Below are 72,089 nucleotides of genomic sequence, written 5' to 3'. Positions count from 1 at the left end.
TAATTGAAAGCTGACCAGTGGAATGGCAGGAAGGGATTGTCTGCAAAGGGGCTTCAGGGAAATTTTTGGCATATCCCGATAGTGGTGGTAGTTACACGGCTGTATCCTTTTGTCAAAACCCACCAACTTACATACTTAAATGTAGTGAATTTTATTATATGTAAATTATACCTCAATATCCATAAGTAGGGAAAACCTAAAATAAGGATGACTTAAACAAGATAAATCTTATTCTTCACTTACACTCAAGAAGTCTAGAATTTTCACTACTGTAATGGAGGACTAAAAATAATATCACTAAGGAAAACTGCAAAATGTATCTGTACATCTGTATTCTACTTGAAAGGCCCCAGGGAACTAATGCATTAGATAAAGAATTACTGGGTCTAGACCCAGGGGAGGACCAAGACTGGATGATAAGCCTAGAGATTCAGGCCACTCTGCCCCTGGGGGAATCTGCTAATTGCAAAAGAGGGTTTCAGAGACTTAGGGGCCGAGTAAGACTTTTATACCGTAGGGGATCAAGCAGTGGAATCCAGAGCCTGCCAACGAGGGGGATAAAGGTGAATCCCCTTGCTTTGGATTAAGACCCCCTAAGGGCTACACCATGTAAGAAGCAATGGGAAACAGAAGTAAGTAGGCCCTTGCAAAGAGGAATTTGGCAAAAGCAAACATAATTCCCCTCTGGAATTATAACCTCAATTTAGACCTTTAATTATTTCTATAAACATTTTTGTAAATACAATATCCAGCAAAGAGTAAATGTAATCAAGACCACTGAAAGACAAGACAGAATGAAAGAAAAATGAGAAAAACAATAGAGAGGAGACACAGACTCACAAGGGCTTCAGATATTGGAGTTACAACACTGATATTAACGTAACTAGGCTATTCATATTCAAGGAAATAAAAGACAAGCTAAGAAGTTTTGCCAGAGAATTAAAAATTATATAAAAGAACCAAATGAAATTTTAGAAATCAAAGATACAATAACCAAAATTAAGTATTCAATGGATAGGTTTAATAGTGATTAGATATTAGGTTGATGCAAAAGGAAATGTGGTTTTGGACCATGAATTTTAAATCATTATAACTGGCTCAAACACATCTTTATTAATCAAAATAAGAACCATTACAATCAGCGCATTTTTGCCAATCAGAAATGTTTGTTTATTACTGTAGTGTAAAAATCCATGCTTCAGGAGTTGATGAACTCTTGGAAAGCATTTTCTGCATCCTGCTGGTTGTAGAAGCGTTTTCCCTACAAAAAGCTGTCAAGATGCTTGAAGAAGTGGTAGTCGGTTGGCAAGAGGTCAGGAGATTGTGGCAGATGAGGCAAAACTTCAGGCCCAATTTGGTCAACTTATGAAGCATTGGTTGTGCAACGTACAGTCAGGTGTTGTCATGGAGAAGAATTGGGCCCTTTCTGTTGACCAATGCTGACTTCAGGCATTGCAGTTTTTGGTGCACCTCATTGATTTGCTGAGCGTACTTCCCAGATGGAATGGTTTCACCAGGATTCAGAAAGCTCCAGTGGATCAGACCAGCAGCAGACCACCAAACAGTGACCATGACCTTTTTATGTTGCAAGTTTGGCTTTGGGAAGTGCTTTGGAGCTTCTTCTTGATCCAACCACTGAGCTGGTCATTGCTGGTTTTCACCACACATCACAATCTGATAGAGAAATGGTTCATTGTGTAGAATAAGAGAAGATAACACTTCAAATGACATTTTTAAAAATTTTCAGTCGGCTCATGAGGCACCCACTTATTGAGATTTTTTCCCCTTCACAATTTGCTTCAAATGCTGAATGACTGTAGAATGGTCGATGTTGAGTTCTTCGGCAACTTCTGGTGTAGTTTTTTTTTTTTTAATGAGTTAAAATATATATTGTAAGCCATAGAGCAAACACTAAAAAATAAAATAAGGGGTATCCCTAATTAGCCAATAGTCCAGAATATAAAAGGAACATTTACAAACGCAATAATAAGAAAAAACCCCAAATTTAATATAGCCAATAATGGCCAAATGATTTTTGACAAGAGTGCCAAATACATTCTATGAAAAAAGAAGGGTCTCTTAAATGCATGGTGTGGGAAAAATGGCTCTCCACGTGCAAAACAATGATGAATTCCTATCTCAAACCATATTCAAAAATCAACCCAAATTGAACCAAGGACCCAAACAGAAAAGCCCAAACCATAAAACTCTTAGAAGAAAACATAGGGGAAATCTTTATGACCTTGGATTTGTCAATGATTTCTATCAGCTTCAATGATTGCTCTCAACTGGTCGTTGCCAACTTCTGATGGCCGGCTACTACACTCCTCATCGTCAAGGCTCTGGTCTCCTTTGCAAAACTTCTTGAACCACCACTGCACTGTATGTTTGTTAGCAGTTCCTAGCCAAATGCATTGTTGATATTGCAAGTTGTCTCTGATGCTTTATGACCCATTTTGGACTCAAATAAGAAAATCACTTGAATTTGCTTTTTGTCTAACATCATTTCCAAAGTCTAAAATAAATATAAAATAAAGAGCAAGTCATAAATCATTAGCAAAAAAATAAAAATAGAGAAATGCACATTAAAATGATGTATAACATAACCACATTTATTTAAGAGTGTATTCCAATATCTAATGGCAAATTTCAACAATGCAAAACCACAATTACTTTTGCACTAACCTAAAACAATTGAAAGGGAGAATCACTAACCTGGAAGGTAGGTTAGAATCTTGAACTTAAACGTGCAATCTAAGAACCAGCAGGATTGTTATAACCAGGGAAATTTAAAAAAAATAGTCTTTTAGAATAGTTTTAGGCTTACAGAAATGTTGCAAAGATAGTACAGAGAGTTTCCGTATAAAGCACACTGTTTCCCTTGTTGTTGATATTCATATTAATGTGGCATATTGGACATTATTGGTAAACCAATTTGGATACATTATTATTTACTAAAGGCCATAATTTATTCAGATTTCATTAGTTTTCAGCAAATGTCTTTATGTCTGTGGGCTTTTTAGAAATGCAAAATCTTAGGCCCCACCACAGACCTGGTGGATCAAAATCTGCATTATAATAAATCCACAGATGATTTCAATGCACATTAAAGTTTAAGAAATGTTTATTAGAAAAAAGAAAAATTTCAGATGAAGCATGGAGAGAAAAAAGAATGAAAATATAGAAGAGACTATATGAGGCAGAGTGAATACCATGAGACCCAGGCTTTACATAAGCGTAACTGGAGTCTCCAAAGGAGACTAGAAAAAGAGTAGACAAGTGACAATGAATGAAAGCTTTCCAAAACTGATGAAAGATATTGAGCCACTGATTCTAGAAGGTCTAGGAACCCTAAACAGGAATAAAAGGAAATCCACACATAGGCATATTGCAGTAAATCTGCTGAAAAACAAGGACAAAGGAAAATCTTAAAAGGAAGTAAAAACATTAACTTCAAAGGAGCAACTATTGGACTAACATCTGGCTTCTAAATAGAAATAATGGAAGCCAAAGATATTGGAATGATATCTCTGGAGTTCTGAAAGAATATAACTGCTAACCTAGAATTCTATACCAGAAAAAATATTGTTCAGAAATGGTGACATATACCCAGAAAAAAATTTCCCCCAGCAGACTTGCACTAAAGAAATATTAAAAGTTATCTTTCAGGTAAAAGGAAGATGATCTCAGATGGAAGTCTGGAGGTACAGAAAGAAACAAAGAATAATGAAAATGGAAAATATGTAGGTAAATCTAAATGACTTTTAACTACATAAAACAATAACATTATATTATGAGGTTTAAAGATAAACAAATTAAAATACAAACAATGGAAAAGAGTTAAAAGTGTTCTAAAATCATTGCTTTGTACAGAAAGATAAAAAAGCATCTGTGATTATTAGATTGTGATTAGTAAAGGATACATGCTGTAATTTGTAGAGTGAATATTAAAAGTGATTAAAAAATCATAAAGAAATCCCAAGTTAATAGAGGGTAGCAAACAAAACGAACAAACAAAAATAGTGGAAGAAATGTAATATTAAAAATAATAAAAAGAAGGTGGGGCAGAAAAGGAAGGAATGGGGTGAAAAGGGAATATAGAAAAGGCCGGAAAAATAGAAAGCACTGAGAGGATGGTAGATTTAAATAAAAATCTATTCATTTTTACATTAAATGTAATAAAGAGTCTGGCTTTTTTTTTTTTTTTTTTACTCCATTTTTTGATGTTTAACTGCTGACAGATTCTAAACCTCACCTCTCCCTCTTACCCCTCTGCCTTACATCTGGGCAAGCTGATAAGAAAGCCTGGGTGCCCGCTCCAAGGGTGGTCAGTCTTCTGTGCTGGCTTGCTGCAACCCTTGTGTTATATCTGCTTTCTGTCACATGGAGGTGTCCTCTCTTTTGCTTTCTGGGTTCCTGCTGACTTCCTGCATCTTCCATGTGACTTTGTATTTATAAGTATTCCAATAATCAAAATTAATATCACCTTCCTTCAGTTGGGCCAGACCTGAATGGAAAATGACATCTTCAAGAGGTTCTATTTATAATGTGCTCACACCCACAGAATGTGGATTGAGAACACATCTAAACTGGGGTACGCAGTTCAATCTACTAGTGCCAGAGTTCCGGACTCTTCCAACCTTGTTCTTCCACTCTATATCTTTCTTTTCTAAGGTCACTCCTGGTCCAAAATGCCTGCTGAAGCTCCCAGCCATTGGTACCACATTCCAAACACAGGAAGAGGAAGAAAAGAAGAGGGATTCACAATCTCCCTTTAAAGACACTTTCCATAATTTCCAAGTGCTATATTTGTTTATATCCCATTGGCCAAAACTTAGCCATTTTCATACCTAGCTGGAGAAGGCTGGGAATGGAATCTTTATTTTGGTTGGCTACTGTGGCAATTTGATATTATTTATGAATTCCAAAAGGAGATTTTGATTATGTTTATAAACTGGTCTGTTCCTCTGGGTGTGATAACCCTTTAATAGTATTAGATTCAGCTGAGACATCTGGTTAAATCGTGTTAAAATTAGGGCTTTGATTCAACCGTGTCATTAGAGTGTGACTCAGCATTGAGTCCCAGCCCCCTTTGGTGGGCTGATAAAACAGACTCTCATGTGGAAGCAGATACACAGAGAAGATACAGAGAGGACCCTGTGGCCTGGGAAGAGAGATGAGCCTTATGCCAGCCGACTGCTGAGTTTGGAAGAAGCTGGGACCATGGAGCCTTGAGAGGGAAGAGGAAGGCTGAACCCTCTCAGGAAGGCTGCCATCTTGTGTCAGCATGTGGCAAATGATTGTGGATAAGAAAGCACCTCTTATGGTACCTTGAGTTGGGCAATTTAGGGTCTTGTGACTGTAAGCTTATACCCCAAATAAATACCCTTTTTAAAAGTCAACAGATTTCTGGTACTTTGCATCAGCAACCTTTCTGGTTGACTAGTAAAAAATTTGGTAGTGAGAGTGGGGTGGTGCTTTCACAATTACCAAAATGCTGGACAGTTTTACAAGTGGGTAGTGGTATTTTTTGGAAGAATTGTGAGATGCTTGATAGAAAAGGCCTAGATTGCTTTGAAGAGATTATTAGTAGGAATATGGATGCTAAAGAGACATTTTAAGAGGCCTTAGAAGTAGATGATTAAACTATTATTGGAAACTGGAGAAAAGGCGATCCATGTTTTAAAGTTTCAGAGAACTTAGCAAGATTAACTCCTGATGTGTTATGGAAAGCAGTATTTTAAAATGGTGAGCTGGGCATTTAGCTGAAGAAATTTCCAAACTAAACTCAGAGAATGTGGCTTGGCTTTTCCTTGAGGCTTATAGTAAAACACTAGCCAAGAGAGATAAACTGAGAACTGACTTGTTGGACACAATGAAACCAGAAACTGATTCCAGAAATTCCAAGCCTCTGGAAATCAAGCCCCCAGATAATAGTGCTCCATTTGAGGACTTAACTTGGAACTTGTAAATAAGGATTGAAAATGCAATTATCTAGGAAATACTTGTGGAAATTCTTACTGTCTGATGGCTTAGACCCCTGTTCCTGCATGCTAAACCAACAAACTTTTTGCAAGAGCTGTATGAACTCTTGCAAAACTACTGTCAGCCTGGACTAAAAGGGACATGGAGGGGAGATATGGAAGGGAATATAACTTTAAGAATAAAACCATGGAAGCTGAGGTCTGGAATTAAGACATCTCCTTGGGCCAAGAGAAGGACCCCACCCATGTATATAGAGAAGGTGAGTTTGCCCTGGCAGTTGGAGAGAGTTTTGCTGCCCTAGGCTAATGAGAGGGAGAGTTTTGCTGCCCTAGGCTAATGAGAGGGTGGAGCACATTCCCCAAGGGTTGGGGAAAGTAAGGTCAACACTTCATAGGTCTGAGAGGGGTGGACCTGCCCCCCATAGATTAGGAAAGGCTAGGTTACCAACTCATTGCTTTGAGAGGGTTGGGCCTGTAGGCCAGAGATTAGGGAGAATGTTGTCTCTGCCACTGTACTAAGGGGGCTGAGATGACCCCAGAGATCAGGGAAGGAATGGCCATTACCCCAATGTTCTTGGAGGGTGAGGTCTGGAGCTCAGTTGCCACCCAGATGCCTGATGAGAGTGGAACCAAGAAAATGGCTGTTAGGCAAGCCTGTGGAAAGGGTAAGCCCCCATGAGGCTCCAGGGAGAAGAAACCACCATCTTGAGAAGGACTGTCAGACTTTAAAATCTAATGAAGCATGCCCTGCAGGTTTTCAGAACTATTCTGGACCCATGACTCATGTCCTCCTCCTCAATTCTCCTTACGGTAATGCAAATGTTTATCCTTCATCTGTGCCTTTGTATATTGGAAGCAGATAAATTGTTTTGTTAAGTTTCAGAGGTCTACAGCAAGGTGGGACTTTGCCCCAAGACAAAGTGTATTTCTATAAACCTGATTGTGATGTGATTTTATACTTAGCATTGCTACTGAAATAAGGTTTTTTGAATATTGTAATGTCTTTTTGTAATTCAGAGGGTGGAGTATAGCAGTTTGAGCTTATTTATGAATTTCAAAAAGGGGATACTGATTATGCTTGAAAACTGGTCTGTTCCTCTGGGCATGACAGTATTAGATTCAGTTGAGATGTCTGATTAAATTATGTTAAAATTAGGGCTTTGATTCAACCACACCATTAGAGTGCGACATTAGAGTGCGACTCAGTGTTGAGTCCCAGCCCCCTCGGTGGGCTGAAAAAACAGACTTTTACACAGTAGTAGATACACAGAGGACCCTGCAGCCTGCAAGTGCATTGGCACCCCTTTTGGCTTACTGATACAGCCGTGTAATCAGCAAAAAATTGAGGATACTATTATGACACTGGGGAAATAAAAATATCCAGATACTGCAAAACACACAGAGAGAAACAGATTTCTAGTTTGATCTTTTCCCAGGGCTAAAGGGTTGTGATATTATTTTTTTCTAGTCCAGCCTATCACTGACAAATGAAAAGACAAACTTTTCCCTCTAGGACTCGTCTTTCCTATATTCCTTTAGTGTAATATGAGGTGAGAGTGGATAGGCCATGGAGGGGCAGACAAACAAGCAATTATTAAGTCAAGGAGCTTTCTATCCATATCCTAAACATAGTATTTTTAGTGAACAGGCTGCGGAGGTCTTGCTTTTCAAGTTAAAATGAGTAAATTGCAGGGAAACTGAAGTCATTAATAAATACAACCTCTGTTTCATGTAGGATGTCCAAGTCTAAATCAAATGCAACTGTGGAAAGGCCAGATGTTATTCCCACTGCTACATTTCAGGATTTTCCTGGAAGTGATCTCACCCTCATGGCAATGCCATTGTCCAACTGTGTATGCTATTTATATCTAGAACCCCAGATTTCAGGTTTAAAATGCACTGAACTACAAACATCTTGTGAGGAATTCAAGCAGAATACTCAGGCTGTGATGTGTTAACTTTGAGGGCTGTCAAGAAGGGAAGAACTTGTGTAACTTGTAAGCATATTGTTATAGAGCTCTAGTGCATAGTTCTGAGAAACACATCCACATTAACCAATGTGGGAAATCAAAGACTTCAGTGTCTCCTCTGCTAAGAAAAAAAATTAACTGCAAGTAATTATCTCCTATAGATTAAAAAGTACATAGTCCCAAAGCAGAAAGGGACACTTGGTCACAGTCATAAACAGAATGCCAATCCTTAAAAGAAAAAAAGATAAATAAATAAATAAAATGAAAAAAATAAGCTGTTTTTGAAGAACTCTATATTTCTTTAGGTTTTAAGTATTCACCCCACAAGATCATTATTTGTTTAAGGAAGTGAAAAACAATATAATTATCAACACATTTATAGTTACATACATTTTAAATAATTCATTCACATTCTAAATGTAATGGTGCCTATTTGAATATATATACATTTATATGTGTATATGTATATATGAAGAAAACTAAGATTGATAAAAACAACAGCTAACAGTTCATGAAGTGCTTCTTATGGGCCTGCGCCAAGTGGCTTACAAGATTTATCATACTGAATACTCATTTCAGGAAGAAAGTTCTATTATTATTCCATTTCAAGAAGAGGAGAGCGAGGTACAGGGAGGGTACATCACTTGCGCAAACCCACGTGGCTCTTTGGAGGTGGAGCTGGGGCGTGAGTCCAGATCTGCTGTCCCACAGCCCATGCTTGAAATACTACATTGCACAGCCAGGATGAAATGAACCATAATGCATTCCGAAAGCTTAGCCCAGTGCTTGGCTCATAACAAGCAACCAATACACAAAGGATGTTTACTCAAAAACAGACTAAAATAAGCTGCAATTCACATACCATCCATATCGTGGATGTCATTACAGAGGGCTCTGAAGAGCTTCCACAGAGGACAGCTAAGGTAATGAAAAGTAATGGAAACCATCTGGTTGAGGGTCTCTTTTTGGTTCTACCTCTATCTCACAGTTATCCCTAGGTTTCAGCCATGCCTCAGTTATTGAGGAGCTGAGTGGCTTTGGACCAATCACCTCTCCTTTCTAGACTTTAGTTTCTTCTGTAAAACAAGAGGATTTAGCTAGAATGATCCTGTGCTTTCCTTCTGCTCTGAACTTCTATAACATAAATCATCACAATCTTCAATGTGAAAATTGGCCCAGGAACACATTGAGATGGATACCTGCTTTAAATGTAGGAAGAGATTAATTGCTCTACTAGAAAGGAAAAGAGTCCACTGTAGGGATCAGCATTTTCTACAAAGGTAGAATTCGGTCTCAGTGGCAACAGCTGTGGCAGCAAAACTGTAAGCTTCCAGTGTGGGCATGACTCAAAACCAGAAGGCCAGGACAGACCTTTAGAAGAGCTGATGGAATAAAATTATTCCAATGACTTTCACAATCCTGGGCCATTTCAGATCCAAATGCGTCAGTCAGGATTAGAAATGCAAACTGTCTGCTCTAGAGTACAGAGGCAGGGGCTGTGAAGTTTGTGCAACAGTACCCAAAGGAGGAAGACCACATGTTGTGATGCAAACTTGATGGTTGCAGGGATTCCAACAGTTCACCCTGTTTAAGCTAAAAAGTCCTCCTCCCCATCTCATGGTTGGGGAAAGTGAGGGAGAAAGAGGAGGTTCCTTCCCCAAGGCAGAGTTGACCTCTTGCCAGTCATTTTGGTCCATGAAAAGAATAACTTACCTTCTGTAAAATACACTAATTGTTCTTCTTTATCATAACCCATAACCTACCTCTTAATATTTATTTGTTGCAAGATGCTTCTCATCATATTAAAAGAAACTGCAGGGAAGCAGACTTGGTTCAATGGATACAGCATCCGCCTACCACATGGGAGGTCCAAGGTTCAAACCAAGGGCCTCCTGACCCGTGCGGTGAAGCTGGCCCATGCGCGGTGCTGATGCGCGCAAGGAGTGCTGTGCCATACAGGGGTGTTCCCTATGTAGGGGAGCCCATGCACAAGGAGTGCGCCCCGTAAGGAGAGCTGCCCTGCACGGAAAAGGCACAGCCTGCCCAGGAGTGGGGCCACACACATGGAGAGCTGACACAACAAAAAGAGACACAGATTCCCAGTGCCACCAACAAGAATACAAGTGGACATAGAAGAACACACAGTGAATGGACACAGAGAGCAGACAATTGGGGGAGGGGGGATGGAGGGAGAGAAATTTTTTAAAAAATTGCAAACTTACTCCATCCTTAATCCAAGGAAATAAAGAACATCTGGAGAAATTTGTAATTCTTTTGATTCTGTCATACTTTTAATAACTGTGCAAATGGCCGGGATCCCCCTCCTAGGAATATGTGATTGGAAGCAAATGATTCATAGGGATCAATAATCATGGAAATAAGAATTATTTGACAGCTATTTCAAACTTCTTATGAGTGACTGGGACACTCTCAAATTCTCAAATATCAAAAGTCTTACAAAATCTACTAAATGACTTAAAATAAGTGTTTAGTAGTAATGCCATTTATTTACTGGATAATCAACCAATACTTTTCGCTGTTAGGCATATTTCATGTGTTCAAACAGTATTTAACTGTGTTAGGGAAATAAAAGCAGTGTATGACCCATTTTTTATCTGTAGGAAGATTGCATATCTTCACAACAAAATTAGATATCTACAAAAGGCATAATATAAGATTATAATTCTGAAATAATTTAAGTGGCCCAGATCAAGGTTCTAAGGGAAGTTAGAGAAGGGGCATTGACAAATATAGGAAGTGTTAGGACTTTGTGGAACTGGTAGGACTTGAGCAGAGCCATAAGGATGGGAAGGACATTTAAGTAGAAGGAATGGAAGAAGAGAAAGAGTTCAGGGTAGGCAAACTCATGAGCAAGCAAGACGGTGGTTGATGCATGAAGGTACTGGAAACAAAGAGAATAATCAGGGTAGTCGTAACACTGCTCACCCCAGCAAGACTTTTGCTTCTCACACTGTTCCCTTGCTCCCTGTGCCTTCTCCCTTCTTGCTTCGCATGGTCAGCCTTTGCAATCAAGCTGTTGCCTTTGTGTGCTAGCCACCTTGTGTACTCCTGCTGCCACTTCCTTTGCATCTACTCCTGTGTAGCCAGATACTGCTGGAGAGAGTCACAGAGTCTGGCTTCCTGGGACCAGCTGTTTGGCAATCCCTTTTTTAATTTCCCATTCATTAGCAGCAGTGGCCAGCAAAAATCATGTCCAACTCCAAACTCATAGACATTTCCTCACCACCCACACGTTTTCTACTTATCTCTAAAGAGTGAGGCGATTCAACATGAGCTCTGGGTCTACTTACTGGGTCCCTGCTTCAATTCATCCAGTGTTCCAGACCACTACCTCACCATCACACATGACCTCCTCAGGTAAGCCTCTTTAATTAGGTCCTATCACTCTCATATTTTTAGTCTTTCCTAGAAGAGAGCACTATCTTTGACTTTGGGCATTCTGTGTTTGAGGTGGAAGTGAGACATACAAGGAAAAAGCTCTAACATAGATATTCAGACCAAGAGCTCTGGTGACAGAAGAGTTGGGGTACTAGAAGTCAGCTCAGAGTGACCATCCTTGGAGAGAGGAGAATGGATGTGGACGAGAGCGTCCCAGGAGTCAAGGTCCAACAGCCATTACTCAGTCTTCAGCCATGTCTCAACTTCAGTTTTGGCACATTCAAAACAGAATAAGCAGGAAGTAGATGTGGCTCAGCCAGTTGGACACACGCCTCCTAAAAGAAGATAAGCAGATACCACCCCTGCCTCAACAAGCAGATGCGACAATCCAGTAGACACTGTAGCCCATGGGGAGTGGATGTGGCTCAGGCTATTGGGCACTTGTCTCTCATGTGGGAGGTCACGGGTTTGGTTCCTGGTGCCTCCTGGAGGAGGCGAGCAAACAATGAACAAACAGCTGAAAGAACCATCTGAGGGAGGGGAGGAGGGAAAAAAAAAAAATCTTTAAATAAAGCCCGAAAACCCCAACCCTGCCACACAAGCAAAGAAAGGGAACAAATGAGATAAATGCAAAACCAAAAAAGCCTTTTGTTTTCATTAAAAGACAAACATCAGGGAAGTGGATGTGGCTCAGGTGATTTGGCTTCCACTTACCATATGGGAGGACCCAGGTTAGATCCCTAGGGCTTCCTGGTAAAAAAAAAAAAGTGTGCCTGTGTGGTAAGCCAGGAACTCACCCATGCAAGTGAGTCACGCAGCAAGGTGATGACACAACAAAAGAGAGACGAAGGGGAGAGACAAGGTAAAGCACAGCGGAAACCAGGAACTGAGGTGGTGCAAGTGACAGGGAACCTCTCTCCACATCAGAGGTTCCCAGGATTGAATCCTGGTGAATCCTAGAGGAGAAAAATGAGAAGAGAAGACAAAAAAAGAGAAATAGATACAGAATATCACACAGCGAATGGACGCAGACAGCAAAAAACAGCAGGGCAGGGAGGGAAGGGGATGGGTGGAGGAGGGTGGGGAGACAGGAAAAAAAGGTCACACATCAAGGAACAAAGCCCCCTGAATTGTTAAATGGAAAACTATTTGCAATCCTATTTTTGGCAAAGCGAAGTTTTCACATTTTTCTTTTACATCATGGTTTGGGGAAGAAAGAGACAAGCTGTGATTTATCATAATAAAAAGATGTTTAAAACTACTTGGTATTGATCACTAAAGCACTATCATTAAATAGGTGATTTTTGTTTCAATAACCATGGACTAGAAATCCCTCTTCCAACTAATCTGCTCTTGTTATATGTTGAAACAGCTGTTTGCTATTAAAAATATGGGGGCCTCTGTCTAACCTAAATGCATATTCCCTTGTGGGAGTCTCTCTGCTTACCATAGAGACCCACTCTCTGCTATTCTCTGACAGCCCAGCTGTTTCTGCATGGCTTGGCACTGGTAAAATACAAAGAGATGTGCAGAGTATTGACAAAATGCAAAACATGTTAACAAAATCTGGGAATTAGGGATGTTTCCCTGGCTCAATCATTTTCATTGTCTTTTTTCTAATTCATCAAAAGTTTTAAATCAAACAGATCATAATGAATGTTTTCAATGAGATTGTAATTACGTATAGAAAGCTTCCGTAAATTAAAGCAACAAAATGAAATTTCCTGAAATCCCATGAAGGCTGTGATGCATGCTGCAGGTTACCACAGAATGCTGAACCCTGCTTCAGTTATAATTCAACCCTTGAAGTCAAAGGGCATAGTTCCACTCTTGTTCCTGAAGCAAAAGAGCTAGGATTAATGTACTCTTTCGTTGGTTGCAAAAAGGGAACAAAATCTCCAGCAGAAAGAAATTGTCTGATTTTGGAATCACAGAGGATACCGCCATGACTGTTAGCTCTTCCCTTGAAGCTTAGCCTGCTGCCTGGCCAAGGGTTAGCTTTGGAAGGGTGATCCACTCTGAAAGTCACATTCTCTCTCTCTCATGTCCAACAGGGCCAACCAAATTCCTTTTCTTGACATTTTCTATTTAGCAATAACAAAAAAGAATCGTTTTGTATCTTTGTTGACATACCTCTTCACAGAAGTTTTTTTAAAAACTTTGAAATTAGAAAAAACAACACAAATTTATTTATTCCTAGTACAAATCTATTTGAATGTTCACTAATTACTGCCATATCCTCTCTCATAGCATCCAACAAAAATATTTCTGGAGCAGTTCCAATCTCCCCAGAATCAAATCAAGTTCAACAATTCCATCTTTATTGTTGAAAACAAGCCCACGGTGGGATGAGGCTTGATTTCCATGTCCTCGGAAATGTTTCACAGACAAGTCAGCTATAGGTGGAATGAGGACAACCAACACTTTTTTAACCTCCTGGACCTGCACTTATGCTCACTCTCGCCTCCAGGACCGACTCCTCCCAGTTTGTTTCTTTCCTGGCTGCCGGCCTCCCTCCTCACCTTCACATTCTCACAGCGCTTAGGTCAGCACCTTGCACGCACTGTACACTGAGCATGTGAGGGGCTGGGTTGTTGAACAGTGAAGCAGTTCTGAAACTGACTTTGAAAGTCATTCATGTTGGCAATCTCTGTTCATTTTTAGGAGGTGTCAGTAGCTGGAGAGGCAGTACAATCCTGAACAGGAAAGCATCATTTCTTCCATTGCCACAGCTCAGTCACACTCAGATGAAGACATTCAGGTAGCCTGAGTCAATCACAATAATGGTGCCAAGAATGTGTGTTGTAACCTCTGGCAACACTCTCACCATGTCTGTGTGTGGTGTGATCTCAAGGTTCAAACTCAGTGGGCCAAACACATCTGTTTACCATGGTTTGGGATAATCTAAATCTGTGTTTCCCTAGGGGTCTGTGGGCTGTTTGCTTTCTGCCGGTCAAAGTACTAGCAGATGGTGAAACTGGGTGAGGAAATATACCTGCTGTGGTTCTGTGTTTGCTAGGTGTATAAGTCAGCCAAAGGGGTGCTGATGCAAAATGCCAGAAATGGTTGGTTTTTATAAAGGGTATTTGTTTGGGGTAGGAGCTTACAGATACCAGGCCATAAGCATAAGTTACTTCCCTCACCAAAGTCATTTTCACGTGTTGGAGCAAGATGGCTGCCAATATCAGTGAGGGTTCAGGTTTCCTGGGTTCCTTCCTTCCAGGGTCTTGCTTCTCTCTGGTTCAAGGTTCCTCTCTTCCCAGGGCTTGCTTCTTCCTGGGCTCAGCGTTCCTCTCTTCCTAGGGCTGGCTTCTCTTTCCTCTGTGAGCTTACTTCCCGGGGCTCCAGCTTAAGTCTTCAGCATCAAACTCCAATGTCAAAAACTCTCAACTCTGTCCTTTACCATGCCTTTTATCTGTGAGTCCCCACCCACCAAGGGGTGGGAACTCAATACTCTAATGACATGGCCCGATCAAAGCCCTAATCATATTTTAATCATGCCCAGGTACAGACGAGATTACAAACATAATCCAATATCTATTTTTGGAATTCATAACCATATTAAACTGCTAAACTAGGGTAGGGTTGTCTATTGACTGAGGCTTGGTACATTCTGGAATCTTAAGCTAGAGCAACCTGTTCCCACATCAAATTCTCAGTAAGGATTTTAAAACTAAGAGTCTTGCTTGAAAAATGAGTGGTTTTAAATAAAGAGTAAGAGTAGAGTCTTCCCTGATTGCATATTTATACCCAATGAGATAAAGAAAGACTTTATTGAGAAAAAGATCATGTCTAATTTAAATCTCACAGGATGGAGTGATCTTAATTTATTTCATGTTGACCAGCAGTTGAGAAAGATTTTGTGAAGAGCAAGCCCCTGAGGACATGTCTGGGAATTGTTCCATAAGGAATGTCTGCCTTGGGCAGGGGCAGGAAAGTAACAGTATGTGTACGACCTATTTGCCCCCATGACTTAGATAACACTCCTTCAAGGGAGCCAGGAAACCTCCTTCTGGCAATACTCCTCTAAACATTAAGTTCTACATTAGACACTGTACAAGGTTGTATTGTATGTCCACATTTTATAAATAGAGAAAAATTTTCACCTTAAATACCTTACACATTAATTTAAAGCAAACCAAACACTCAATCAATTGTGAAGATCACAATTTGTCCCCACCACTATTCCATCAATGAAAACAGAAATGGCTTGTTGGAAAATGCTTCTTTAGCTTCCTTTCTTCTAGGATAAGTCAACCATTATATATATTAGAAAATTTAAAAAGCGGTTCCCATAATAAAATTATTTTGTATTAAAATTCCCACCCCATAACTTATTTCACCTCTCAAAGTTGTGGTGACTCTCTCTCATACTTGTAAACTATTTCCATTCTCTCTGTCAACCCAGAGGATTTGTGTGTGTGTGTGTGTGTGTGTATGTGAGAGAGAGAGAGAGAGAGAGAGAGAGAGAGAGAGAGAGAGAGAGAGAGAGGGAGAAAGAGCAGGGAAGTTGAGGTAGATAGAATGAATGATTTATTTTATTTTTAAAAAAAGATTTATTTATTTATTTCTCTCCCCTTCCCCCGCCTACCCCGGTTGTCTATTTTCTGTGTCTATTTGCTGCGTCTTCTTTGTCTGCTTCTGTTGTTGTCAGCAGCATGGGAATCTGTGTTTCTTTTTGTTGTATCATCTTATTGTGTCAGTTCTCCGTGTGTGTGGCACCATTCCTGGGCAGACTGCACTTTCTTTCGCGCTGGGTGGCTCTCCTTACAGGATGCACTCCTTGCGCGTGGGGCTCCCCTACGCGGGGGACACCCCTGCGTGGCAGGGCACTCCTTGCGCGCATCAGCACTGCGCATGGGCCAGCTCCACACGGGTCAAGGAGGCCTGTGGTTTGAACCGCGGACCTCCCATGTGGTAGATGGACGCCCTAACCACTGGGCCAAGTCCACTGCCCTCTATTCTCTCTTGCCCATAATCACCACACAGTTAAGTAAAACCAAAAGAATTTCATGTAAATTCTATCCAATGGGAGCACACAGTCATATCAAACACAAACTCATGCTGAGGTTCTGTTAAAATTCTTGATCTTTTCTTGCATTTAACTTTTAGCGCTATGCTCAGCAGAATATAGTACCCACATAATAAAACACTGATAATTTCCTGACAATAGAGACAAATTAAAAATAAACACACACACCCGAAATGTTAGCGGGGGATTTATGTTTATACTTTTTTTTTTTTTTGCATTTTTGGGTAATTTTTACAGTAAGAATATATTATTTATATAATGAGAACAACCAATAGAACTACATCTTAAAAATCAACAGAGAAATGACCAACCAAAAGGCACAATTAGTCTTAAGAAGAAAGACAAACACTTTCTTTGGCTAATGGCTTATCAAAGAAACACAATAGGAAAGACAATTGACAAGAAAAGATGTCTGCCTTCCTGGAATAGGAGTGCAACTATGTTTAACATTTATTTACAACAGAATTTCAGAACAGGGGCTTTAGAATCCTTTTAAGTCACACATTCTGGTTTAAACCATGATATATGGGCCCCTCCACAATTTGCCCTATAAATAAGGTCACCTTATAATAAGATCTTCCCCATGTTTCAGTTTCCTATTCTAGGCTGAAACTTACATCCATTTCCACTTTAGAGTGGATAAGAAGGCAGAAGAGGGAAACGTGGCTCAACCAATTGGGCTCCCGTCTACCATATAGGAGGTCCAGGGTTTGATGTCCAGGGCCTCCTGGTGAGGCAAGCTGGCCCATGTGGAGTGCCGGCCTATGCGGGAATGCAGCCCTGCGCAGGAGTGCCAGCTGACACAGACAGCTGGTGCAGCAAGATGACACAACAAGAGATACAGAGGAGAGAAAATAAGATGTAGCAGAACAGGGAGCAGAGGTGGCACAAGAGAGTAATCACCTCTCTCTTACTCTGAAAGGTCCGAGGATCAGTTCCTGGAGCCACCTAATGAGAATACAAGCAGACACAGAAGAACACATATTGAGTGGACAGAGAGAACAGACAATGGGGGAAATGGTGTGGGGGTGGGGGTGGGGGTAGAAATAAATAAATATAAATCTTAAAATAAAAGGCAGAAGAGAGTGAATTTTGAGTGTTTACTGTGCTTAGAGTATGTTAGGTATTTCAGAAATACAATTTTATTTCATTCTCATAGGAACCCTGTGTGGGTTGATAGCATCATTTCCATTTTATAGCCAACTGATCGTCAGAACTTTAAATCCATGAGAAATGAGAGGAGTAAATGTCTGTGTGTGAGTAATGAGCCACTCATTGCATTAGTGTAACAAAAATTATAAGAACATCAGTTCTAGAGTCTGAAATATTTGGGTTTGAATCTTGGCTTTGGCATATCCAGCATATCCAGTGTGACACTGAATATGTCACTTAAGTTTTCTAAGCCTCAACCTTCCTCAACTTTAAAATTCAGAACGATATTATTTACCTCTTTGATTTTTGTGAGGATTAAATTATATATGCATTTACTATACTTAGAATTTTATATGCTATATAATAAGCTTATTTCATGCAACAAATATTTTTTGATTGTGAAACATATTCATACAATGTAAATAACCTATATGTACAGTTTAAAGAATAATAATAAAATGAACTCCTATGTATTCAGCAAACAGTTTAACAGAGTATTACCAATAATACTTTTGAGGCCCATACCTCTCCCCATCATATTTGCTTTCTCTTTTCTAGAGATAACACATACATACACTGTATAAGCTACTCTCTTGCTTTTCATTATATTAATAATTTTTAAAATATATGATTGTATTTTTAAACAACAGTAATTTAGTTTGTCTGCACATACTATAAAGTTCACCCATTCAAAGTGTGCATTTGAATTTTTAATAAACATATACTGCATATTATTTGGTGGTTAATTTTATACGCAACATATATTTGAGATTCTTCCAAGCTTATGCAGTTAATTGTATTTTATTCATTTTTCATTGCTGTAGAGTATACCATTAAAAAAATACCATAATTTACGTATCCATTCTATTTTTAATAGCCAATATTATGACATGAACATTATTAAATGCACTTGTGTGAGAATTTTTATATGTCCATTCTACTATTGGTGATCAATATTATATGATCATCAGTGAATGTACACATAATTATATTCTTTTTTTTAGAGATTATAACTAGGAGTGGAGTTGCTTGATTGTAGGGTATGCACATGTCAAAAGATGATGGGACTACCACTTAATACAAATGTGAAATAAGAAGACAAAGCTGAATTTATTGATTATTATAGTTAAGAAGAGTTATGCTGGTCAGGAACAATTTCTCCAAGCAGATCAGACTATTTACATACGGCTTTTGAGAGGGCTGACTTCATCTGAAGAAATATGATGCCCCACGTTAGACTGTTGTTGATTGGCTGGCACTCAGATGTGTTTACTGGAGTGAGGTTCATGACTGGCTAAAATTCAGAAGCAAGGACTGTCACCGATTGGTTGGCTTACAAAAGCATGTTCAAGGAGGTGCGTTGTCATTCATCAATTGAAAGGGTTTAAAACTGGTTTTGGTGGCAACATGTTTCTATGGTTTCAGAACAACTGGTCTCTTCATTGGAGTGTGGGAACTTTCTATTCTCATAAGGTAATAACTAATTATTTTTCCAAAGTATTTGTCCAACAAAAGTTTTTGTTTAACCTGTTAACAAATGTCACACAGCCGGATATGCCAAAGCCAAGATTCAAAACTTGATTTTAAGAATTGATTCTAGGAAGTGGATGTAGCTCAAGTAATAGAGCTTCTGCCTACCATATGGGAGGACCTGGGTTCGATCCCTGGAGCCTCCTGGTGAAAAAGAAGAGAAAGTGTGCCTGTGCGAGTGCCAGTGTGGTGAGCCAGTGCCCCACACAAGTGAGTCATGCAGCAAGATGATGATGCATCAAAAGAGAGACAAGGGAAAAGTCAAGGTGAAGCACAGCAGAAACTAGGAACTGAGGTGGCACAACTGACCTCTCCCCATCAGAGGTCTCTAGGATCAAATCCTGGTGGATCCTAGAGGAGATAAAATGAGAAGACAACACAGACAGCCAAAACAGCAGGGTGGGAGGAGGGGAAGGGGGAAAAGTAAGTAAGTAAAATTAAAAAAAAAAAAAAGAATTGATTCTAACAAGTTTGCTTATTTCAAACATAAACAAAGAAGAGAACAATATAATAAACTCCTCTGTGCTCATTAACTTCCTCAGTAATTACCAATTCATGGTCAGTTGTGGTTAATCTATAACCACCACCCCCATCTCCCCAGAAACCTAGATTATTTTGAAGCAAATCTGAGACAGCGTATGATTTCATGTCCATAAATATTTCAGTATGTACCTCTAAAAGATAAGGACTATTTAAAAAACATAACACATTATGCTTAAAATTATTAAAAAATAATTCCTAATATCATCAAAGAATGTTAAAATAGGTGTTAACATTTTCTGTATCCTCTGTTTGTTTCTTTCTCACTGTTTATGGTTTGTTTGATCAGACTCCAAACAACATCCACATATTGTATTTTGTTGATAAATCTTATAAATCTCTTTTAATCCATAGATTACCCCTTCCTCTTTTTTCTTCTCCTTGGAATATATTTGTTGATGAAACCAAGTTCTTTATCTGATAGAATTTGGCAGCATTTGGGTAACTGCATTCCTGAGGTATCGTTTAACATGTTCCTCTATTCCCTGCAATTCCTGTGAACTGGTAGTTAGAGCTAGAAGCTTAACCATATTTGGGTTCAATTTTCTGAAAAGAAAGCTTCATAGGTAGTGTGGTGTACTTCCATCAGGAGACACCCAGTGCCTGGTTCTTTTTTTTTTCTAGTAATGTCAGGATTGACTAGGACAGTCAGATGTCAGCTTGACCCACCCATTATAAAGTCCCCATCAACTTTTTTTTTTAATTATTCATTTTTTTAAAATATTACATTTAAAAAATATGAAGTCCCATTCAAACCCACCACCCCCACCCCCCACTCCCCTCACAGCAACACTCTCTCCCATCATCATGACACATCCATTGCATTTGGTAAGTACATCTCTGGGCATCGCTGCACCTCATGGTCAATGGTCCACATCATAGCCCATACTCTCCCACGTTCCATCCAGTGGGCCCTGGGGGGATCTACAATGTCCCGTAATTGTCTGTGAAGCACCACCCAGGACAACTCCAAGTCCGGAAAACGCCTCCACATCTCATCTCTTCCTTCCATTCCCCGCACCCAGGAGCCACCATGGCCACTTTTCCCACACCAATGCCACATTTTCTCTGTGGGCATTGGATTGGTTGTGTCCATTGCACTTCTATGTCAAGAGGGGGCTTAGATTCCACATGGATACTGGATGCAATCCTCCTGCTTTCAGTTGTAGGCACTCTAGGCTCCATGGTGTGGTGGTTGACATTCTTCAACTCCCCCATCAACTTTTTAACATTAATGATGTTTTGCCTAGATTTTATTTCATTAGGGTTGCAAAATGGCAACATTCTAATTCTATCATCTTGTCTGCAGTTTAGAAAATTGATCTGGCTTTAGAGAGGAAAATGGATTGGAAGAGTCAATCCTAAAGGCAGGAAAACAGTTTGGGCAGGAAAGCAGGGTACAGGTAGAAAAGCAATAGAATTTCCAGGGCAAAGGTTTTGTGCATTTAACAGTTGGAGGAGTATTGCAAAATTGTCCTCTAAAAAGGTTAGGCCAATTTATACATTCAATAACTGTGCATGAGAGTGCCTGTTTCCCCATACCCTCACTTTTCCAATTCGATAGGTGAAAACCTGTACCTCATTGTTTTTTACAATTATTAAATATAAATGAAAAGAAACGTTTTCGAATGTTTACTAGTAACTTGTGTTTCTTCTTTTGTGAAAATCTGTTATATCTTCTGCCCATTTTTCTATCGGTTTGTTTATATTTTTATTTTTGAAGAATTCTCTGTATGTGAGGAAAATGAGATTTATCTTTCATGTCATATGTATTATAGATATTTTTCCCGGATTACTGTCCTTGAACTTTCATCAGAGTATTTATTGTTTGTTTTGTAGAAGTTTCTTATTGTTATAACAACAAATTCAGCAACCTTTTCCTTTATAGATTTCGTGGGTTTTTTTTTTTAATGTTCTTTGAAAGACCTAAACCATTCTAAGAACATTAAAAATCATTTGTAATTTCTTCCAGTATTTGTATGGTTTTATTTATCTATTTTTCTTTCTTTTTCCTCCTCCCTCTCTTCTTCCCTTTTCCCTTCCTTCCTTTTTTCCCCCTCCTTCCCTCCTTTCTTTCCTTTCTTTTTTTTGGCATATAAATGTTTGATTCACTTGTATCGATTCAGCTTTTATTCCCTGCCAAACATTGTCCTGATACTATTAATGGTATGATTTCTCTTTTCCCTAATAGTCTTAAGTGGAATCTTTATCATAGGCTAAATCGTGTATTCATTTCCATTCCTGAATCTCCTATCTTGTTCCTGTGATCTACTCTTTTTACAGTATATGAGGTTTTACATTTCATGATGGATTTAGCTTATTTCTAGGTATCATTCACAGAAACACTGACCAGAATAAATACTGAGTGCAGGCCAGTATTCAAATACCCAACTTATAAAACTCCTCAAAGTCTATCAAATTTGCTAGTGTCTTTCAGATTCTCTTGTATTTGGGAATAGTGTTCCCTCCCCTAGTTGTTTGTCCACGTGTAGGAATAACTTTGTTCTGATTACTTCATGTGCTCTAGTTCGGCCTCTGTGGATAAGCCTGTGAGATGTCAGGACAGGGACAGACTTTCCCCCTGGGAAACTGGAACAGAAAGAGGTAACTGGCCCACAAAGGGATTACCTTTATGACTCTGGCCTCACTAGCCCACCCAGCTCACCAAATGAGAGAAATAGTCCAACAAATGGAGAAACAGTCCAGTGTTTTAACTGGGTAAACACTGCCAATGACTGACTTTCAGGAAGAGCTATCCCAGCTTTTGTTCATAGATAGGAGCAACTCACACTAACAAATATCTATTCTGGACTTCCCTAGTCTTTTCAGTCTAGCACAGGCTAACTTATTGCTGAGTTTGCCAGTCAGTGATAGTAGAAAGCAAAGTGGTTATTTCCACTTTGATCTCTATTTTTTGAAGGGGATATGGTTTGGTTCCAATCAATTCTGTGTGCATTTATCAAAGCTTTGTGTTGATCTATGGAAGGGGAAGAGTTCAAATTGTCCCAATACTGAGCCTAATTTTTCTTTATTCTACTCACAACCTTACTCTGAGGACATTCACTTATATTTGCAGAATATGTAAGGTAGTTTAACTATTTTTAAACCTGTTTTTAAGCAAGATAAAAGTTGAGAACAGTTAGTAATGCAATGACCTCAAATTATATATTGTATCCATAAAATATGTATATAGTAGTGTACTAGTATATGTTGCAGAGTTCTCTCAGCCTTTTCTTCTCCTAGATAATTCATCCAATTTTTAAAATCACACCTCTAACACTTTTCTCCCTTAATATTTATATTTTTATCTTGTGAAAAATAGGGCTCTATGCTGGGAGGTCACCTTCAAATTTATAATGGTACCATCTCTATCAAATAGTTTCTCTCTACTATTTTCTGTTTATGATTTAATATTAATCAACACAAAATATTAACATAACAGGATCAATTAGTTCATATAAACTCCTGGAATATGGCCACTTTCCTCACTTTGATATTTCAGCACAAGCTCATTACCTACCTCCTAGGAAACAGAAGACAGAGTTATAGAGAATCATGATGACAGTGATAATAACTGAGTCTTTGCAATTGGATGACCTCTTTTATTTTATTATTTTTTTCATATTCACTGAGACTTTTCTAATGAGAGATGAGAACGATATGCTGAAAGACAAGTAACTTTTAGCTAATCTCAATATTTAAACAATTAATTTCAATCACCACTACCATCAAACTTGAATTATAATGGGTTTGAATTTGTCCTGCTCTTCCTTCTTATCCTCTCTACCTTTCAGTGAAAGTACTAAAAACAAAAACAAAGCAAAATAAAATGCAGGAGGCCAAGGCATGAAGCATGGGGGAAAAATAAGAGGTCAACTTATAATGCTGATAGTTGACTATAGATTACAAATGTTAAATACCCTCCAGTAATTATAGCCCAATAAGAAATTGTACCTCCATATTTATTTCTTTATGAGAAAGTATTATATAGCTCAGAGAAGATAAAAGTCTCATTTAAAGCTGTCCATTAACAGGTCAGTACTTCTAATAAAAAATTCTCTAACATGTTACAATAGTCTGAACATTCCTTACAATCACTGATTATACATAAAGAAAGGGCAATGCCTTCTGGCCCTGGAATATCAATTAAAAATTGATAATAGCCAGCTAAATTCAGAACAAATGTTCAGGTAGCTACCTTATATTTGCTTTAACTACTTTCTTAAATACAACGGAGTTTAATTATTGTGTTCTATAATTCAGAGATGCTGGTAATTTTCTAATATAAATTAAGAAATACAGTCCAAGAAATTTAATGTGTTAATGCCCATAGTAACGTTTTTAAACCTGTCAGTAATCATCTGAACAAATTTAATTCAAAATGTTTTTTATTTTAGTTACAAACTAAATACTGGATATAGCCTAGATCAAGGTTGCTCATCCTTGGCATCAATGACATTTTAGGCCCAATAATTCTTTGTCACGGGGTGCTGTTCTGTGCATTATAGGATGTTTAGCAGCATTGCTGCCTCTATGCACTAGATGCCAGTAGGACCCCCTAATTGTGACAACCCAGATAGTCTCCACACATTGTCAAATGTCACCTGAGGGGCTAAGTCACTCTGGTTGAAAATCACTGCCTAGATAAATGTCAGTGCCTCAGAAGGAACCTTTTCAGATGATTCTAACAGAGCAAACTTTATTCACTTCTCCATAGGTTTGAATCCCAAGATTTACTACTTCCAAGCAAATTTATCTAATTAAGTTGTCTCTTTGTTTCTTCAACTGGAAAATGGGAATTAAAATAGTACCTACAACTCAGAAATATAAAAGTGATCCATGCAAAGTGCTTAGCAAAAAGCAAGCACTCAATAAATGTGACCTGCCATATTGTTGTTAATATTTCTATCCCAATTCCAGCCCTTAGGAGCTTCACTACATAGACCAATAGAACATTCAGCTGGAAAGACTGAAGATTCTGAATGTTGCACAGCTGCTCTTTTGAATAAGAAATATGATGCAGAGGAAAAATAAGGACTTTGAATTCAGAAATGTGGGGTTTGGTTCTCATTTTCTTGGGAAAATCCTAAACTTTCTACCTTCAGGGTCATTATCTACAAAATAGAGGTGATAACATCATCAAAGTTGTGTTTGAAAAATAAAGACATTCACCTATATTTTAAAAAGCACTCTGAAAATGACTGTCAAGTCTATTTGGCAGCCATAATGCTCCTCCCAGACCTCCTACAGGAAACACAATTGATCAAGAGTACCAGCTGCTGTGCTCTGAAATACATCATGGAATTTGCACCACTTAAGTACCTCCCACCAGCTACTCCCTACCAATGATTGAGTGGGAGTGGGGGTATTAAAGTCTAAGGATAAAATAAAATTATAGATGGATCTGGAGCCTGGCAAGAAATCCACATAAACACCAGTAACCCCCAGGATGGCTGCTAGGGAGCCCCCACTCCAAGGATTCTACTGTCCAGGATGAGAACTTCTTCTGGAAATAGGATAAACCCCAGATGTTACCCAGGAACTTTGTCTTTAGGCCCTCACTGGGAAATTAATAAGTGGAATAATCAATCAAAACAAAAAAACAGCCACCCACCACATAACCAACGATAATTATGTCAAAGCTTAGCAAGTTAAGCTGGCATAAGGGGGGGGAATGATATAGGCTATGGGTGGGGGTTGTTCACCTCTTCGTAGATAACCTGAGCTGTGTGTGTCAGACAGTGAGAGCTGCAGCCCTGTCCTTGGTAACCATGGCAACAACTCCAGTCCCAGAAGAACAATTAAGCAATGTAAACTCTATAAACTTTAAATATTCAGGGAAAATGCAAACCAAATGTGTTAAAAGCTTACATGAAATGTATGAAGTTCATGCTAAAAGCTTACCTAGAATGTATGAAGTTCATGCTAAAAGCTCACCTATAATGTAGGGGATATGTGTTAACTCAAACTTATTGAGCACTGAAAACAAAGGACCATTTAACTCTTCCTCTGTATAAAAAGGACTCAAAAATGTTATTCGGAGCTCAGGTTTTGAACAGAAAGCTCCTGAGCCTGGCTGGTCGTCAATAAATTCTTTTTTCCTTCCCAAAATTATTACTGAGTTCTGGCCTTTCCATACACAAATAATTGAATATGTCTTGATGTCAACAATAAATGTAGACTGATTCCTGGGAAACAGAGGACTCCTTTGCTGGCTGTTGTGAGAATTAAGTAAAATAAGATGTAACACCATGCCTGGCATAAGAATTTGGAACATGAGCCCAATTCTGTATTTTAATTTCTTACAAATTTTGGTCTTAAAGATCATGTGGATCAAAGGTTTCTATGACTGTAATAGTTATCACCTTATGGTTTGTGAGAGTTGCTACACATAGTCCTACAAACCTGAGCATTTACACATTTTGTGAATATGTGTTTGCTTTTGCATTTTGATTGATTAAAATGTATACCTCTTTTATCCAAATAAAACCCCAAATAAAAATTTTTTTAAAAAACAACAACCTGGGTTTTCTGAGGCATTTTATTCTCTAGGACATCGCTGGGTATTGAATCAGATCCCCCACAAAAGACAAATTCAGTTCCTAATTCCCAGTCCTACAAGTGTGAACTCATTTGTAAACAAGATCACTGTATATGTTAACGGTTAAGGTGAGTCAGGGTGTGGATGTGAACTCATTTGTAAATAGGGCCTTTGAAGATATTTTTAGTAAGGGTGCGATCAAATTGAATGAAGATGGACCTTAATCCACTATGAGTTATGCTTAAAAGCAAAGGAAGTTCCAACATAGTCAGGGAAAGCCAGAGAATGAGACAGATGGCCTTGTGATGGCCCCAGTGACAGTGGAAATGCCAGCCAAGGAACACCAAGGTACTGGTAAGTCACCACCAGAATGCTGCACACTTGAGGAGAAAGCAAGTCCTACCAATACCTTGATTTGGACATTTAGTCTGCCAAATTGTGAGACAATAAATTTCTGTTTAAGCCAACCAGTGTGTGGTATTTGCCATAGCAACTCTGGCAAACAAAGATTTCTACTCAGTTCTTTGATATCTTCAATGCATAGGTATTCTGCTCCTTACCCATTAGATGTCTCCTTGAAAGGTTGTCTCTAAAGTAAAAAGCAGTGATTAATCTACTTGGAATAATTTAGTTACTGCTGCACAGCCATGAAACTGAGTGGCTTCAAATGGCAACCACTTATTATTGTCACTCATCTGTGGGCTGGGTTGAGCTGGGGTGACTCTGCTCCATGTGACTTTCATTCTCTTCTTGGGGCCAAGAGGTTAGTCTGAGAGTGCCTTTCTCACAATGATGGCTGAATACAAGGTGAGTGAAAAGACAAAGGGCCTGTAGGGCCCAGGCTCTACTTGATGCCCTGTGATTTCTGCCTCATTTTATTGGTCAAAGCCAAGACACACAGTTTTCAAAAAATCAAGGGTTGGGAAAGCCCCTGTTGCCCCTGATAACAAGTGGCAATTGGATGCAAGCAGGGGAGAAGAATCCAAGCCAAAATTCCAATTTCCCACAGCTACTAACGAATTATATAAATGGGATGTTTCCACAGAAAAATCCAGACCTCATCTAATAGCAAATATAAAAAGGAGCTGCTAATATATGTGTAAAATATACAGAAAAGTACAGAGAGTAATATAACAAATGCCCATGCATTTATGTCTAATACTTAACAAATTAATATTGTTTTTACACACTTGTTTCTAATCTTTTCTTTTAGAAATATTTTTCTTTCCCTCCTAAAGTTAGTTTATGCGTATTTTTGTATTTTTAAATACAATTATTTTGCATGTTTTACAACCTTATATAAATCGCAAAATACAGTATCTGTCATTCCAAAAATGCCTTTTTTATTCAATAGTATATTTGGAGATTAACTGTGTTACTACATAAAGCTGTCCTTCATTTATATTGCTATACTATACTTCACTATGTTTGACTATATCACAATTTACCCATCCTTTTCCCTACTGATGGATTTAAAATCACATATTTAAGGAAATAAATTTAATTTTATTAAAATATTAAAATTATTTGCAATTATTACATTGATGAACTGTAACTGAATTGATAACCCCCTAAATTTAAGGGATTAACAAAAGAATGTTATGAAGGGTTATATATTACTAATGATCAATTCTTTTCTGAAATATGTGCTACCTAGAAAATGAACGAAAGATGTACTATCAGATATTATTCAATTATTCACTTAGACCTTCTTCTACCAACCACAGCCTGAAAGATCATCAATCTGCATCTAGCCTTCTCTCTTTCTGTTAATATTTAGTCAGCTTTTCCTTTAAAATTGGCTGCTTTTGTAGTTCAGTGGATTTTACATTAAGTTCTAATTGTGAATCAAATAGCTATCAATAGCTAATAGAATCTGATTTGCTCCATTCTCATAATCTTTGTGTTCACACTAATTAAATGAGAGATGCAGAATTCTAAGGCTAAATAGCTAGAAAATATTAATTTAAACTTGATTATTTTTCAGAGAGTGTGGGGCAATTCTAATTATTGGAGGAAGAAAAATAACAAGGGGAACAAAAACCAAATGTCTTCCACAAGAATTCTCCTTTTGGCTGTTTTGATTTCTACTGGTAAGTCAAAAAAGTACCTTGGCTAATTTTTAAAAACTAATTTCAGGGATAGATTTAAAGGTCATTAATAGCACAATCACAACACAATCTTGTGCATTAGATTATTAAGAATGAGTAGGAGGAATATATGGGGGAGGCACCCCCATATACCACTTTTTGAAAAACCACCTTTCTCAGTGAATTCTAACTGAATGTTCTGGTTCTCTAATAAAGGAAATATTAAAGCGTAATGGAGGACTTCATGAAAAGTCTTTCAAACTTGGTTTAGGACTTAATTGGAACAAAATTAGAAAATAAAATTTTTGGTTTTGTGTAAGAAAATTTGCTGTTAAAGCAGTCCTTAAATATCTGATTTTGGGTATTTCTGATAAAGAGACTGATGTGGTTTAGGACAAGGGAATGCTCACATAATAGAGGGAGAGAAAAATAAATAAATTAATAATAGGTTAATACATGCCTCAATTACAAAGGATAAATACTGGTTTTCCAAAGTTTTGGCATTATGTCTTGATTAAAGTGTTGACTTGAAGCTTGGCTCCAATATACGAAGATCTTTTTGAAACACACTTTATTTGTGTAATTAAAGAATATACTTAACGCCATATTCTTTACCTTCTCCTCATAGCACATATATTTGTGAACAGTAAAATGTCTTTAAATAAAGTCAACAACCTAATTAGGTTCTTGGTTTTGTTTCAGTTTTTGTTTTGAAGATGAATGTGCTAGCTGCATTTCTCTGTGAATATTAACTTTTGAAACCCAGGAAATTTTATGCAATTCAACATTTACCAAATGCTTATTATATTAAGGAAACAATATGTGTTTAAAACAAGGATTGCACAAAGTACATGGACAGAGCCAGCCCCCTCTCCGCGATGTTTTGCTGCTTCATAATTTTTCATATAATTGTTTCTACTCCCTTCCTCCACTTTCTATCCCCGCACTACTCTACAGTAAATTGGTTTGCCATTTTCTTATTTCTAAGAATTTCTCTCTTGGTTCCACTGACTCCTGAGTTTGCAAATATGAGAGATATTTATTTAGTGTTAAACAAATTTTGCTAGTTCAGAGTTTGTTTCTCCTTTAATTCAAATATTTGCCTGGATTTGATGATTAGGACTAACAATAAAAAAGAATTTCCAAGTTAATTAAGCATTTCTAAAATTATTTGAGTTAGGCCTTGCTGTTTGATTATTTTGCGAAATCTAAACACAGTGGTCTTCAATGCTAAGTAATGTACAGAGAAAATTTAAAAAGCACAGTTTTATGCCACTTATTTGTGGATAATTTGCAACAAACTATAATGATGGAGGTCAATGCTTGCAAACAAACACATCGCAAGATTCTGAGGCCAGGAAAAAAGTCAATTTTACATCTGAATCAGGAGTTAGAGAAAGACCACTTCCTCAACTACAGAAAATTAGGGGGAAAAAAGTATAGTGGAAACAAAATATTAAGAGTCCACTGAGCTACCTATAAGATAAATGGAGGGTAGAATATTTGGGGTCAGAAAATATGCTTCTCGTGTCTCTCCTTTTTAGCATTGGCTGGGCCATGGGCTAAAATATGTGCTGGCAAATCTTCCAATGAAATCCGGATGTGTGATAGCCATGGCTGTGGACAGTACACTGCTCAAAGGTATGTAGGGTTCCACAAATAATGACTGAACTCTTTTGGTTCCTTTTTTTTTTCTTTTGGTGTCCCACTCCTTTGTTTCTTCACGTGCTCATACTATTGCCTTCTAACAGCATAAAAACTCAGATATATAACCGGCTATATTATTGTCTTTAGAGCAAGTTCCAAGTACTCTGCTTCAAGTATGGGCTCTGAATTGGATACAGCATGGAATAAGGAAGAAAGGGGAGCAAATGCAATGTTTTCCCCTTCAATGATTTATTTTTACACAATGATTTATCTCACCTGATTTTTCTGAGGTGAAAAATAAACATTAGTATCCCATTTTTTTAGATGAAGAATTTGAATTGAGATTTCAAAGAGTTAAGGCATGTGTCAGACAGAGTTGGCAGGTGGTGAAGGCTGAACTTGAATTCAGATTTCTGGATTCTCTTTCCAGAACATGGTGTTACTGATGCAGGCTCTGGAAAATGAACATCAGGGCGGCGGACTTGGCCCAGTGGTTAGGGCGTCCATCTACCACATGGGAGGTCCGCGGTTCAAACCCCGGGCCTCCTTGACCCGTGTGCAGCTGGCCCATGTGCAGTGCTGATGCGCGCAAGGAGTGCCCTACCATGCAGGGGTGTCCCTGTGTAGGGGAGCCCCACACGCAAGGGGTGCACCCCGTAAGGAGAGCCGCCCAGCATGACAGAAAGTGCAGCCTGCCCAGGAATGGCGCCGCACAGACGGAGAGATGACGCAGCAAAATGATGCAACAATAGCAATAAAAGAAAGATTCCCGTGCTGCTAACAACAGACGTGGACAAAGAAGACGCAGCAATTAGACACAGAGAACAGACAACCGGGGTTGAGGGTGGAGAAGGGGAGAGAAAGAAAGAAAGAAATCTTAAAAAAAAAAAAAAAATGAACATCAGGGACCTACTCTGGGTAAGGAAGAAAGCTTCTCAATCTCTTCGAGACCAGAGGACACACTTGTGAATTTTCAATAATACGTAGCACCACCTTGGAGATATCTCTTTCTCCTCAAATAGCCACTTGTCCAACTCTTATCATTGTTTTCCATCCATCCTAACTAGAGTGGAAATTGCACTTAGTACAGATATCACTTACAAAGCAACCGCGAATACCTGAAACAAGGCTAAGAGATAGAAAATGTAGAAAAATAGCCTCCAAATTGTCAAAATTGAGACTCAACTAGTCCATACCCTAAAGTTTATGCATTTGACTCATACAGTAACTTTTTGGATCTTCACCTGAAATCTGCTTAATATTGTTTTACCCATAATTCTAACAGTCATGGTGAATCTTATTTTTGGGTAGTAGACATTTAGAAGGCAGAAAAGACTGGGAAAAGCATGCATGAAAAGCAAGAGCTGGAGGATTGTTAAGAGAAAAACTCAAAAAAAAAAAAACCCTCCCAATTTGGAATTGTTTTGGTGCTCTCATACACTTTAATAAACCCAGGAGGTATCGCTCACAATATTAAAATACCATATATAGTAAATGATGTTTATAATGACTTTTCTGGATCACTGGGAAAAAAGAAAAACTAGGATTACACGTGATATGGTTACCATAAAAAAAGAGAACTCTTTTCAGAGACATCTTGAAAGGGTCAAGATTCAAATAAAATTTACTTACATGGATTGCCTTGTTTCCTCAAAATGCCAAATAACAACAAATAGTTTAAGGCTTACTATGTCCAAGTACTATTCTAAATGCTTGTCTTTACAACTTGGTTATTAAAACCTGCAGGGAGGAAAGTTAAAATTGGGCTACACTGAGTTGAGTGAGAAAACCCGGGACATCCCAAGATGTCCTGGCAGTTTCATGTTTTGATACCCTAACCCGAGAATAGTGTTTTAACACCATGTTCCTGGGTAATAAATTTTCCCAGGGCAAATCCTCAGTCTGTTCATTCTTATTTACATCCTAGAAATCACAGGCCTCATGAGGGTGTGGACGTCTTGTGCTCTGACGGATCTACTGTGTATGCACCTTTTACTGGAATGATTGTGGGCCAGGAGAAACCTTATAAAAACAAAAATGCTATCAATAATGGTGTTCGGATATCTGGAAGAGGTAAGAAAGATAGGGAAAATACCAGGGACACTTACTGGAGATGTTGATATTTATTTAATACAGGCTCCATAATACTACTTTCTAAATGATAAAATCTCAAACTAGAATAGCTGATGTGTTTCAAAGATGTTCTACCACTTTCCCTGAAATCATCTGCTTTATGCATACACTCCACCAAATTCTATAGCTGATCGAAGGTTCCTGTGGTCCATGTAGTTTTACTTAACAATGTATAAATGAAATCACTTTCAGCAATATTAACCGTAACAGATAGATAATTTCATTTATTTACCAAACACCAGCTTGAAAATGCTGGCATTTCTGCAAAAATTAATGTGAAATATTATCAAAGGCCTTTTGTTTTAGATAAATCTTGGCCTGCTGGTACTAAAAGTACTGGGTTTATTGTTTGCTTGTTTAGTTCTATTGAGGTATAAAAGACACAGAAAATGAACAAAGTGAAGTAAGTGTACAACTTAATGAACTTTCACAAAGTGAATAAACCTGTATAACCAGCACATCAAGAAAAAGAACATACCAGAATTTCAGAGACTCCTTGTGCCATCTTTTAGCCATCATTTCCAGCAAAGGAACTGGTGACACTATAAATTTGTTTTCCCTTTTTGAAAGTGATATAAATAGAATTAAACAGCATGCACTCTTTTTTGTGGGGCTTCTTTAACTCCACATCATGTTGGTAAGATCCATCCATGTTTTTGCATGTAATTTTAGTTTGTTCATTCTTACTGATGCATAGTATTCCATTATATGCCTATACCTTTATTTATTTAGCCATTCTCTCTAAATGGACATCTGGGTTATTTCCAGTTTTAGGCAGTCAAGAAAAATGCTGCTATGAACTTTTTTTCATGTTTTATATTTTATAATGAATACACACACACACAAGCATATTCCTGTTGGGAGTGGATCCAGAGGATACCCCTCTCACTAAGGCTGTGAGAAACACGTTGTGAGGGAGCCCACATCCTTGAAGAGCTATATGGTGGCTATTCTCTGTGGCCTGCAATGAAAAGAGAAACTGCTGTCACTTAACTGGATTCTCTGAAGTGGTGGCATTTAATAGTCAAGGCCAAGGTTGGCATGGTTAATAAATAGGCAGCAGAACTAAAGCAGTAATCATATTAGATTGAATCCCAGACAATTTATGGCTTGACTAGTTGGTATGATGCCCCTAGAAGTGAAATAGATGGTCAGTCTATTAAAGTCTTACTTGAGTTGTATAAATGGAAAGCCTTAAGTGTTGAACAGAATTTTGAACTTCAGTCATCACAATAATGGGTCATGGCCTCACAACGTATCCCAGACTTGGGCCAATTCACAGGCAGAGAGCTCCGTGAATGAAAGGGAAGCTTGAGACTCTTTAAGAAAGATCCCTGCTACATGGTTGAACCTTCACACTGCTAATAATACTCCTAGTCATTTCCAAAGTGACCTGCAGCTATTTAGGAAGGTGACTGTATACCAAGGAAGGAGAAATAATGACTTTTCAGGGATTACTGGACACTGGCTCAACACTAACACTACTTCCTGGAGAACCTTAAAGCCTCCATGGCCCCCTAGTCAGACTAGGGCTTGTGGTGGTCAGGTGTTCAGTGCAGGTTTCACTCAGGTCAGTCTTTCAGTGGACATAGTGCTCCAGAATGCATAGCTGGACTCAACATTTTCAGCAATTAGCACAATGCTGTGGGAGTAGAACTGCTGGATCACAAGGTATATATATATTCAGCTTTAACAGATACAGTCACACAGTTTTTGAAAGAAGTTGTACCAACTACACTCCTACCGGCAGTGTGTAAAAGTTCCAGTTGCTCTATGTACACTACTTGGTGTTGTCTATTTACCTTTTTCATTTTAGCCGTTCTGATGAGTGTTTAGTGGTATCTCATTGTGGTTGTAGTCTGCATTTCCCTGGTGCAGATGAACACAGTTAATGAAGCTGAACACCTTTTCATATTTATTGATAACATGGATATCTTTTATAAAGTACATGTTCCAGTATTTTGCCCTTTTCCCTACTGAATTGTCTTTTTCGTATTTCGTATTGATATTTGGGAGCTCTTTATATATTCTGGATATGAGTCCTTTGTCAGATGTATTTTTTGCAACTATCTTTTCCCACTTTGTGGGCTGCCTTTTTTTTACCTTCTTAAAGTTATTTTCTTTTTTTAAGATTTTTAAAAATTTATTTCTCTCTTCTTCCCTGCCCGCCTCCCCCGCCAAGTTGTCTGTTCTCTGTGTCCATTTGTTGTGTGTTCTTCTGTGTCCACTTGTGTCAGTGGCACCGGGAATTTGTGTCTCTTTTTTTTTTTTCCAAAGATTTATTTATTTCTCTCCCCTTCCCCCCTACCCCAGTTGTCTGTTCTCTGTGTCTATTTGCTGTGTCTTCTTTGTCCGCTTCTGTTGTTGTCAGTGGCACGGGCATCTGTGTCTCTTTTTGTTGTGTCATCTTGCTGTGTCAGCTCTCCGTGTGTGTGGCGCCATTCCTGGGCAGGCTGCACTTTCTTTCGCGCTGGGCAGCTCTCCTTATGGGGCGCACTCCTTGTGCGTGGGGCTCCCCTACATGGGGGACAACCCTGTGTGGCATGGCACTCCTTGCGTGCATCAGCACTGCACATGGGCCAGCTCCACACGGGTCAAGGAGGCTGGGGGTTTGAACCGCGGACCTCCCATGTGGTAGGTGAACACCCTATCCACTGGGCCAAATCTGCTGCCCTGTGTCTCTTTTTGTTGCATCATCTTGCTGCATCAGCCCTCTGTGTGTGTGGCGCCACCCTGGGCAGGCTGCACTTTTTACACACGGGGTGGCTCTCCTTATGGACGCACTCCTTGTGTGGGGGGCTCCTCTACGCAGGGGACACCCTGCGTGGCAGGGCACTCCTTGCACGCATCAGCACTGTGCATGGGCCAGCTTACCACATGGGTCAGGAGGCCCAGGGTTTGAACCATGGACCTCCCATGTGGTAGATGGATGCTCTATCCTTTGGGCCAAATCCGCTTCAGCTTTAAAATACATACTGATATCTGGTAGTGTAAGTCCATAGTTTGTTTTTTCAGTTTACCGTGGTAATTCTTGGCCCTTTGCATTTCCAAAGAAATTATGGGATTAGCTTGTCAGTTTCTACCAAAAATCCTGCTGGGACTTTGGGATTGTACTGAATATATAATATCCAATTGAGAAGAACGGGTACCTTTAGCCAGTTCTTCAATCACTGAACATATTATATCCTCCATTTATTTAGGTTTTCTTTCATTATTATATTAGTATTATAGTTGTATTAGTTTTCAGCTGTTGAGGTCTCACATATCTTTTGTATAGTATATATTCATAAGGCTACCTTATTGATTTTATTGTTTATATCTTCTAATAGCAGCACCATCCAATAGAAATATAATGCAAGCCAAAGATGTAATTTTAAATTTTTTAGTATCCACATTAAAAATGAAAAAATAAGTAAATTAATTTTAATAATATATTTTAATCAAGTATCTCCCAAATATTATTTCAACATGAAATTAATATAAAATTGACAAGTTTTTTTGTCCTGTGTCTTCAACACCATAAATACTTTATACTTAAAGAACATCTCAAGCCAGATTAGCTACATTTCAAGTGCTCAACAGCTACACATAGCTAATGGCTACTGAAGTAGCAAGCATCATTCTATAGCCTTAACTATAGGAATAACTTAAAACTAAGTTTGCACCGAGAGTAGAGTGTGAAAGTCTCCTTTTACTAGTGGACTTCTATCTATTAATATTTCTCCTTGCATCTCCTGTAGTTTCTGCATATAGAAGGTTTCTGTGTTATTTGGTACATCAGTATATCACAATTGATACTATTATATCTTAATTGTGAACTGTGGCTTTTAGCATTATGAATTGTCTTCCTTTGAATTGTTTCAATGTCTTTTGGCCTGAATTCCACTTTTCTGTAATAGGATCATAACCCTTGCTTTCTTATTGCTTCCATTTGCTTGATAAATCTTTGTCCAGTCCTTTATTTTCAGCTTTTTTAATCACTACAGTTTACTGTGTACTGCATAGAATTGGGTTTTGCTTGTCAAGTCAAAAATCTTTTTAATAGGCAAGTTAAGCCCATTCATATTTATGGATATGAATGATATATTTGGTTCCAACTCTGTCACATTATGTGCCAATTATTATATTATATAAATTGTGTTTCTTCTCTACCTGGTATCTTCATTTAAAAATATATTTTTGGTATTTAAAAAGGTTTGTATTTTTGTTCCAGTTATTTCCTTTTTTTGTCTTTAACAGTTTAATAGTTGAATAAGTTTTAGAGTTGATCATTCTAGGTCAACTCTCCACATTGCTTAGTATTTTCCAACTATTTTCCAATGAATTTATTAAATTTGCATTTGAATCTATTCTTCCTTGAGCATCTTGTAATTTAGTCATTTCTGATATGATTTTGTCATTTTTTTCTCCTTTCCTGAGATGAAGAATCAACTTTCCTTTCTGTTTGTTGTTCATTTATTTCTTAGTTTTTAATTTTTTTACTCAAGTCTATTAAAACCCAGATAATGAATAATTAAACTTCTTCTTTTCTTTTAGGATTTTGTATCAAAATGTTCTACATTAAGCCAATTAAATATAAAGGTTCTATCAAGAAGGGAGAAAAACTGGGAACTCTATTGCCGTTGCAGAAAGTTTATCCTGGCATACAATCCCATGTACATATTGAAAACTGTGACAAGAGTGATCCTACTGCATACCTGTAAATGGAAAACAAATAATCAGAACTTCTAAACAGAAAGTAATCTTAAATCCCTGGATGCATGGCCTGCTTTTCAAAAAATCTGTGTTCAAATAAAAATGATCCATGCAAGAAAGAAAACAGCATTTGATTTCAACTCATTGTCATTTTGCAGTTTAGGTGTGAACTAATTTCTCAGGGCTCTTTAATTTTTCTGTCATCTATGGGCTCTGAGTTTACCTATCCCCCAATTTCTCAGTCCTGAAGACATAAGATAAAAAATGAATTCAAGCTGGTCCAGACTGCATTTTGACACCTCTAAAACCAGCTACCTTTCTGCTCTAAAGTAAGATAAAGCCTGAAGCTCCATCTATGCTGTAAGAATAAAGAGCATTCTACAGTGCTAGATACATTGTATGTACTTAATAAATACTAGCTGAATAAATTGGTGACTTTTATTTTTTAGTTAAGGTACTGAAGACTCTTGGTAAAATCCTTAGAGGTTTAACAAATTGGTTGGAGGGTTAGCTGCTTATACAGAGAAGACAGGACTTACCAGTCTTCCTATCCACACTCTAATATACTCTGTAAGAATGGTAGGTTTTCTAGGTAATGATTAATGGCAGTCCAAGGAAATATATAATATTCTGTGTTTCAGTGAGATTGCATTACAGGATGTACTAGGAAAAGGGTCTATCCTTATCTGAAGTATCTTGGGGAACTGGATCAGCCTGCCTCATCTAGCCATATGAATATTACAGCTACTTATTTTTACACATAATTGTATTATTCTGTCCTGGCTATATTGACAACAGATCTTAAAGGGAAATAAGAGCATAAAAATGTTCAAAGGACCAGAAATAATTATGGCTCCCTAGGTTTTTAAGTCAGTCAGTAAGAAATAAGTTGGAAACTTTCTTATGACTTTTGCTTAAATACTTTTGGAATGTAGATGACTCCAGCAGAATGATTATTTACAAGTATAGATATGTTAAAAGTAATTAATTGAAATTTATTATTGGAGAAGTACTGCATTTGTATACCAGGGTGTATGTGTAAGAATGTTTATGATATCATCATCTGTCATGCAAAACCTAGAACCCAAATGCTCATCAACAGTGAAATGGATAAATTGTGGTATAGTTATAGAATGGAATATTATACAGCAGTTATAATAAATAAATCTTAGCTAAACATAACAAATAGATGAATCACAGCAATATAATTTTGAGTGAAAATAAATCCCAAAGATCACATATAGCGGATTACTCTTTTTTATGAAGTCAAAACAATACCTAAACAAAATTTTTAGGAATACATATTTATGTGATAAAACTACAGAGAAAAGAAAGCAAGAAAATAATGAATGCAAGTTATCCAGGGACTGATATGGAACAACCACACAGAGAGATTTAAGTTACTATTAATGTCATAGTTTTTCACTTGGGAGGTGATTTCACGGGTATTTATTATCACAAATAATATGTTATGGAGACAGCAGAACTTGTATATGAGTGGCCAGAAAGAAGGGAGAATTAACGATGACTCTCATATAGTTTAAAGGGTATGTTACACTTTAGCAGTACTTATGTCCAGTTAGATACTATTCTATACTGTGTCATAATGTCTCATATTGGAGTAACAAATTAAGAATTTATTTTATGGTTAAAGAAAACTATGACTATCACAATTCTGGTTTGATATCTTTTCATCTTCTTGGTGCCAAGCAACTTTAGGTTGCTTCCAGGAATTAAATTTGATTTCAAAGAACAAAGTTGTACTCTCAATGAGGATACAAAAAAGGAATAGTATAAGTTCTTAAAGGCTATTTAAGAAGCAGAGCTCTAAAATGTTTGAACAATGAAATATATGCCTAGCTTTCCAAATAACCTTCTAAAGTGATTATTTAGGAGGCAAAAACATTTAGATATGGTTATTGTTTAAAAAACCAGGCTCATTATCTGGAATGGAGAACTTCTTTAAGGTAGAGCTAGATGGCTGCCTTCTACCTAAAATTTTACAGGCATGGCTGTTGACGAGAAATGCAGTTTGGACTAAAGAACTACTTTCGTAGGAAGAACTGGAAAAGAGTGCCCTCTGGTGCATTAAATTGAGGTGTTTATTCCCCCCTTATCTTTGAGGTTTGGGTGTCAGAAAGTTTAGCTTTAAGTATTGTAACAGCACAGTAAAGTATACTGAGTAATTGTTTTTCCTTAATAAAAGTGATATCTATACTTTAAAAATTATGACATCAAATATTCTATCAGGTTTGATAACTCTTAATAATATGAACAAAATCAATTTTTATTGTGAAAATGTGATGAATTATCTGCATGAAATTAATTGAATGGAATAACAAGATAAGTGGCCAGGCTTAGAGAGAGAAGAGTTCTTACATCCTTGTGACAACATGTACCATATTTAATGGCATATTAACACCCCCCCAATACATATATACTTAAAAATCTGCCTACCTCCTGACTCATCTTTCCAAAATATTTATTTAGTACCATACAAATGAGACCAGCAAAGCCCCTAATGTAGGAACAAAAAGAATTTGAGAATCTTATTTTTGTGTTTCCTCAGTACAGTCTACAGAAGGACTGCCCTGCCACTTCTCCACTTGCTGTTTGCACACAAAATGATTCCGACTTTTTCAGAATCCACTAATAAACACAAAGAAGCATTATTAACATGAACAAGTTTGCTTACACAACTAAAATATTTTTCAAAGCCTAAAGGTATACAGACTTCAAAAATAAATGGGGAGAGGGAATTGGCTGTGGCTCAAGTAGTTGGGCTCCCATCAACCATATGGGAGGCCCTCAGTTCGCGTCCCGGGGCATCCTTGTGAAGGCAGGCTTGCCTGCACCCTGTGGAGTGCCGCCTGGCCTGCAAGCGCCACGGAGAGCCAACTCAGCAAGGTGACGCAACAAAAAAAGGGAGACAAGCAAAAACACAGTAGAGCGCCCAACGAATGGACACAGAGAGCAGACAGCAAGCAAGCCACAAGGGGGGCGTATAAAAATAATAAAAAATACAGACAGAAGAATGCACAGCAAATGTACACAGAGAGCAGACAGCAAGCAAAAAAAAAAAAAGCTGCAAGGAGGGGATTAAAAAATTACTAATGATTTCTCAAAAAAATAACTGGGGAGGGAAGCGGATGTGGCTCAACTGATAGAGCATCCGCCTACCATATGGAGGGTCCACGGTTTGATATGCAGGGCCTCCTGACCTGTGTGGTGAGCTGGCCCATGCACAGTGCTGCCACAAGCAAGGAGTGCCATGCCATGCAGGGGCGCCCCTGCATAGGGGTGCCCCACGTGCAAGGAGTGTGCCCTGCAAGGAGAGCCACCCCATGTAAAAAAAGCACAGCCCACCCAAGAGTGGCACCACACACATGGAGAGCCGATGCAGCAAGACGATGTAACAAAAAAGAGATGCAGTTTCCTGGTGCCACCTGATAATGCAAGCGTATGCAGAAGAACACACAGTGAATGGACACAGAGAGCAGGTAATGGGGGGGGGGGCGGTGGAATGGGAGAGAAATAAACAAACCTTTAAATAAATAAATGGGGACATTTTCATTAGGTGAAGCATTAAAAATATTCTGTATTTTGTTTCTTAAAAATGTTTTGCTCTTCAAATTATCGACCCAGTAAATGAAATCAACTAGGGTAATTTAATTAATTAATGTTACTGTGAGTTTTGTTCTAAGATTCATTAAAGTGCTTAGTTCACTAGGTTCAAATACTGGCCATACTATAAACAGCACCGTTTACAGTAGAAACTTCTTACTCATTCTCTATGCCAGGTGGCTAAGAGGAGAAACTCCTCCTTGACCTCCCTTTTCTAGTTCCTTTCTGCTTTGCTTCATTATCCTGTAGTGCAAATGCCACTGGCATTCTATCACCTTATTATTCAGATGTATGTATCCCAACCCCCATGCTCCAGTACATCGTGATAAAATAATACCAGGTGAAACTGGAGGGTTATCTCTTCAGTAGTTAACATTACTCTGATCCCCCACCAGCCTGAACCTTTCATGAGTTATACCATTCTTTTATGTTTTTCCCTTATCCTAATCAGATTTCAAGCTTCCTATTATATATTGTTTCTGCACCTCCTAAAATCTTAAGGTATAAATTATATGATCTGCAATAGTAATAGTGCGGTCTTTAAGAAATTGGCTTTTTTTTTTTAACTGGTAATATCAGCTCCACCAGCATTGAGTGCATACTAATGTATCCCACACTGTTCTAAAAGTGATGAACAGAATGTGAATGAAATGAAATCCCTGCTCTTACAGAGCTCATATTGATAAAGAGTGTGGTGCAGTGGTGAGAACGTATGCACAAATACAGTCGCTGAGAAACATAAAATGTGCTACTTTTTAAAACCACCACTTACAAATCACAATGTATTCTAAATTCCTAATAGTAAGATTGAAAAATCTCCCTAATTAAAAATATTCAAAACTGGAAAATAATGAACATATTTCTATTTCCATTCTTTTTCATTTGATTTCTTAGAAAGAAATTTAAGGTACTGGAGGGAGGATGAGGGGAACAAGCATGAAAAAGAAAGTACCTAAATAAAATTTACTGAGTACCTACTTTGTGCTAAACATGATACCAGATGCTAGGGTGGTTAACAGTGAGCAAAAACCAACAGTGCTCTGCACTGATGGAATTTACAGTGCAATGGAATAAGCAGGCAATAATCATACAAATAAATGGCTAATTACACTAGTGGTAAGTGCCACAAAGGACTGTGTGGCCCTAGTCCTCTTGTAATAGCTGGTGGATGAGGAAGGTAAATCTCTGCTCTAAGAAGCAGACAACTGAACATGCACATTCACAGAGGAAGGAAACCATCAAGAAGTGGAGGGCAGATTATGCTGCACAAAAAGATGGATGTATATGTCTAAATAAGAATTACTCTGTGCCCTCACAGATGAATGAGGTCGTGCTGGGAATTCCCTCTGCAGGGATCTGGTATGACTGACATGTAGGTTCTATAAATGCACACTTGTCTCATCTTTTTGTACAGTCTATTAAAGTATTAATACAGTTTTAATAAATAAATATATTTAGGTTGCAGAATTGACTCCATTTTTATATAATTAAAAAACAAACTCTGAATCTGAAGAAAATAAATAAAAGGCTGTGTACTTGGTTGAAAAAAAAAAGTTTTGACAATATGTGCAATGGAGACTTGACCAATGAGCAGGGTGACAGGTTATGGAAGGCTAGTAACATGGAAGTAACGTCTTGAGGAAAGATCTGAGGAAGCAAAGAGAATACTTTAAGTAGAAAGAAAAACAGGTGCAAAGGTTCTGTGACTAGAGGGTGTTCCTAGAGAGCAGGAGCAGAAGGGTTAGGGTTACCTGGTGGTAAATGAGGTCAAAGAGGCAGGGCGAAACCAAATCTTGTAAGGCCTTATAGGTCACTTTCTTTCTTTTTTTTAAAGATTTTATTTATTTCTTCCCTGCATCCATTCCGTTCCCCTACCTCCCCCCCCCCGCCGTTGTCTGTTCTCTGTGTGTTCTTCTGTGTCTGCTTGTATTCTCATTAGGCGGCTCCGGGAACTGAACCTGGGACCTTCTGGAGTGGGAGAGAGGTGATCGCTCTCTTGTACCACCTCAGCTCCCTGTTCTCCTACATCTTCTTAGTTTCTCTCCTCTGTGTCTCTTTTTGAGTCATCTTGCTGCATCAGCTCTCCACATCATCTGGCACTCTTGCACAGGGCGGCTTTCCCACATGGGGTAGCATTTCCATGCAGGGTGGTACTGCTGCATGGGGAAGCATTTCCACATGGGCTGGCATTCCACGTGAGCCAGCTTTGCCCTCAGGCAAGTGGTAGATGGGAGCCCAAATGGTTGAGCCACATCCGTTTCCCCCTTGTAGGTCATTTTAAGGATATATCTTCAACCTAAGGGCAATCACTAAAGAGAATTAACTGTGCTGCTGATTAAATTATAAGATCACTTATACAAAGGATCTGGCATAGTTCCAGATACAGAGTAGTATGTATGTAAACACTGATTCCCTCTCAAACACCCTGCAAAATTTACCTCTTTATTTAGATAATATATTCAATCAATTAACAATCACAGTGAGAATCTTTATGAATATTATTTAATTTTAATCTAATTCCCATTTTCTCTGAGTTAATATAATAAAGTAGAATTCAAAGTCCATTGGAAACTAGGAATTGTTTATTGAATCACAAGATGATCTTTTACAGTGCTAAAAATTTTACAAGTACAATTAAGTAAGCCTCTATATTTTGACTTTATTTAGTTTTCAGTACTATATATTTTATAAAATATATTAATAGCAAGGTGAAATAGCAACAATTAAAATAATATAAATTTGTAAAGCACATGACATAAGGGAAGGAAAGTTCAATATGATATATTGATTTAAGCTAAAATATGCCTTCAAGGAAGGCTGAGGAACTTACCAAGAAACGATCTGTAGTTTTTAGCATACCAATCATCTCTGTGCCTTATTTATGGAGATTTATGGCTTTTCATATTTTATCATATTTTTTCAAATACTTCTGCAGCAATCCATTAAGGCCATCTGCAAATGATAAAATAATTTACTTAAAATAACATAGACAGAAAGAGGCTATCTTAATGATAAGAAAATAATTAAGAATCTGATAGCAAATTACCAGATAGGCATCTCATCAGGGAACCATATTTTTCCCAGATATTTGGAGACTTCAGTGTGAATTTCCTCTAGGCTATAATCATCATCAGGGATCAAAACTTCCTCCATTATAGAGAGCTGTGTAAGCCTTCTCCCACATAATCTTATGAATTCAATTAATGCATTGCAGCTAACTTCACATTCACTGAGACCCAAAGCTGTTAAGTTTCTACAGTGTTTAGCAATACAAATAAGTTCATTATCAAGAGGCTGAAGACGATTAGCATAGACCACTAACTCAATTAGTCCTGAACAGTTAAGACCTATCTGTCCTAGAATTGCTTTGCTTACTGAACGACCAAAATCTGAGTAACAGGAATTTCTTCAGTGAAGAATGTCTTAAATCCCTCTACATATAAAAAGAAATACCTAACAACATTAACTCCAGGGGAGTGTTTAATAAGTATATCCCAACTTTGTTTTTTAGTAGAATGAAATTCAATCTTGAGAATTTTCACTCACAACATCAATTCAAAGATGTTCAAGGTTACCATGAGTCTTGCTTGAAAGTGCTAGAAGTTCATCACTTAGAATGTAATAGTTTAATGCCAGTTCCCTAAGGCCTTGACAATGATCAGTTACACAGAGGATTCCTATGGGAAATGGGGAAAAATCTTTGAGAAAGATTCATACTGATACTAATTAACATTTTATAAATTTAAACTTGATATTAGTCATTCATTATTTACTAAAATAGACCACTAATAATTTCTGAGAGGCTGATGAGATATATATATATATAATTATAATACTCTCAGGAGAAGCAATTTAAATTATACTTAGCTTGCAGATTAAGACTTCTATTGAAAAAATTATTTTTATGAATTATGTTTCATATGCACGAATATTTCTGTAATAAAAAGAAAACATTAACATTCTAGCTTTAAATAATATAACCTACCATCAAATAAAACATGAGGACAGCTACTCATTTTCAAGAATTTTAGAGTGTCACTATTATTGGCTACGAAAATCTTCAATGAAGGATCATCCACTGGTGTATCTTCAATTTTGATTGATGATAATAATTTTGAGTTGACAAAAACAACTGTCAGTGCTGACAAAAAAATTAGATTTGCACGGCAAAGAGAAAAATTGTGAAAATATTATTTAAAACTTGCAGCTTTGATCACATAACTAATTAAAACTATTTGTATCAACATTTGGAAACAATAACATAGTAAAGGCCTAGTCAACATACCACTTTTTCATGATACCATTTTATAGAAGACATTTTTATAACAAAATATAGTTTTATGCTTTTATAATTGGTAAATGGAACAGAGAGAAAGGAAGACGTTTCACAAAGATTTTACTAAACATGTCTTCCAATTATTTTCACTCTCAAGGATTTACTTTTCAATAATTTATTTCCTAGAACTGAGGTCAGCAAACGATGGCCCATAGGCCAAGTCCAGTCTACAGTGTGTTTTTATAAGGCCTGTCAGCTAAGAATGGTTTTTACATTTTTTTAAAGGTTGAAAAAATTAAGAATATTTTATGATGTGAAAATTGCATGAAATTTAAATCTCAGTGACCATAAATAAAGTATGATCAGAACACAGCCATGCCCATTCAGCCATGCCTGCTTTCACACTACATTAGCAGAGTGGACTAGTTTGTAGCAGAGACTATATTGCCCACAAAACCAGAATTATTTACTATTTGGACTTTGTGACTTCTGCCCTGAACAAATATAATTTTAACTATTTTATTCACTCCTGTATTTCCTGCACCTAAAATAGTATCTGGCATATAGCAGATGTCAATAAATATTTGTTGAGTGAATGAATAAATAAATTTTACAACATTCAGTAACATATTTTTTGCTAACAAATTATCTAAAGAAATTAAATACAAATCTCTATATGATTTGAAGATTGACGAACTAAAGCTTATTTACCATTTGGCCTCAAAATGGGTAGGGTTTCACAAATTTTTAGATCCAGTATTTTCTGGCAAAGATAGATAAGTATAGCAACCAAAGCAATGTATGATCATTTTTCCTTTTTCAAAATCAATTTGGATGCTCCCAAAGGTTCTACTGTCCCTATTAGAATGAAATTGTTTATAAATGCTAATTCGTTTAAAAACCACATTGATTTATGTTAATAGTAAACAAATTTTCAAGTGGTGAAAATAAGACCTCTTTCCTAAATTTTATATCATAAATTATTAGAGAAATATAAATGCATCATCCTTTTTCCTTAAGAAATATAAGGTTTATTTTCCCTTTAAGAACTTTCAATTCATTTCTTTAGTCTTGATGGACACATTTAAGCATGAGCGTAGATATTATAACAACAATCTTTTTGTGAGATATGCTGTATTTGTTTTGTACTTTATGCTTATCAAAATACTTAGTTTTTATCTTATTCCTCAATTTACAAATGAGAAAACTAAGCCTCAGAGAGATCCATGACCTTTCTAATCTTATGGTAGAGGCAGAACTTAAAACTAACTCTGGTAATTTCTGGTGTGTCAGTCTGGTGACTTATCAGCTATCCTAGAAGCTGGCCCTGGAAGCTAATCTGCAACACTAGGGATGGATTTAGAATCTATGAAGAATTTCAGGCTAATCTGATTTTATAGTTCATAAATAAAGAAATAACTATTAACAAGTGGTAAATTTTCATCTGATTACTTGTATTATTCTAATCCCCAAATTACCCCCTTTTTTTTCCCAGCATATCTCACAAAAAGATAAACAGGAGAATGGAAAGCTTGCTAAGAGCCATGACACAGTTTATGAGAGAACAGATACTACTAGTCCTTTATCCTATTCTACAGAAGGTTTCCATTAGCCAGCTGTTATCAATAATTGTAATTTAGTGCTTATTATATTTCTGGTACTATTCTAATTCTGCATGTACGATGGTAAGTAAAATGGACAGAATCCCTGCTTTCAAGGAGCTAATGTTTTGGCATAGGGATAAGAACAAAAACATGTTAAATAAAATAATTTCAGGTACATATGAATTATATAAAGAAAACAAATACTGTAATATATTAGAAGTAACTGGCAGAATGGTGCTGTTTTGGCAAAAGTGGTCAAGGAAAACATCTGAGGAGATGGCACTCAAGTTGAGGCATGAATGAAGAGAAGGTAGTTATTAGTTTGTGTGGCAGAGATTGCTGGTTGCCTCCTAACAATCTTTCATCCTTTCTTCTTCTTGGTAATCCAGTCCCAATTTTTAGCTGGGTACATTACCATCCAGATGAAAGGCATTCCCATTCTCCTTGGCATCTGGTATGGCCACAGAACTAAGCTCTGTTCTACCTCCAATGGAGAGATAAAGAATTGCAAGAAAAACATCAACTGCTGCCTCTATATTCTTTATATTCAAAGTAACTAAGTAAACTGGCACTTGAAAATCTTAAGCATAACATCTAAATTTTATATTAATGACATCTACTGCGGAAATAATGAAACTACAAAATATGACATACCTAAAGAATGAAAACATGTATAAGCTATTCTGGCATTGGAAGTCAATAGAAAACTGCTTTGAATACAAGTAGCACGTGGTCTTTCTTTAGCGAAAAAAAATACTTTCTTCTCAGTTCAGTAACATTTAAGAATTTTAGTATAGCTCACAAAAAAGAACAGTATCCTTACCTTGGACACATTCATAAAACTTGGCTTGGCCATCAAAATCAAGTCCAAAGTCTGGATAGAACAATTTATCAGCTGAGAAAGTATAGCACAGGCAGCTTCTGCTGACTCAGTACTACTATCAACCTATAAGGACAATTTTAAATCTTAGATGTTTTTCTGAAGGTATTTTATTAGAAAGTTACTGGCAAGATAATTATCTAATTGAATTCAACTGCAAATTATTTTGTATTTATTCTTTCAAACTATAAAACAAGTATTTCTTCTTATACAAATTGTCTTAAAATATACACTTAAAAATGGAGATGAGTACAAATTAACTGTCTAAGCACTTCGCTTTCAAATCTTTAGATAGCAGCTGAATTGTAGTAGCTAGCATACAGATGAAGGAAACTGAAGTTTAAATTGTTCAATTATAGCCCAAGTTCTAAAACTCAATCTGTGCAAACAACTATAGAAAAATACAAAATAGTTTGGAATAAAAATTCTGCAAATTTCAATGACTGCCTCAAAATGAGAATCTAGACACACAAATATTAGCAAAATGTCACTGTTTCTATTTAATGCTTATTTTTCTTACCTTAGAGCTGACATACTTTTTTATGCTTTTTAAGTCTATTGAATGAGATCAGGATGAGTTGACTTAAAATATGGAATAGCAGATTGGTTCAGTTCAAATTCAAACCTTCTCCAAAGATCAGGAATATGAAAAACTTCATTTTCTCTTCTACATACAGAAGATACATGAGCCCTATCTACTAAAGGAAGATACTGAAAAATGCATAGTAATATGTGGTGAATCAAAGTCCTTCAGTCTAAAAGAACAGTGTACATATGAAACTGGTTGAGAGAAGAGAAGAACCCAAGTTTTGGCTGTTTCACTGTTGGTGAAGACTGGACAATTTTATTCACAACAGATAAAATGTTCTTCTTCATTCTGCAAACATTGAAACAATTTAAGTATTTAATAATAATTGTGTTTTACACATTTCCATCAAATATTTGTGCTTGAAATGCACAGAATTCTATTAGAAAATGTCAAAGAGTTTAGTTGATACAATTTTAATAGTAATCTTTCACTTTTATGCACTGACAAATATTTCTATGTGCTAGAGAAGAGGAGACCTGTTTTCAAAGAGCTTATGGTCAAACAGGTGAACTAGTGATAAATGCAAGTTGCAGTGGAAAACTAAGAAGAAAACACCACATGATTAGTGTGTGATGGGGAGGGGGGTGGTCAGGCAAGATGTCAAGAGGAAATTATCAAAAAACATTAATAAAATTATTCCTGATAGATTATTGTATTTTTAGTATCTTATACAGAGAAAGAGAGGAGGAAGCATCACATTGCAATTGCACCAAGAAGTCCCTGGAGGTCTGGGAGACAGTAAAACATAATTAAAAGCACAAGTTTGGACAAGTTGTAGCTGTGCCACTTACTATGTGATCTTATCTGAGCAAATTAATCTAAGACTCAAGTTTTCTCACAGATAATGCAAGGATAATAGCAGTAACTACCTGATAAAGTGAGGATTAAAGTACTCAGAAGTGCCAACTCATAGTAAATGCTTACTAAATGCTACAGTCATTGTTATTATATTAAATAATCCAAAGTATTTTTCTGAACTAATTTCATTACTTAAGTCAAGCACAACTTCTAACAAAAAGTCAGGTAATCTGCAACAATTTTCTGACAATACCAAGGACACAGAGGTTCTAGGGAAACTAGATAGGACAGGGAGGGAGTATGTAAAGAATACACGTAATCCACACCAGCCAACATAAAACAGCAAGGGAATGAATATTCCCTGACAAAAAGAAATAATGAGTTGCCAGATATTAGCTGACCTGAGATGCAATTAAGTTCAAATAAATTTGAGGTCCAGATATATCCATGTATATGTGATCATCACATACATAAAGTTTATATGAGAAAACAAAATATTTTAGGGATACAATTATTTGGAAGGAGTTTAATTTCCATTAGTTTTTTGTTTAAGATTTTTTATTTCTTTCTCTCCCCTTCTCCCCCCCATTGTCTGCTCTCTCTGTCCATTCGCTGTGTGTTCTTCTGTGTCTGCTTGCATTCTTGCCATGCAGCACTGGGAAACTGTGTCACTTCTTTTGTTGCATCATCTTGCTGTGTCAGCTCTCCGTGTGTGCAGCACCACTCCTGGGTGGGCTGTGCTTTTTTCGCACAGGGTGGCTCTCCTCACAGGGCGCACTCTTTGTGCGTGCGGCTCCCCTATGCGGGGGACTCCCCTGCATGGCACAGCACTCCTTGAATGCAGCAGTATTGCCCATGGGCCAATTCACCACACAGGTTAGAAGGCCCTGGGTATTGAGCCCTGGACCCTCCATATAGTAGGCGGATGCTCTTTCAGTTGAGCCACAGCCGTTTCCCAATTTTTTTTAATTAGAGAATTTGTAGGTTTACAGAAAAATCATGCAGAAAATACAGAGTTCTCATATGCCCCTATCATTAACATTTTGCATTATTCTGGTAACTTTATTATAATAGATGAAAGAATATTATTATAATTGTACTATTAAATATAGTCCATAGTTTACATTAGGGCTCACTGTGTTGCACAAGTCTTTGGGTGGTTTTCAAAAAATTCTGGCAACATATATACAACTTAAAATTTCTCCTTTAAACACAGTCAAATATATAATTCAGTTGTGTTAATTACATTCACAATGTTATGCTACCATCACCACTATCCTTTACCAAAACTTTTCCGTCACCCCAAACAGAAATTTTGTACTAATTAAGCATTACCTCCCTATACCTTGCCCCTATTAACCTGTAATCTAGTTTCTGACTTCCTGAATTTGCATATTTTAATTATTTCATATCAGTGAGATCATGAAATATTTTATCCTCTTGTGTCTGACTTATTTCACTCAACATGATGTCTTGAAAGTTCATCCGTGTTGCTGCATATATCAGAACTTCATTCCTTTTCACAGCTGAATAATATTCCATTGTGTGTGGATGGACACGGGTTGCTTCCATCTTTTGGCAATTGCGAATAATATGATTATGAACATTGGTGTGCAATTATCTGTTGGAGTCTCTGCTTTCAATTATTTTGGGTATACACCTAGAAGTGGGATTGTGAGGTTATATAGTAACTCTATATTTAACTTTCTGAGGAACTTCCAAACTGCCTTCCACAGAGAATTAACCATTTTACATCCCCACCAAAAATGAATAAACTTTCCTATTTCTCCATATCATCTTCAATACTTATTATTTTCCATTTAAAAAAAAACAGTAGCCATTCTAGCATGTGTGAAAGGGTACCTCATTTCCATTTTTTATTATTTTTTTTGAATCTTTTAAAAAAATGTTTTGTTGTGGTTTTGATTTGCATTTCCCTAATGGCTAATGATGTTGAGCAAATTTTCATTGACTCTTTGGTTATCTGTATACCTTCGTTGGAGAAATGTCAAGTCTTTTGCTCATTTTTAAAATCTTGGTTGTCTTTCGTTGTTGAGTAGCAGCAGTTCTTTATATATTTTGGATATTAGACCCTTATTGGACATGTTCTTCCAAATATTTTCTCTCATTCTTTACTTTCGTGATGAAGCCCTTTGATGTACAAAAGTTTTAAATTTTGAAGAAGTCCCATTTATTTATTTATTTTTGTTCCTATGGCTTTTGGTATAACCTAAGAAACCACAGCCTAACACAGTCCTGAAGATGCTTCCCTATGATTTTCTTCCAGGAGTTTTGTAGTTTTGGTTCTTATATTTAGTTAATTCATTTTGAATTAATTTTTATATATAGTATAAGGTAGGGGTCCACTTTCATTTTTTTCAATGTAAAAGCCAGCATCGTTTTTTGATGAGACTATTCTTTCCCCTTTGAGTGAATCAAAATCAACTGGTCACAGATGTGAGGGTTTATTTCCAAACTCTTAATTCAGTTCCATTGGTCTATATGTGTGCATCCTTGTGCCAGTACCAAACTGTTTTAATTACTTTGCTTTGTAGTAAGTTTTAAAATTGGGAGTTTGAATCCTCCAACGTCATTCTTCTTTTTCAAGCTGGTTTTGGCTATTTGGGGCCCCATACCCTTCGATATAAATTTGATGACTGCCTTTTTTATTTCTGCAAATAAGGCTGTTAGAAGTTTGAATGGGATTGTGTTGAATTCGTAAATCTCTTTGGGTAGAAGTGACATTGCAACAATAATTAGCCTAATTTATGAACATGGTATGTCCTTCCATTCATTTAGGTCATCTTTGATTTATTTTAGCAATGTTTTGTAGACTTCTGAGTGCAAATCCTTTAAATCCTTGTTTAAATTTATTTCTAAGTATTTAATTCTTCCAGTTATTACTGTAAATGGAATTTTTTTGTTTCCCCTCCAGATTTTTTCATTACTAGTATATACAAACACTACTGATTTTTATATGTTAATCTTGAATCCCCCAACTTTTCTGATTTTGTTTATTAGCTTTTGGAGCTTTGCTGGAGGGTTTTCAAGATTTTCTATATATAGGATCATGTGCCCTGAAAAAAGGGAAAGTTTTACTTCTACCTTTCCAATTTAGATGACTTTTCTTTTTTTTTTTTTTTGTCTAATACTCTGGCTAGAACTTTCAGCACAATGTTGAATAATACTGGGGACAGTGGGTATTCATGTTTTCTTCCTGATCTTAGAGGGAAAGCTTTCAGTCTTTCACCATTAAGCCATATGGCAGCTATAAGTTTTTCATACATTCCCTTTATCATGTTGAGGAAATTTCATTTCTAGCTTTTTAAGTTTTTATCAAGAAAATATTCTGCATTTTGTCAAATGCCTTTTCTGCACTGACTGAGATGATCAGGTTTTTTTTTCCTTCTTTCTATTAATGTGTTGCATTACGTTAACTGATTTTCTTATGTTGAAACCCCTTTGCATACCTTGGATAAATCCTACTTGATTATGATGTATAATTCTTTTAATGTCCTGTTAGATTTGGTTCGCTAGTATTTTGCTGGCAAGTTTTACATGTATATTCATAAACGATATTGATCTGTAATTTTCTTTCTTTGTGGTATCTTTATCTGGCTTTGGTATTATGGGGATGTTGGCCTCAAAGAATAAATTAGGAAGTGTCCCATCCTCTTAAATTTTTTGGAAGAGTCTGAGCAAGATTGGTCTTAATTCTTCTTCAAATATTAGGTAAAATTCACCAGTGATGGCATCTGATCCTGGGCTTTTTTTCTTTTTAAGGTTTTTGATTACTGATTCAATCTCTTTACTGATTATGGGTCTGCTAAGCTCTCCTATTTCTTCATGAGTTAACATAAGTAGTTCATGAGTTTATACGAATTAATCTAGGTTATCTAATTTATTGTCATATGGCTGTTCATAGTATCCTCTAATAATCCTTTTTATTTCTGTGGGGAGGGTGGGAGAAGAATCAACAAGGGTACCACCAGGATTTCCTACTTTTTAAACTTTTTAAACAACTTTTTTAGGAGGTAACAGGGCTTGAACCTGGGACCTTGTACATATGAAGAAGGCACTCAACCACTGAGCTACTCCTGTTTTGCCCTACTATTTTTTTAAGTTGCCTTTTTGTTTGGCCCTGACCCAGTTACTGCCACTCTTAACTGTTTTCCAAAGTTTTTAAAAGATGGCTTTGCTGATTTTGCTAATTGTTCAAAGATTCTGTGGAAGAATGGAACTCTGGGGCATCTTACAACACCATCTTGCTCAACTGGAACATGATACAATTATCTGAGTTGCAAAATAATGGTAAGAGGGGTTTGGAGCTATATTTAACTTTGGTTGACTATTTAACTCCCCTTTTACCCTTGAATGTGAAAAAAGATTTATGGGAACTCAGTGCCACAAATGAAACATAACTTCAAATGTAATGAAATAATTATTTAATATGCAAATATCTTCTGTCTTATGATACACTCTGCCTAATGTGAAACATTTCTTAACCACAACATAGAATTGGATCCCAGAAACAGGGCTGACCTATAAAGTCAGTAAACAAAGTAAAAAGTCATCTTGGAAAACTGAAATTTAAAGCAAAGATGGCTGCAATGTTGTATCTCAAGTATGAGGCAAAAGAGCTATTATACACTTTTATTCTGACTAAAGCTATATATTTCCAGTAATACTGCATAACTTAGTATATGTCCAGTAATACAATGCAGAATATATGAAACTTTTCTATTAATGATTCAAAGCATATGCTATCTTAAATGGGCATAATCTACTCTTTAATGTTAATTCCTTAAAATGATGTATCATGGCCCAGGTAAGGTAAAGGAATGGACACTGGATTATTTTTTTTATAAGCACATTTGCAATTATTATAGAAAAAATTATTTAAATCAAGTTGTAAGTATATAATAAAGCTAATCTCTGTCAACTGAACTTTCCTATGTGCGTGTTACAAGTTATAAGAAATGAAAATGGTTAAAGCCATCCACACTCTGAATACAGACTTAAATTTAAGGAACTTGGCAAGCAAATAATACAAAGTTTTCCAATTTCAAAGCCTCAATAATGGGCATTTTTGCAAAGTTTATAAATATATGCTGTATACACACAACAGCATCTTTCTGTGCTTTCATATCTTGTATAACTTTTGCATTTTCTTTGAATTGACATTTTGCTTATTATTTGATAACCTACAAAATGGACAGTTAAAATTACAACAGTTATTATAAGAAAGTTATTCCTAATATAATCCTCACTAGAAAAGCAGTGAAGCCAAAAATAAAACAAAGACTTTACCCAAATGTCAGGTTAGAAAACTGCCTTGCAAACCACTGTTTTCCAGATAGTGGTAAGGTTGGCTCACCCTCTTTATATTCCACTCCTGAAGTAGACTGATAGGAGATAATAGGCAAACTTTCAGAGGAACACTGCAAATAAGAGAAAGAGAAGTCAACCGATTTGTATTCCCCCAGTCACATGACACACAATTGTATTTACTGCAGAAACTTTCCTCTACGTTGTAAATAGTATAGCGTATTTTTTGTAGGCCATTCTTTATGCTTCAAAGAATGATGAAGTAATTCTGAGAAGACATATAAATAGGGAATTGCTACTTAACACAACAGGAAGATGGTACACAAGTACAAACCTCAGATCAGTTCACTAGAATCTTCAGGATCAGATGAGTTACTTCCTTGGTAGTTGCAGGAACTTGATTGCTGCCTGCAGTACTCTGATATAGTTACAAATTCCAAAAACAGATATGGGATTATGTCTGTAAAGTAGTCTGTACCTGGGAGTGATTAAATTATGATTAGGGCTTTGACTGGGTCACATCTGTAGGGTGTTGAATCCCTACCCACTGGTAGGTGGGGAATCACAGATAAAAGACATGGCAAAGGACAGAGTTGGAGGTTTTTGATGTTGGGAGTTTGATACTGAAGTCTTAAGCTGGAGCATTGGGAGGTAAGCACACAGAGGAAAGAGACACAAGCCCTGGGAAGAGAAGAACCCTGAGCCCTGAGAGAAGCAAGACCTGGGAAGAGAGGAACCCAGGAAGCCTGAACCCTGGCAGAAGTCAGCAGCCATCTTGCTGTAACACGTGGACATGCTTTGGTAAAGGAAATAACTTAAGCTTTATGGCCTGTATCTGTGAGCTCCTACCCCAAATAAATACTCTTTATAAATGCCAACAGACTTTTGGTATTTTGCATTAGCACCCCTTTGGCTGACTAATACACTGCCTCAGAGACACAATCTGGAATACTGAGGGTCAGTGCAAGACAAAACCAGAATACAAGACCGCATCAAGTGATAAGCCATACTTCCAAAAAGGTATAGATGACCAATTTTGACAATGATCTCTGGCACAATTTTAGAATATGAAGTAAGTTTATGAGAGTTTAGGAAAGAATATAACTAAAAGACTAGATAGTGGCTTCACTGACTCCTAACTCCATTTATTTTTTTTGATACGTGGAAGGATAAGGTAATGCCACAGACCATGTGAATTGGACCCTCTAAAAGTATCTAAGAAATCTGCCATAATATTCTTCAGGGTAAGATTATCAAAGATAGATTAGATGAAAGACTGATTGGATATCCAAAGCCATCGCTATGATGGCAAAGGAAACCACCATGACCAAGTTCTTCCGGATTAGTTAAATGAACATGCACAAAGTATTTTAAAAAGTTTCAAGTCTTCAGTTGTCCCAACACTAGAAATAATATGTAAAGTATCACAAATACCAGAATAAGATTCCAAATTACCTCAAAAGGCTAGACAAACGGTTGGAAAACAGAAAGATGAAAATGAACAAAAGTACAAAATGTCCTTTATTTAATCTACTTTCTAAAGAGGCATGATGAGAAATCAGATGGCTAAGACAGCTGATGGACTCTACTAGGTGCTGTGGAATCCCAGTCATAGGTGCAATGACAGGGGAGGTGTGGCCTGGACAGCTGGACTGAAGATTTGTTCCAAAACACTGCTTCAAAATGCATAATTTTCTAATAAAAGAATCAATTGTGCAAAGGGTCAATGCCTCCTTCCACTAAATATAATCCAAGCTGAGGACAAAACATAATTTTTAAGTTACATAGTTTGCAACTCACATGACCCCTACATTCTCTTCTTAAAAGCTACAATTAAAATATATATATCAGAATCAAATTAAAATTCATCAAGTTTTCACATCTTTTCAAATAATTAAAAATATAAGAGAGTGTGGCTATGACTCAAGCAGTTGAGCCACACGAGGTCATAGGATGACCTGGGTTCAATCCCTGGCCCCCAGGAACCTCAAGGTAAAAAAAAAATAGCAGTATTTAATCAAATCTTTGCTAAAGGTGTGACTGCCTGCTTTTTTATGTTCTCATATTTTGTTCCTGATTTAGAAATTTTTTACACTCTCTCAAAAGTCTCTCTGTGGTATTACAATATATTTATTAAAGATAACTTTATTTTGGAGTAAGTATATTTGTTTTTAAGTAAATTAAAAACTCAGTTTTCAAAAAATATATATAGATTCAAAACATCTTTTGAGGTGCAAGGAGAGGGTTACGGAGAGGGTTACTCAGAACTTGAATTGGATAATCCCTAAAAAAATCCTCGACAGGCCTAAAGGAGAGCTTTAGGCAGCTGTTTCTCTGCCACACCTCCCCTACCTCTCCACTTAACTCTCTGGGAGGGAAAGGGGAGGGAGAGCACCCAGCCTGGACTTCGATAGGGAAACCTTCTGAAACCGGGGAGAGATTCTCGTCTATTGGCTAGGGACACTAAGGAATCTAATAATAAACACAAAAGAATCATATTATTTTGCGGGATTTTTTTAGAGAAAATAATTTCTTTTTCAACTTTCTACTTTAGGAAGTTTCCTTAAAAGCATATCTGTCAAAGACAAAACCAGTTCACCTTAAAAAGTATTGATTTCCTCAATTAACAAAAAGGGTCTGAGTCTACCTTTCTCTTCAACATTTCTTTTACATTACCTTTTGTAAATTAAAATATTTCAAGGAATCATGCAAAACAACTGTGTGCATCAGTAATACTCCGTATTCCTCAGCAACTACATATATTAAACACAATAAGCCTACATTTAAGTGAAGTGGTTAAAATTAATACTGTCCTTTCTAAGCTTACCCTCCGAAGAGGAACGGTACAGAATCCAGTTAACTTGGGTCCGGTTCTAGAAAAGCCAATACTGTAAGACAGAACTGAGAGCTAAGACGCGACCGGACAACCCAACCTCTCAGCAAACAAATCATTCGCTATCAAACACCCAGTTTTCGAACTGCCCTGGCCTAGGGCCGCGGGTGGAACAGCTTCTCAGGAGTGGAGAGGGGGGGTCCGCGAAGGGCGCGCGGCTGCCCGGATACCCCTGAGGAGAGACCACGCCTCCTCTTCCCAAAGAATTCGGGTTCTCCCCCCGGCGCCTCCCCTTCCTCAAACCACGACTCGCCCGAGGCAGAACCCGCAGGTCCGGCCCGCGGCCTCCTCCAAGCTACCTGAGGGGTCCCCTCCTAGGCAACGCTCCATCCTGTGGAGCCCCACCCGCGACCGCGGTAGAAAATTCTACCTCTAAAAACCTAAACAAGTGTTTTAGCGCGAGTTCCGGCGCTCGCGGGTCGGGTATCAGCGGCGGAATCCGGCCCCTCTGCCTTCGGGAGCCGCTGATTTGGGGCTTACGCTGCCCGACCGGGTGCAAAGAGCTGCTAGTGACCACGGCGCGGGCGAGCCAACCTTCTCGGGCCCGCGAGCCTGGACACCGTCGACAGTCAGTGGCGGCGGGAGTCGGACGGGCCAGCCCGCAGGCCCCGCGGATCCCGACTCCCGCCCACTTTCCGTCCCCGCCCACCTCTCTCCTGGCCCTAGCTGGACCTTCGAGCGTCCCGCCCGGGCCCACGCGCGCGCCCAGCTTCCACCTCACGGAGTGCGCGCGGTGCTGCGGAATGCACGTGCGCGTGCCCGCCCCTGAGGGCGGCGTGGGCGCGCGCGGGGCTTTAACGGTCCTGGGCCTCAGATTTTCTCCTTGACGGTGTTGGACTAAATCGCTGTGCAGGCGGTGCTGGTAAAACACTTGCTCCTTAAAGTAGATGGCTATCTCTCCGAATAGGTGGCGCGAATTAACAGTCCCAGTTTCTTGAACTTAACATCCCCCAGAAGCACACTGCTTTTTAAATATACAATACTTGAAAGAAAACTTTTTCACATAAAAAAATTATAGCTCAGTGTTAAATTTGTATGTCGTACTTCCCTGCTCCTGCCATATCTCAAGTCCCCAGGGGTAACACCGCGATAGTTTGGTGTCTAAACTTCCAGGCCTTCAGAACACAAAGAAACAAGTTTATAGTGAGAAGTGAGGGTTTCTGTACTTCTTTCTTACTATATTATAAATCTGAGATTGAACAATACAGAATGTTCTAGAACTTCCTCTTTTACATTATAGACATAGTTTCATAACAATACACATATAACCCCCCCATATATTTTTTTGTAAACAGCTTTATTGGGGTATAATTAAAATAAACTACATTTTTTAATGTGATGGTTTTTGGCATATCTACACCCTTGAAATCATCATCAAAATTAAGATGATAAACATATGCATCACCCCAAAAGAGTCCTCAGGCTCCCCTAAAATCCCTCCATTAAGCCCCCTTCCCCCACTGATCTGCTTCCAGACCCTATATAGATTCATTTGCACTTTCTAGAATTTTATATAGATTGCATTAAATAATATACATTCTTTGGGGAAGAGTATCCAACTTCTTACATAGCATAATTATTCTGAGATTCATCCATGTTGTTGCATGTATCAATAGTCAATTCCTCATTATCTGTAGAATAGTATTCCACTGTGTGTATATACCACATTTTGTTTGTGCACTCACCTGTTGAGTGACTTTTGGGTTATTTTCGGTTTAGGGCCATTACTAATAAAGCTTCTATGAACATTCCTATAACCTTCTTTATATAGACCTACACTTTCATTTCTCTTTTGTAAATAAGTTAGAGTAGAATAACTGGGTCATATGATGTGTGTTTAAATTTAGGGGGAAAAATTGCTAAAGTGTTTTCCAAAGAGGTTCGACTATTTTACATTCCCACCAGGAGTTCCAGTTCCTCAACATACTTGCCCACAATTGAAGCTATTAGTCATTTTAATCTAATAAATGTCCAGAGGGATTACATTGTAGTCTTAATTTGCATTTCCCTAATGAATAATGATGCTGTACAAATTTTACAGAGCTTATTTACTATCAGTATATCTTCTTTGTTGAAGTGTCTATTCACGTCTTTTGCCCAATTTAATTGGGTAGTTTTCTCATTATTGAGTTTGGAGAATTCTTTATATAGTTGCTTTTTTTTTTAGTATTTTTAAAATTTATTTTTAAAAGATACATACATAGATCACACAAAAATGTTACATTAAAAAATATAGAAGGTTCCCATATGCCCCACTCCCCACACCCCCCACTTTTCCCACATCAACAGCTTCTTTCATTAGTGTGGTGCATTCATTGCAATTGATGAATACATTTTGAAGCCCTGCTACTGTTAGAGGTTCCCTCTCACTAGGTTTGCAAAAATTAACAACCTGTGACTCAGTTCCCCCTGACATGCATTGAGGAACACATGGCCTATGTGTCTGAAAGCATGGCATTTCCTCAAAGGTTGAACAAAGAATCTCCATGGAAACTGGAGTAAAATGAGATAAAGACCTTCACTCCCTGCAGATAAAAGCACCACCTGCTCCTCCAGCATTCCAAGAGAACATAACTCCCTAGCCCAGTACCCTCTAGTCATACAAGGGAAATTTTTCACCTCTAGGGCTTCCTATTGGTCCCTGCATCTCACTCAGACCCTCACCCCCCTCCCACTGACTATCATTTCCCTGCCTAAGAATGTACTGTATAAATTCAAATCCCCCCTTTCCAGAAGTAGGATGAAGTCTATTCTTCAGACTCCCTCCATTGGGAGAGCTTCTCAATAAATTTCCTGCCTGCAGTCTTATCAGTCTCCATGTCCCAGTGAGCGCCGTTTTTCTCCAACAGCCACATAGCATGGATTGTAGTTTACACTCTCTCCCAGTCTTTCATATAGTTTTGATACAAGTCCTTTATCAGATATATGATTTATAATTATTTTTCCCAGTCTGGCTTGCTTTCATTTTCTTAACAGTGTCTTTTGAAGAGCAGATGTTTTAATTTTGGGTAATTCCATTTTATCAGTTTGTTTTTTTATGAATCATGTGTTTAATATCAAATATTAGAAATCTTTGCCTAAGGCAAGCCCACAAAGATTTTCTCCTGTATTTCCTTCTACATGGTTTATAGTTTTAGATTTCACATTTATTCTATGATTTATTTTGAGTTAATTTTTGTGTATGGTATGAGATATTGAAACAAAGGTTTTTTTTTTTTGTTGAATATGTATGTATCCAATTGCTCCCACACCAGTTGTTGAAAAATCTATGATTTTTCTCCTCTCCATAGCCTTTGCATCTTTACGGAAAATCTGTTGTCCATACATGTAGGTCTATATTTGACTTTCCTATTCTGGTCCATTGATTGATCTATTTATCTTTCTTTGTGCCAATATCACACCACTTTGATTTCTGTAACTTTATAATAAGTATTTAAATAAGTTATTTTTATTTATTTTTTATTTTTTAAAATACATTTTAAATTTATTTTTAAAGTATATATAGATCACACAAAATGTTACTTTAAAAAATATAGGAGGGGGAAGTGGCTGTGGCTCAATTAGGTAGGCTCCTGTCTACCATTTGGAAGGCCCTGGGTTCACATCCCAGGGCCTCCTTGTGAAGGCAGGCTCGCCCACACGCTACAGAGAGCCACTAGCCCAGATGCTGCTGAGTGCTGCTGGCCCACAAGCACCGCAGAGAGTCAACTCAGCAAGGTGATGCAACGAAAAGGGAGACAAGCAAAAAGAAAAAACACCACAGAAAAGCACGCAGTGAATGGACACAGAGATCAGACAGCACGCAAAAAGCCTCAAAGGGGAGGGCGGGGGATAGAAAATATATAGAAGGTTCCCATATACCCCATTCCCCACACACCCCACTTTTACCACATCAACAACTTCTTTCATTAATGTGGTACACTCATTGACTTTGATGAATACATTTTGGAGCACTGCTACACAGCATGGATTATAGTTTGCATTGTAGTTTACCTTCTCTCTCCAAGCCTTTCAGTGGGTTATGGCAAGATATATAATGTCCTGCATCTGTCCCTGCAATATCATTCAGGATGAATTCAAGTCCCAAAATTGCTGCCATATCACACCTCCTTTTTCTTCTCCCTGCCTTCAGCAACTCCTGTGGCCATGTCTCCACATCAGTGATACAATTTCTTCCACTGCCAGAGTCACAATAATTCTATAGTCGTAAGTCCACTTTAGTCCATATTTCTTTCCTCCTTCCTGACAGTTGTGGGATGGTGATGCCCGCTCCACCTATAAATTGAGAGGGGGTTTCAATCCCACACAACCGGTGGGTGAGACTGTCATGCCCACAGCTGTAGACCCTCTTGGTTCCATGGTGTAGTGTTTGTCCATCCTCACCTCCCTATCAGGTTAACCTGGGTAAGTCCAATGAACTGGAAAGTATGTGCTACAACCCTGCTGCGACTCCGGTTACAACTGGCACATGGATAACCCAGAGATTCAAGTCTCCTGGTCATACACATACCCAAGTACCAACCACAGTTTCAACAAAAGGGACAGAAGAGGAATGTGTAGAGGAGTCACATCTGAGTCCAACTCCATCACACTCAGGAGCACAAATTCTAAAGTAGGGCCCACTGGCAAGGCACTGAACTTCAAAGCTATCTGCCATGAATGCAGGCCCTGGGTGTTTCCAGAGCCCTCAGGAGCACCAAGACATGGGGTTGTATCTACTTTGGTTGTCTCTGAGATCCTGCTGAGATGTGCGTAAGTGTGACCCCTCTGATGACCTCCTGACAAAGTTTGAAATTTCTTAGTCATATAAACTCATTTGTAAATATCATTCCCCGCCCCCCCATAAGTTAGTTTTAGACCTCCAACTTGTTCTTCTCTTTTAAAGTTATTTTGGCTATTCTAGGTTATTTGCATTTCCATATGAATTTTAGAATTAACTTGTCAATATCTGCTGAATCTTGCTGGAATTTTGATGGAGATTGCCATGAATCTAGAAATCATTTTGAGGAGATTTGGCATCTGGTTTAGATTTCCTGTGTTTCTATGACAAATATCATACATGGAGCTGGTTTCAACAACAGGAATTTATTGTCTCCTGGTTTCCAAGGCTAGAAGGCTTGCTTCCTCCTGGGGTTGGTAGCATTCTGGGATGGTTGTGGCAATCCTTGGGGTACCTTGGCTTATTTCTCCTGCTTCCTGTCATATGGTAATGTTCTCTCCTTTCTCTGCCGGGTTCCCACTGATTTCCTCCTTCTGGCTCCTGCTTGTGGCCCCTCTTTGTGTGAATTTCTTCTCTATTTAAAGTACTACAGTAATCCAAATTAAGGCCCAACCTCATTCAGTTGGGCCACACCTTAACTAAAATGACATCTTCAAGAGATCCTATTTACTATGGACTCTCACCCATACGAATGAAGATCAAGACCAAGAACATGTTTAAACTGGGGTACTAATTTGATCCATCGCATCTTAACAATATTGGCTCTTCTGACCCATAAAACGATATAATTCTCCCTATAGTTAGGTCTTCTTTAGTTTCTCTCAGCATTGTTTGTAGTTTTCAGTGTACAGTTCTTTTGTCAGAAATAGCCCTAGGAATTTCATATTTTAAAATGGTATTACTTTCTAAGTGTTTTAGTTTGCCAAAGGGCTGCCAATGCAAAGTACCAGAAATGGGTTGGCTTTTATGAAAGGGATTTATTTGGGGTAAGAGTTTACAGTTCCAAAACCATGAAAAGTCCAAATTGAGACACTGTAAGGGTTGCTTTCTTACCAAAATCAGCTGCCTCATGGCAAAGCAAGATGGCTGCTGATCTTTTCCAAGATCTCTCCTTTCTGCTGCTGTAGGCAAACCTGACATAGGGCCCTTACCAGGCCTCCTCTCTCTCTTTCTCTCTCTCTCTTTCTCTATGGGCCTCTGCTCTTTGAGCCTCTCAGGGGCTTCTCTCTTTGCATCTCAGCTTTGAGTGAAGCCTCTCTGAGGTGGTATAATCAAATATGGTGGCTTCCTTTTCCTGTGCCTCTCTGTGTTTTTGTTTATATCAGACTAAGCAAGTTGGTAGATACTCAACTTGAGTCACATCTCACCAATGTAGTCCAATCAAGGCCCTAAAGTGATCTTATCAAGTAATCTAATCAAAGGACCCTCAACCAAATTTAATGCAAAGAATATCACACCAACAGGAATAGGTTAATTAAAATATATAATATCTCTCTTTGGAATTCATAAAATAATCTCAAACTGCCACACTCTACCCTCTGAATTTCCAAAATTTCACTAACTTTCAATGCACAATTGATTGTTGCCAATATATAAAAATACAATTGATTTTTGTATTTTGTACCCTGCAACCTTGGTGAAATCACTTATTAGTTCTGGTAGCTTCCATCGGAATCTAATAGATTCCATTGGATTACTACATAGACAGCCATGTTTTTCTGAGGATAAAGACAGTTTTACTTCTTCCTTTCCAATATAAAAGGCTTTTATTTCTTTTTCTTGCCTGATTACACTGGCCTGTGTTCCACTACAATGTTGAATATTAGTGGTGAGAGCAGACACCCTGTGAGTAACCTTTGGGAGAAAGCATTTAAGGTTTTACCATTAAATATGATTTTAGCTATAGGTTTTTCATAGATACCTTTCCTCCAGTTGAAAAACTTCCCTTCTAATTCTACTTTGCTGAGACTTTATAAAATTAAGAATGGATATTGAATTTTGTCAAAATGCTTTTTCTGTGTCTATTGAGGTGATTTTAATGTTCTTCTTTTTTAATTTGTTAAAATGGTGAATTACTTTGATTGCTTGTGTGTGTGTGTGTGGTACTGGGACTGGGGATTGAACCTTGGCTTTTGTATGTGGGAAGCCAGCACTCAACCACTGAGCCACATCAGTTCTCCTGAGTTGGCTATTCTCTTTGCTTGTGGTTTGCTTTTTGTTTTTAGGAGGCACTGGCAATCAAACCCAGGACTTCCCATGTGGGAAGCAGGCACTTAACTGCTTGAGCCACATTGGCTTCCCGATTGATTTTTGAATGTTAAGTAACCTTGCATTCCTGGGACCTCACTATCTTATGACTTATTATCCTTTTTCCATATAATTAGATTCAATCTGTTAAAATTTTGTTTAGAATTTTTACATCAACATTCAGGGGAATATTAGTTTGTAGTTTTCTTTTTCTTGTAGTGTAATTTTGTATTTGTGTTCTTGTAATTCCAATATCAGAAAATGCAGACCACCTAGAATGAGTTTGGAAGTATTTCCTCCTTTTCAATATTCTGGAAGTGTTTCCTTAGAAATGGTATTATTTCTTCCTTAAATATTTGATAGAATTTATCAGTGAATTATCTGGTCTCAGAGTTTATTTTGTAGGAAGGATTTTAATCAACAAATTCAATTACTTTAATAGATACAGGACTATTTATATATTCTTTTTTTCTTTAAACTTTTCATTTTGAAATAATTTCAAACTTACAGGACAGTTGCAAAAAATACAAAACTTATACAGAGAACTCCAATATAGCCCACCCCTAGTTATCCAGATGCACCAATTTTTAACACATTGCCACATTTACTATTTCATTCTATTTATCTAGCTAGCTAGCTATTTTGCTGAGCATGAGGTTTTATATGTCATGCTCCTTGAACATATAATGCTTCCATGTACATTTCCTAACAACAAGGATATTCACTTATGTAACTACTTAAAGTTATCAAGTTCAAAATATTTAACAAGCTTACAGTGTATATTCCCATTTTTCATATGTCCCAATAATGCCCTTTTGAGCCTTTTTTCTTCCATTATTAGATCTCTCCAGGAGCACATATTGCATTTCTTTTTAAGATTATTTATTTATTTCCTCTCCCCCACATCGTTGTTTGTGCTCGATGTCTGTGCTCGCTATCTGCTCTGTATCCCTTTGTTGTGTGCTCATCTTTTTTTAGGAGACACTGGAACCAAAACAGGGACCTTCCATGTGGGAGGAAGGTGCCCAATTGCTTGAACCACCTCTGCTCCTCCATATTGCATTTAATTGTTATTGTCTCTTTAGTTACTCTTTTTTTAAAAAAATTGTGGAAACATATATATACTATAAACTTTCCCATCTCAACCACCCCTAAACATACTGTTCAGTGGGATTAATCACATCCATGATGTTTTGCTATGCTTACCACCATTCATTACCAGAACTTTCCCATCACTCCAAAAAGAAACTATATACCCGTTATATACTTCCCATTCCTCCTGCTCCCTGCCCCGGTAATATATACTGCCCATTCCTCCTGCTTCCTGCCCCGGTAAAATATATTCTACTTTCTGTCTCTATTTTTTGCATGTTCTAGTAAGTGGAATCATGCAATATTTATCCCTTTGTGTCTGACTTATTTCACCCAATAAGATGTCTTCCAGATTCATGCATGCGATGGCATGTATCGTAACTTCATTTCTTTTTAAGACTAAGTTATATTCCATTATATGTATGTATCATGTTTTGTTTACCCATTAATCTGCTGATGGACATTTGGCTTTTATCCACCTTTTGGCTATTATGAATAATGCTACTATGAACATTGGTTTGCAAATGATTGTTCAAGCACTTGCTTTCAATTCTTACCCACTTCCACAGATGGCTCCTTCATCTGTTTGCTCATTGTTTGTGCTTGTTGTCTGCTCATTGTTTTTGCTCATTGTCTGCTCATTGTCTGTTGGTTTGTTTGTTTATTTGTTTTTTTCTTTAGGAGGCACTGGGAACTGATCCCAGGACCTCTCATGTGGGAGGCAGGCTCTCCATGGCTTGGGCCGTATCCACTCCCTGCTCGTTTGTTTTTGCTCATGTCTATTTGTTATTTGCTTGTTGTCTGCTCATTGGTTTTGCTCTTGTCTATTTGTTGTTTTTGTCTGATGTCTGCTTGTTGTTTGCTCATTGTTTATTTGTCTTATTTAGGAGGCACCTGGGACTTCCCATGTGGGAGGAAGGGGTTCAACTGCTTGAGCCACATCTGCTCCCAAATCTTTGGAGTATAAATCTAGAAGTGAGATTGCCAATCATTTAGTAATTCTATACTTAACTTTCTGAGGAATTGCCAAACCGTTCTCCACAGCAGCAGCACCATTTTACATTCCCAAAAATAATGTACTATGGTTTCCATTTCTTTTCACCCTTGTCAGCACTTGTTATTTCTTTTCTTTTTAAATAATAGCCTTAAAAAAAATGGGTTTCAAGTGGTATCTCATTGTGGCTTTGATTTACATTTCCTTAATGGTTTATAATGTTGAGTATCTTTTTTGAGTACAAGTGCTTATTGGCCATTTGTATGTCTTCTTGGAGAAAATGTCTGTTCAAGTCCTTTGCCTATATTTTAATTGGGTTGTTTTTTTGTTGTTGTTGTTGAGATGTAGGAGTTCTTTATATATTCTGGATATTAAATCCTTTTCAGATGTATGATTTCCAAATATTTTTTCTCATTCTGTTGGTTGCCGTTTCACTTCCTTCATTATATTCTTAGATGCACAAAAATTTTTTAATTTTGATGAAGACCAGTTTATCTATTTTTTCTTTTTTTTCTCGTGCTTTCAGTGTATATCTATTTCTTCTTGAATGAGCTTTGGTAATTTGTGTCCTTCAAGAAATTTGTCCATTTCATCTAAGTAGTTAAGTGATTGGCATAATATTGTTCATAATATTCCCTAATTATTATTTTAATATCTATAGGATCAGTATGATGTCACCTCTCTCATTACTATTATTGGTAATTTGTGTCTATATCCTTTTTTTCTTGATCAACCTAGCTAAAGCATTATCAATTTTATTGATCTTTTTAAGAACCCCATTTGGTTTCATTGATTTTTCTCTTTTTATTCTGTTTTATCTTCACTGATTTCTACTCTGACCTTCATTTCCTTTCTGTTGCTTACTTTGGGTTTAATTTTCTATTCTTTTAGTTTCTCATGGAGGAAACTGATTTAATCAATTTGAGACCTTTCTTCTAATATAGGAATTTATGCTATAAATATCCTTCTACGTATTGCTTTAGCAGCATATCAAAAATTCCTAAACTCAGAAAGTTCACTGAACTCAGCCTTTCCTTACCCAGGACCTGAAAACCAGGTTCTGATCAAAACCTGGCAAAAAAAACTAGCCTCACCTTAATTAGAGCCAAAAGCTAAGTAGTGTCCATGTCAAAGACAGCTATTCCCTCTAACTCTAACCAAATGCCTATTGCTAGGGGGAGGGCAAACCAGACACCCTTGTCTGTTTTCATTTCTGTTTTCATTTCCCGTAGTTTCTCCCTATGTAAATCACACTGAAATAGTCCTAAATAGCATTCAAAACCTGCAAAATAAAGCCCACTAACTTTGGGAAGATGGAGCTTTGGGAAAAGCACCTGGCATTTTCTAGTGGTCCAGTGTCCTTTTAGTGAAACCCTATATCCTCAAAATTCTAATTTAGTTCTTCCAGAATTGACGTCTTGTTAGCCATGTGAGATTTCATCCTGCTTCACCCAGGACACCAGATTCATCTTCCTCCAACTGCAAAAGAATAGCAAGAGGGTTTTATACCTTGTCAAATAGGGCCTACTGCCCCTAACCAGCAGGAAGCAGTTACAGAGGAATGACCATCGTCCTTCAACACCCCTTTGAGAATGAAGGTATAAACTCTCTAAGTGGGGAGTTGAGGCAGGCTAGATTAGGAATAAAATACTCCCTGTATAGTGTAGGCAATTCAGGACTAGGTGAACTCTTCCCTTCCAACTCCAGGACAGGAGGCAGCTAAAGAATACTAACCGGGTAATCTTGTCTACCTGAAATCCTTCTAAAAGGGGTGGAAGACACCCTTGAACCGGTTTGGAAGGGCCCTCACATGGTTACTCTCAGTACTCCAACTGCTATAAAACTGGATTCCCTCCTCTCCTGGGTTCACATCACCCGTATTAAACCCTTTATCATTACAGGTCTTGCTGCTGAAAATCTGGAGGCCTCCACCTGTTCCTGCAAGCCTGTTGAAGATCTCAAGTTCTTGTTCCAGATAGAGTCCACTTGATGTTGGAGACCCCCAAACTCCTCTGTGCCGGACCTTTCTGCAAAGTCAGGAAAACTCCAGAACATAATCCAAGAAGTGAAGCAAGATGCTAAAAAGTGAAAGTAGGAGGACAATTCTAACTTTTTTCTCCAGCAATGGATCCTACCTGTCCTCCTCTCACTTGTAGCTCCTTTTCCTCTTTGCCCTACCCCTTCTCAATGCTCTCACCAAACTCATCTCTTCCTGACTGCAGGCCCTTAAACTTCAGTTTGTACTCCAATCTGCCCTGGGGAAACTGGATCAGGCTACCGGACCCTTTGTTCAACTCTTTGCTCCACACCCCCCTTTAACTATGCCCCTGTACAGCAGGAAGCTGGACTTAGAACTGTGCCCTCTCTCCCATAAAAGAAAAAGGGGGAATGAAGGAGTGGGCTGGCAGCTGAGCTGGGTCCCCTAGGCAGAGGTATCCTGAACCAACCAATAGGAAGAGGGATCCTGAACCAACCAATAGGATAAGAAATAGATCAGTCAATAGAATCCATTACCTTAGTTAATAAACAGCCAATCAGCACCTCCCAGTTAGGATACCCTATTTACATAAAATGCCAATCTAATTTTCAAACCCTAACCAATGCCCTCGTGCAGAACCAATGATTGACCAATCAGAGCATCACAACAGGGGGTTCCACCCCCAGGGGCCATGACACAGTGAACCTATGTCAAGTGCAGCCCCAAAGACCTGGGCACGCTTTTCATCTTTGCCCTGGCCAGAGGAACATCAAATTGCAACAGTGAGCCGAGCTACAACACTGAGCCAAGCCGCAGTGCCTAGCTGAGTGGCTATGATGAACATCAAGCCACAATGCCAAGCCCAAAGCCAAGCCTATGCCTCCATCTTCACCCTAGAGGCGCTTCCACTGGTGCCTCGACCAGGCTTGTCCCTCAACCAGGCTTGTGCCTTGGCCAGGTTTGAACTGCAACACAGGGAGCATTTCCATCATTGCCCCAACCAGGTTCTAGCTGCAACACTGAGCTGTAATTAAATAAATATTTGACTGTACTGAGGTTGCATTTCTTTATTCTGAGGTTGATCCAAACCTAAGAATAAAAGTGGCGACAACAAAATAGTTCATTTCCCAGGGAAAAATCCAGGTACATTTTCCATGTTTTTCTCCTTGTACACTACCAAACACACGACTCATACAAAACACTCTCTAAGATTTGCTTTTTAAAATAGTTTGTCCCATGTAAACACTTCAGATGAATTTAATCATACTCTGAAGATTTATCCTGCTTTCCATTTTCTAAATAGGTCAAGATTTTTTTCATATGCCAAAATCCCTTCTCAAGATTTTGAGATTCAGCTTTTCCTTCATATTCTTTTAGATTAATCTTTTAGGAAATTAGTAAAGAAAGTATTTAGCTTTACTCAAAGACTAAGGCTATTAATTTAAAAATTACTAATGGCAAAGCTAATATATCTCTAAATATGGAAGAACTTGCTGTCGTTTGCACCATATTCAAATACAGCATGAAGCCCCCATAAACAAGAAAAATTATGAAATAAGTATTTCTAAATGGGTCAGGTTTATTCATCACTGACAACGTTGATTCAAAGCCATTGTCCCGTTTCAGATGATTACATGTGCCCAAGATCCTGTTAACATCATGTTCTGTCTTGTTTGTGGTAGCCTTGTCTTGCACAGCCTTGTGAATCTGAACTCATCACTTTTTAAAACAGCAAAGAAAAATAATTTTTAACCTGTTGTTTTCACTAATGCTTTTCTAACTAAGTCTTTTTAATGCAATGTCTTCAAAATAAAATGTATTTTAAACTGAGTCAGGTTTTCCAACTTTGCAGATTACTGGATTCTGAAACAATTAATTTGAGTAAAATAATTCTGCGAATACACTTTGTTTAAAAAAGAAATGAGGGAAGTGGACTTGGCTTAATGGATAGAGCGTCCACCTACCACATGGGAGGTCCAGGTTTCAAACCCAGGACCTCCTGACCTGTGTGGTGAGCTGGCCCATGTGCAGTGCTGATGTGCACAAGGAGTGCTATGCCATGCAGGGGTGTCCCCTGTGTAGGGGAGCCCCAGGTGCAAGGAGTACACTCTGTAAGGAGAGCTGCCCTGCACGAAAGGAAGTCTAACCTGTCCAGGAGTGGCACCACACACACGGAGAGCTGACACAAGATGACACAACAAAAAGAGACACAGACTCCTGGTGCCACTGACAAGAATACAAGCAGACACAGAAGAGCACAAAGCGAATGGATACAGAGAGCAGACAACTGGGAGATGAGGGAAGGGGAGAGAAATTAATTAATTAATTAATTAAAAAGAAATGAAAAGACTCATCAAATGAAAAATTCTGTAGGAATGTTTTGTTCATCTAGAGATAATTTTTGTGACCATTTTATTTATGAAAGACAAAATCTTTTAATATTACTTTGATTATCATCACAAACCTGGAATCACCGAGAGAATCTGGGTCAGTCATTCAAAATCATTTAATAAAAATAGGTTAGTTGATCATGTTTTGTAGCTGTCCTGGTGATCAACCATTTCTAAGAACATTTCAAAAAGTAGTTGTCTTAGTTTGCCAGGCTGCTACAACAGATGCCACATAGTGGACTGGCTTCAGTAACAAGCATTTATTGTCTCATAGTTTTGGAGGCTAGAAGTCCAAACTTAAGGCATGAGCAAGGCCATGCTTTCTCCTGGGAGTCTGTGGCATACTTGCAGTGGCTTACCACAAGATTTGCAGTTCCTTGGCTAGTATCTTTGGCTCCCATCACTTGGTGATGTTTCTCTCCTTGTGTCTGCTTTCCAGTTTCCACTGATGTGTTGCAAGGATCTTTATATAGAGAATCAGGTGTGATGTGGATGAGTGATACCAGAGATATATGAAAGGAAACTTTATTAATAAGCACAGGTCCTAGAACAGATGGGAGTAGCATGCCTTACAGGATCAAATGGGGGAACACATCAGGAACATGGGGCTCAGCAAAGTAAGTGGAGAGCAAAATGTTACAGAGGACCTGGGGACTCTGCCTTTAGAACATTACATGAACAGAGCTGTAGCAGTTGGTCAACAAGGGTGGGGATTGGGGAGTTTATTATGTCTTTTGCAGCTTTATAATCCCAGGTTGAATGTGGGGAGGAGAGGGAGAAGCTGTTTATTTTGTATATGTTTCAGGGGTGGTCACTGAGGGACCTAACAACAGGATCTGAGATGCCAAGGCACCATGACAGTGCGAAGCGCCCATGCTATTTTAATCCACTACAATTGACTTCTGGCTTCCGGAATAGCCCTCTCAGAATCCACATTTCTTCTGCTTATAAAGGACTCCAGGAATATGGATTAAGGCCCACCCTGATTCAACCAGGCCACATCTTAACTAAAGATAACATCTTCAAAAGGTCCTGTTTACAATTGGTCAGACCCACAGGAATGTGGGTTATATTAAGAACATGCCCTTTGTTGGGATACTTAACTCAATCTGCCATAGTCTGTCCCTTGGACCCGAAAAAGTTATGTTAATCTCAGAGGCAAAATACATTCACCCCATCCCAGTATCCCAAAGGCTTTAGTATCAATATTTCAGTAACAACTTCAAGTACAAAGTCTCATAAAACCAGTTATGAGTGTGGTCTCTTCTGGGACAAAATTCCTCTCCATCTGTAGACCTGTGAAACCTAGAAAACAAGTTACATGCTTCCAAACTACAATGCTGGGACAGGCATAGGTGAGACATTCCCATTCCAAAAGGGAGAAATTGGAAGAAGAATAGGAGTTATAGAACCAAACAAGTCTGAAACCAAGCAGGGCAAACTCCATTAGATTCCAAGTTCTGAGAGTTATCTGTGGATGAAAGTTTTGGCCTCATGGCCTACTGGAGTGGCAACCCCACCCTTCAAATGTTTGGGCAGCTGCCATGCTTTCCCTCAAAGCTGAGTGCCTGAGCATAGGCTGCATCTTTTCCAACCATTAGGGTGGCAACTGAACTCTCTCAAGGCATGGAAGGCCCTTTCAAGGATCTGGGCAGAGAGCTCACTCTTTCCAAGCTCTGAGATGGAAACCCCACCCTACCTAAGGGTTTGGCTGGAAGCCCCTCTCTATTGGCCCAAGGAGATCTCTTCAGCCCAGACCTCTGCTCCTATGGTTCTTCCCTTGAAATCATTTTACCTTACACTTAGTTTGGAAATCTTCTCAACTAAATATCCAAGTTCATTGCTTACAAGTCCTGCCATCCATCTGACATTAGAACACAATTTCACCAAGTTCTCTGCCATTTTGTAAGGATCATCTTTCTTCCGTTTTCCATGAACATATTCAACATTTCTTCCTAAGGCC

At 37.9% G+C, this 72,089-nt stretch overlaps 2 protein-coding genes and 1 long non-coding RNA gene across 5 annotated transcripts; 1 reads left to right on the top strand and 2 right to left on the bottom strand.

Moving 5' to 3' along the window:
• Nucleotides 1–27,966: 27,966 nt before the first annotated feature.
• Nucleotides 27,967–37,141, top strand: LECT2 (leukocyte cell derived chemotaxin 2). Its single transcript, XM_004475878.3, has 4 exons — nt 27,967–28,241; nt 29,783–29,879; nt 31,813–31,958; nt 36,555–37,141. Exons 1-4 carry the CDS (start codon nt 28,196–28,198, stop codon nt 36,719–36,721), a joined length of 456 nt encoding a protein of 151 aa, XP_004475935.1. The 5' UTR covers nt 27,967–28,195; the 3' UTR covers nt 36,722–37,141.
• A 6,156-nt stretch (nt 37,142–43,297) lies between these two features.
• Nucleotides 43,298–44,826, bottom strand: FBXL21 (F-box and leucine rich repeat protein 21). Its single transcript, XM_071218632.1, is given in 5 exon segments — nt 43,298–43,726; nt 43,729–43,868; nt 43,870–44,014; nt 44,323–44,478; nt 44,817–44,826. Coding segments are annotated over 5 exon segments (798 nt in total). The 3' UTR covers nt 43,298–43,379.
• Nucleotides 44,827–47,082: 2,256 nt separating this feature from the next.
• Nucleotides 47,083–57,456, bottom strand: LOC131274140 (uncharacterized). Of its 3 annotated transcripts, none has more exons than XR_011646620.1 (4): nt 57,076–57,379; nt 54,147–54,290; nt 53,795–53,925; nt 47,083–47,163 (listed from the first exon to the last, which is right to left on the bottom strand). It is a non-coding gene; the product is annotated as an uncharacterized lncRNA (long non-coding RNA). The 3 variants fall into 3 exon arrangements; XR_011646621.1 differs by having other exon boundaries at nt 57,240–57,379; XR_009181353.2 differs by having other exon boundaries at nt 54,147–57,456.
• Nucleotides 57,457–72,089: the final 14,633 nt, after the last annotated feature.

Source organism: Dasypus novemcinctus, chromosome 2 (genome assembly GCF_030445035.2).
Source record: "Dasypus novemcinctus isolate mDasNov1 chromosome 2, mDasNov1.1.hap2, whole genome shotgun sequence".
Lineage (NCBI taxonomy): Eukaryota > Metazoa > Chordata > Mammalia > Cingulata > Dasypodidae > Dasypus > Dasypus novemcinctus.
This window is presented reverse-complemented; position numbering and strand designations above follow the sequence as displayed.

Bases quoted from the DNA above. Each gene is read 5' to 3' on its own strand.
- LECT2 (XM_004475878.3), top strand. From the start codon at position 28,196: ATGTCTTCCACAAGAATTCTCCTTTTGGCTGTTTTGATTTCTACTG. The intron at 28,242-29,782 runs GTAAGTCAAAAA...TCTCCTTTTTAG, and splicing joins GGCTGTTTTGATTTCTACTG to CATTGGCTGGGCCATGGGCT. The intron at 31,959-36,554 runs GTAAGAAAGATA...CTTTTCTTTTAG, and splicing joins TGTTCGGATATCTGGAAGAG to GATTTTGTATCAAAATGTTC.